This window comes from Oryctolagus cuniculus, chromosome 7 (genome assembly GCF_051225735.1).
Source record: "Oryctolagus cuniculus isolate XC-2025 breed Fujian yellow rabbit chromosome 7, ASM5122573v1, whole genome shotgun sequence".
NCBI lineage: Eukaryota > Metazoa > Chordata > Mammalia > Lagomorpha > Leporidae > Oryctolagus > Oryctolagus cuniculus.
This window is the reverse complement of record NC_142873.1, coordinates 104627754-104699842: the sequence shown is the minus strand read 5'-3', so window position 1 is coordinate 104699842 and position 72089 is coordinate 104627754. Positions and strand designations below refer to the sequence as shown.

The 72089-nt window shown below is 37.5% G+C and overlaps 1 protein-coding gene across 4 annotated transcripts; it reads right to left on the bottom strand.

The window, feature by feature from the left end:
- Positions 1 to 18428: 18428 nt before the first annotated feature.
- On the bottom strand, positions 18429 to 46402 carry DEPDC1 (DEP domain containing 1). Of its 4 annotated transcripts, XM_008265076.5 has the most exons (12): positions 46115 to 46402; positions 40211 to 40476; positions 36671 to 36827; positions 36142 to 36260; positions 35601 to 35731; positions 34169 to 34216; positions 27970 to 28110; positions 25893 to 26744; positions 25255 to 25427; positions 22991 to 23167; positions 21036 to 21221; positions 18429 to 20319 (listed from the first exon to the last, which is right to left on the bottom strand). In XM_008265076.5, the coding sequence occupies exons 1-12, from the start codon at positions 46160 to 46162 to the stop codon at positions 20179 to 20181; spliced, it is 2439 nt and encodes an 812-aa protein (XP_008263298.2). In that variant the 5' UTR covers positions 46163 to 46402; the 3' UTR covers positions 18429 to 20178. The 4 variants fall into 4 exon arrangements, with proteins under 4 accessions (XP_008263298.2, XP_089193342.1, XP_089193340.1 ...); XM_089337216.1 differs by lacking the exon at positions 40211 to 40476 and having other exon boundaries at positions 46115 to 46274; XM_089337214.1 differs by lacking the exons at positions 40211 to 40476; positions 46115 to 46402 and adding an exon at positions 39834 to 40095.
- Positions 46403 to 72089: the final 25687 nt, after the last annotated feature.

The window sequence follows — 72089 nt, the reverse complement described above, 5'->3', positions numbered from 1 at the left end:
ACCTCCAGTAACTCCTTGCCCTAGACATACAGTTCAGCAGCCCTGATCTACTTCTTTCATCCTCTCCTCAGAATACATCTGCTATTTCTCACCCCTGTGATTTGCACCATCTGCAAGGACCCACTCCCCACAAACCTTCCCTAAATAAAGGTTCACCTTTCAATACCTGTTAGCAGCAGGGGAATTGGCTCCAGGACACCCCCAGATACCAAAATCATCAATGATGCTCAAGTCTCCTCACATAAAATGGCATTGCAATTGCATATAACTTACACACATCATCCTGAATACTTTAAATCAACTCTGGATGACTTATATTACCTAATACAATGTAAGTATTTTGTAAACAGTTGTTATATTGTATTATTTAAGGACAAGAAAACCGTTTGCACATGTTTTGTACAGACAAAATTATTTTGGGAATGGGAGGATGCAAAATCCGCAGATAAGAAGGTCCAACTGTACCAAGCTAGGATATCACTTTATCTGAGAAATGAGTCTCCTCCCATATATTCTGTTCTGGTCTTTATTTCACTGTTTGAGAACTGCTGTGTGTTGTCTGTCTGCTTCAGGTATGAAGCTCTATGAGAACAGACAATGTGTCAATTGTTGGTTTTTTTTTTTTTAGATTGATTTATTTATTTGAAAGTCAGAGTTGCAGAGAGATAGTGAGAGAAACAAAGAGAGAGAAAGAAATCTTCCATCCACTGGTTCACTCCCCTAATGGCTGCAATGACCAGGGCTGGGCCAGGATGAAGCCAGGAGCCAGAAGTTTCTTCTGGGTCTCCCATGTGGTTGCAGGGGCCAAGCATTTGGGCCATACTCCACTGCTTTCCCAGGCACATCAACGGGGAGATGGATTGGAAGTGGAGCAGCCAGGACTGGAACCGGCGCCAGTATGGGATCCTGGCATCGCAGGCAGCAGCTTTACCCACTATGCCACAGTGCTGGCCCTATCATTCATTTCTGTAGCCCCATCACTTGGCATAATACCCGGCATACAGTAAAGATTTAAGAACTATGAAGTTAACAAGTGAGTATTGGTGAAATTGTTGTCTGTTAGCTTATTATAACAGGAAGAAAGCAGGGAGAAGTTGAAGTTTTTATCTCTAGTTATTAACAAAGTTTGGTAAGGGGAAGATCTGTCTGCTGAGCTTGGAGAAGGAAGAGCTGACAAGGAAAAGATGCGACAAGATATACACAACTCACAGTCCGTGATGAGAATGAACAAGCCCCAGGCACCAAAGCTTCTGGGCTGCTCCTCTCAGCAGGGTGCTTTTGATGTGTGCCTGCTTTGATCCCTGCTGTGTAGCTATGGCCAGGATGTTCTGGAATGAAGAAAAACTACTTACTGTTTCCTGTTCTCAGGATCCAGGGGGTTTTAGAGAAGAAATAGTTGGGGAGTATTCTGTTGTCAAAATAAAATCATTTCCCAAAGGTAAATTGTCTCTCGATTTTTGCTGAGACAAGATGATGGAGGGAGAGAAAGAGAAAGAGGTACAGAGAGAGATTCAGCTATGTACAGTAGAGAAACACAGAATCTACCATAAAAACAGAGACAAAATAGCCTGGGAAAAATGCAGAAAGTCAGCGGCACATGGACAGGGTCAGTAGGGCTGTTCTGTTAATTACAGCAATGGGACACTAAGTCACATGTGGAGGTATTTTGTCTTTCTTTTAGACAACACATAAGAATGTAGGAAGTGACGCTTCAAATACCTAACATGAGGAAACAGGGCAATGCAAGTGACAAATCATGATTGGGGGATAAGACAGATATAGAAACACACTACTAAAGCTCTCATGTGGAAGGCCAAAAGGAAGTTTATTTATAAGCATTTATTCTGTCATTGATTATGTCTGAGTTAAATAAATCTTGTTACATTTATTTGAGTTATAGAGTCAGTTGGAATTAAAAGATAATTTTATTCTGGTATGAAAAATTATGAAACCTATACATAAAAACGGTATTCCAAAAGTTCATGAAAAATACATGTTATGAAAAAAATATGCTCAGAGGGTGTATTTGAATTATATACAGCTCTGTTTTAGAAATTTTCTAAATTTGTTCAAAAGTCAGATCCTATTTGCCATCATAGACTAATCTGATGTAAATGTTGTGGAGCTAAGAGTGCTATGGGGGACCCAGGCAGGGACTTAGATAGGGATAGGTGAGCTAGAATTTCTGCCAGCCCTGCAGTGGAACTCTTACTTGTCAATCTAATGTGTCCACTTTCTCATGATGTGCCTGTCTCATCTGGGAGTAGGAAGGAGGAGCCATCATGACCACATAGGTGTTAAACTCCTCATGGAGGTGCCAGGACATTCCCAGAAAGTCTCTCACACACTAAACTCTGCTGTCACTCCACCCCATTTGAATATTCAATTAAGTCATTGCCCTCATCTCATTAAAGAGGCTGCTAATGTGGCAGGGACCCTTCCTTTGCTCTTGACTATGCTTAGGGATCGTCTTTGGCCTTCTCCCCCTCTCTCTGTTCAGAGACATCTCTTTGGCCCGTTTAATGCTTGTCTGTCTATGTGGGTGGCCCATACTCAGGTGTGAATGTATTTTCACTCTTTCTTACTCTCTGTTTTAAATAAATGATGCACTCGTTTGTGCACCGTATTTATGCCCCTCCCTTGAAGTCTTATCTCTATGGATCCAGTGCTTGTAAGAAAGATTGAGATACATAGGCCCACAACAAAAGGAATTTCTCCCTTCCTCCTCTGAAAGTTCTGATCTTTAATCTGCTAAATAAACTGGCAACAGACAGATTAACAGGAGAAAAGCACTCAAACTTATTGGTATGCACAGTAGCATCACAAGAAAGTGAGCACTCAAAAATCCAAAGAGATTAAAAACTTACACACTATTCCTCAACAGGGAGAGGAAAAAGGAGTGTGTAGGCCATATAGAGAGGAGTAAATGAATTAAGGGAGATGAGTTGGCCCAAAAACTAGTTATGGCTTGAGGCAAAATTCTCTTGGTTGTAGGTGTGTTTGATTGTCATTCTCTTCTTCTGTGAAATGAGTTTAATCTTCCTTGGTTAATAAAATTTCAATTATAAGATTAAAGGCAATTATGTTCCTCTTTGGTGGATATGGCCTTTCAATAGATAATAGAACTTCAGAAAAAAGCTTCATCCATGATCTGCTGATTCCCAAGTGCCTTTAGTTTAAAATGATCAGAATACCAATGTGCCATATTTTGAGGGATCATTTGCTAAGCCCTGGCAAGGTGCTACTACTTAATCTTCCTCAATTGTCAGAAAGAGGTGACTATTATGAACTGTTCAAACAATGGGGCAGGTAGAGAAAGTTTTGTAGAGTTACTGTTCGAAGAAAAATCAAACCCTGATGGCTCACCTACTAAACAATTTAAGAGGCTAACATCTGGGGCTGTACCTGAGCAAACATTTGATGGAACTTGATTTAAAAAAGAAAGTATTTTCTAACACATGCTATTATTTTACCATTGATTATCTGAGGCTAATATCCTGATATTTGATAGGGTAAGTATATAACTGGAGGTCAAAATTCCTCCAGTTCTCCTTCAAAGGCCTAAATCACAAGACTTAATAAACTAGAAGACAGTGGCATTGTTCTGTTCAACACTAGAATGATTTCTGCACACTCTGTGCATTCAAGCATAGTTGATGGAATGGACACGACAAGAGAGAAGCTGAGGCATTAAATCTGTAAAATGTGTGCTTATGAACACAAAAAGCTACTGGGAATAAAATCATGACCATGGTGGTTTAATGCTAGGAGAAATGTAATAATATTATCAACTGCAATTTTATGGAGTATCTATTGTGTACTAGATTCAGACCAGACAATTTTGATGCATTTCTTTTTTAAAAATTTATTTTAGTTGAGAGGCAGAGTTACAGAGAGAGAGAGAAAGAGAGATGTCTTCCCTCTTCTGGTTCATTCCACAAATGGCTGCCACCACTGGGACTGGGCCAGGCTGAAGCCAGGAGCCAGAAACTCCATACAAGTCTCCCATGTGGGTGGCAGAGATCCAAACACTGGGACCATCTTCCGCAGCCTTCCCAGGTGCATTAGCAGGGAGCTGGACTGAAAGCAGAGCAGATGGGATGGGAACCAGTGATCTGATGTGGATGGTGGTGTTGCAGACCGTGGCTTAACCCACTGGACCACATTGCTAGTCCTTAGAGATATTGTTTCTAATCCTCAGAAAATGCCTCAAAGTACATAGTATTATCCTTGTTTTACAAAGGGGAGGTGGGCTGTGAAAAGTTAAGCAACATTTTAGTTTGTAGCTAATAAATGCAGAGCAGTCAGTGATTCAAGCCCAGATCTGACTTCTAAATAAGTATTGTTACTAATATTACACTGTCCCCAACATTGCACTTATTTAGAAAATTTTATTCCTCACAACAAAATTCATAAATATTCATGATTATGAATTTGATAAATTTATGGGGGAAGAAATTCACCACTATTTTGTAAACATATAACAATAAAGTGATCCTCATTATTTATAGTAGTTTGGGTTCTATAAATTTACCATGCACATTGAATAACTGAACACTAAACTTTTGTTCCTAAAGGAAACACAAGATTAGGTTTCTGAAACCTCTGATTTTCATCAATCAATCAATCAATACATAACTTTGTTTTATGTGTGTTTCTGTTTAAAGACACATTTAAGATATATATATATATATTTATTATTGATTTGTCAATACTGAACTCACAACCAATATTGCTATGACTCTTGTCTGAACGAAGTTTATCTAACACATAGCACTAGATGAGAGGACCATATTAAACAGTGAATTTGGCAACAAAATACATACAAAAATACAGAAACATAGCACTAGACTGCCTATGAAATGGATACTTTTTTGCAGCATGGGAGCTGAAACATCACCCTTGTTAGACTTTAGCTGACAACACCTGTGTTTCTGTGAATAATTATGAAAGTGCCAAAAAATATTGACTGAGGGCTATAACAGCATTTTTTAACTTTTATTTAATGAATATAATTTCCAAAGTATAGTTTATGGATTACAATGGCTTCCCCCCCATAACGTCCCTCCCACCCTCCGCTCTCTCTCCCCTTCCATTCACATCAAGATTCATTTTCAATTCTCTTTATATACTGAAGATCAGTTTAGCATACATTAAGTAAAGATTTCAACAGTTTGCACCCACACAGAAACACAAAGTGAAAAATGCTGTTTGAGTACTAGTTATAGCATTAAATCACACAGTACAGCACATTAAGGACAGAGATCCTACATGAGGAGTAAGTGCACAGTGACTCCTGTTGTTGACTTAACAATTTGACACTCTTGTTTATGGCGTCAGTAATCTCCATAGGCTCTTGTCATGAGTTGCCAAGACTGTGGAAGCCTTTTGAGTTCGCTGACTCTGATCATATTTGGACAAGGTCATAGTCAAAGTGGAAGTACTTTCCTCCCTTCAGAGAAAGGTACCTCCTTCTTTGATGACCTGTTCTTTCCACTGGGATCTCACTCGCAGAGATCTTTCATTTAGTTGTTTTTTTTTTTTTTTTTTTTTTTTTTTTTTTTTTTTTTTTTTTTTTTTTTGCCAGAGTGTCTTGGCTTTCCATGCCTGAAATACTCTCATGGGCTTTTCAGCTGGATGTGAATGCCTTAAGGGCTGATTCTGAGGCCAGAGTGCTGTTTAGGACATCTGCTATTCTATGAGTCTTCTGTGTATCCCACTTCCCATGTTGGATCGTTCTCTCCCTTTTTTATTCTATCAGTTAGTATTTGCAGACACTAGTCTTGTTTGTGTGATCCCTTTGACTCTTAGTCCTATCATTATGATCAATTGTGAGCTGAAATTGATCACTTGAACTAGTGAGATATAACTGCATTTTTTAAAAAAGATTAATTTATTTATTTGAAAAATAGAGTTATAAAGAGGCAGAGGCAGAGAGCGAGAGGTCTTCCATAAGCTAGTTCACTCCCCAAATGGTCACAACGGACTGAGCTAGGCTGATCTGAAGTCAGGAGCCAGGTGCTTTTACCCAAGGACTTGGGCCATCTTCTACTGCTTTCTCAGACCATAGTAGAGAGCTGGATCTGAAGTGGAGCAGCTGGGACTCAAACTGGCGCCCATAGGGGATGCCGGCACCACAGGTGGTGGTCTCACCTGCTATGCCACAGCGCCAGCACCGCTGTAACTGAATTTTATCAAGAAGGCAAATTTGCAATTATGTAACCATGAATACTGAGGATTGTCTTTATTTCTTTTTGAGGATTCAGAATATTAATTGATCTTGTGAAAATCATCAATATTGTAGAGGATGATTTTTCAGAAACATTTGCGAGGATTTTCAAATGCAGACTTTGCTACCCTGGCCTGATACAGATTTTTCTATCCACCCATTTATTTTGTTTGACACCTCTTGAGTCCTTACCTCCGAAATATGTGCTATGTATTGTGATAGGAGAGGAGAATCAAAACGAACAAGATGTTTTCTAGTCTCTGGATGCTCACGATGTAATGGAAAGAGGTAGACATATAAACATTTTATTTTAACAAACTGCTGAGTTCAGCAATGGACATAGACTCAGGGCTTTCTGGGAGCACACATAGGGAGAGATCTGGTTAGTAGAGAAAGTGTTTCCTCAGCCAAGTCCTAAGCAATGAGTCTGATTTAGTCAAGTGAAGATTGGAGAGGACTAGTGACTGTAACTGTCAATAATACAGCATAGCAGGTAGATGTTAACAAAGTTGTTTACTTATTGGAAATAATAAGTAAAATGATTACCAATTATTTAGCTGATATCTCCCAACTAGCACAGGTTTTACTCTACCTCTTCCAGATCAAGCTGTACATTATTGCTTATCACAATGATGCACATAATCTGCTTTAATTGTTTTGTTTGATAGATAAAGCAGCTTGTCAAGTATTATTTACCAAGGTAACTGCATTAACATTGGCTTTCCACATAGACTGTAAACTCTCCCAAGCACAGATTTTTTTTTTTAAGATTTATTTATTTATTTGAAAGACAGAGTTACAGACAGAAAGAGAGGGAGAGGGAAAGGAGAGGGAGAGGGAGAGGGAGAGGGAGAGAGAGAGAGAGAGAGAGAGAGAGAGAATTTTCCACCTGCTGGTTCACTCCCCAGATGGCCCAATTGCCAGCACTGGGCCAGGCTGAAACCAGGATCCAGGAGCTTCTTCCAGGTTCCCACATGGGTGGCAGAGGCCCAAGCACTTGGGCCATTTTCCACTGCTTTTCTAAGGCCATTGGCAGGGAGCTGGATTGGAAGTGGAGAAGCCAGGACAGGAATTAGTGGCCATACGGAAGGCTGGCATCACAGGCAGTGGTTTTACCCACTACTCCAGAATGCTGGCTGTTAGGTAAATTTTTTAAAGTTTTACAGAGTATGTAAGTAAGGGAACTACAACCTATTTCTTCATTATTCCAATATCTATGTTTATTCCATATATCTAGATCCTTTTTATGGTGTTTAACATTTTGATTATAAATATGGAATATTTATAATATTATAATAGTTGCTATTATTAGCTCACTGGCTAAAAAAAGCCCTAACAGGAATCTGGACCTGTAAATTCATCTTTCTTAAATTTTTATTAATACCACTTTGTTTTTGCTATTATAAAGCCATAAATATAAGTGCAGAGAAATCCTTTTAAAAGGAGTCTAAAAAAGGCTTCCACAGAGAAGACCTGCAGAGGGCACCTGCTGCCTATGAGTCACTAATGTCTAACTCAGTAATAGCTTTCTTAAAAAATAAACACATAAAGAATTACACTGATCCCCAAAGTTAACTTTCAACCAGTATTTGAGTGATTTATAAATTGTGAAATTTCTTTCAATTTATGCCTGGTGTTGAAATTTAATTTTCAATTTAATGAAAAATGAGTGTAATGCTTGATAACATTCTTGCCCATCAACAGGTGAAGTATAAATGAGTAGATAAGACAAGTGATACCATATGAACTGGAAAAGAGAGAAATTTGGATTCTTTGTGTGAGTATAATGTGCAGACTGACAAATTAGACCACTTAGGAGTTAGAAGACAGATTGAGTCTGCTAGGATCTAAAGATGGATACAGTCTCTAGAATTTCCTAGTTATAAATCAAAAAGCTAATGAAAACATATGAATACAAAAGTTTGAGATATTGTATATAATGAACAAGAATGGCAAGTCTTTTATCACTGCATTTTTAGTGCTAACATGCATTTTTAAGAAACATGATTGCTAATCTCTAAGCATAGTCAATCACATAAGTTTGAAAAGACAGAGTAGCTTGTCTTGAGTAGTTTAAGTACTTTATCTCCAGTAGAAATGAGACAAAGTTCTGGAGACAGAATATCCCAAGATTTTTTTTATTGGTGATTTAAGCTTCCATTCATTTCCAAGTATCTATAACATTTAAAATAGATCCTACTTTTTAATTAGAAATAATCAATTATAAACTAAAAAAAAAAAATCACCTAGACCACTGTTCTTATCCCTTCTTTCTGTCTCTGTCTCTCTCATTAACATAAATCCTTTGTTTGTGTGGGTTAATGCTAGGACACTCAGTCAGTGCTGAGTCACTCATTTCCCTAGTTGCTGGGAATATTGACTGCATTTATCCAAGGTTACATCTCCTTCCCAGGATCACCTTATAACCAAGGACTACTTTATATGAAGATTCAGCAACCCTGCCCTGTCCTTAAGTTTGGGACAATTCTGAAGCAACATTCCGGTTCCAAAATCTCTCCTAGGATCAGATGAGGCATTTGTCACAATTATGTCACAGTGCAAATTTTTGTTTTGCCCCATCCCATTTCCATCACTATTCCTACACATGTTGTTCCCAAGTACACCTCTTACACACAAATGTTCTTCTCAGAATTACGGAGAACATGACCTAACAGAAAACTAGAGTGCTCTCAGGGAGCTGACACTCAAGCCAGAGGGATAATCTGAAATAGCTTCAAAGGTGGGCATTGGGCATAGCATTTTGGAGGCATTTATATCCCTACCACCCTCATGGGAGATCTGAATGGAGTTCCTGGCTCCTGGCTTATAACTTAGAACTAAATTATGTTCTGGGTTGCATAGTTTTCTTTTTTTGTTGTTTGCTTGTTTGTTTTAAGATTTTATTTATTTATTTGAGAGGTAGAGTTACAGACAGTGAGAGGGAGAGGTAGAGACAAAGGTCTTGCTTCCATTGGTTCACTCCCCAAACAGCCACAACCGCCAGAGCTGAGCTGAGCTGATCTGAAGCCAGGATCCAGGACTTCCTCCAGGTCTCCCACGCAGGTGCAGGGGCCCAAGGGCTTGGGTCACTTCTACTGCTTTCCCAGGCCATAGTAGAGAGCTGGATCAGAAGTGAAGCAGCCTGGACTTGTATCGTACACAGGCGGTAGCTTTACCAGCTATGCCACAGTGCTGACCCCAGTTGCATGGTTTTTTGACAAGTCTACTATTACTTTTATTTATAAACTAGTGGATGAAAATTCTCTCTTTCTCTCTCTTTCTCTCTCTCCTTCTCTCTCTCTGTATCTCTGCCTTTCCAATAAATAAATAAATCTTAAAAAAAAAAAAAAAAGTCTAGGCCAGCTCCGTGGCTCCATAGTCTAATCCTCCGCCTGTGGCGCCAGCACCTTGGGTTCTAGTCCCAGTCGGACCGCCGGATTCTGTCCCCAGTTGCCCCTCTTCCAGGCCAGCTCTCTGCTATGGCCCGGGAGTGCAGTGGAGGATGGCCCAAGTCCTTGGGCCTTGCACCCGCATGGGAGACCAGGAGAAGCACCTGGCTCCTGGCTTCGGATCAGTGTGGTGCGCTGGCCATAGCGCGCTGGCTGCAGTGGCCATTGGAGGGTGAACCAACACTAAAGGAAGACCTTTCTCTCTGTTTTTCTCTCTCACTGTCCACTCTGCCTATCAAAAAAAAAAAAAAAAAGTCTATGGAAGAGGTGCCTCAGCCCATTTAGTTGCTTGAATAGTATGTACTTGCAGCTCAGTCTTCAGTGATGGGCTTAGCACTCCAGTCTGCCCCAGGGACCTGCTGAGTAGGCACGGAGGGTACCTATTTAGCTTCAGACCTGTTTGCAACCTCAGTTGAGTAGCAGTGAACTCAGAAACTCTGAAGCTGGGACAATCTATTTACACTTTTCCTTGGTCACGTTTTTTTTTTTTTTTTTTTTTTTTTAGCAGCAGCCTACTATGCTTTTCAATCTCTTCGGGAACTCTAGAAGTGGCGATGAGACGTGACTTTCCTTGGGTGTTCACAGGAAGTGGTACTATGTTTGTGCAGAACTTTCTGGGCCAGCACCCACTATATCAGACTCACCAAGTGGGTTCCCCTTTTGTTGTATGGGATGATAATGTCAACACAGCACAGAGAATTTGTGTTATACCGAGTAATAGTAGGTGGGTTCACAAATGACTCATCCGTGAGGGGCTGGTAGTCTGCCTTGGGAGCAGTAACCACCAGAAAATGTGGTTCCTGGAAGGCTGCCTTGATCTGGTTAGTGAAGTTTCTGGGAGTGGTCCACTGGCAGCAGCAAACTGCAGCACAGCCCTCTGGTGAGTGTGGGAATAGCAGCATGAGATGGCCCCAGCAGCGTCTCCAGGTTCTCTTCAGATTTATTAGGTAGATGTCATCACGTTTCCTTTTGTAGGTGTTCCGTTTAAGTTCATGTTGGAGCCACCTAAGTAGGTCCCTGCTGTACGGAATGTGAGGATGTGCTCCTCTTTGATTTGCAGGACATCAAAGGTCCTGGACATTGTGGAAGTTTCCCTTTAAATAGAGTAGGAATTAAGAACAATGCCATGAGACCTTTCCCTGGGTGGTGTGCAAAGGTTGAGCTGATTTTTTAAAATCTTTTTAAAAATTATCTATTTATTTCAAAGAAGGAGGGAGTGTGGAGGGGGAGAGAGCAAGCTCTCATCACTTATGAAATGCTCGCAGTGCTAAAAGTGGGTCAGGCAGGAGCTGGGAGTTGGAAACTAAATCCACACCTTCCACATAGGTGGCAGTAACCTAATTATGTGGGTCTCATCACCTGCTGCCTACCAGGATCTGTACTGGTAGGAAACTGGAATCAGCAGCCATAGCTGGGAGTTGAACTCAGCCATTTCAGCGTGGGACATGGGCATCCTAATGGATGTCTTAACCACTAGGACAAATGTCCACTCTCTGGCAGATTTTAGACTTCTTTGTGTTGTGGTTCTGAGAGTTTGACTATAATGTGTCACAGTATCTTTCCTGGTTATGTCTATTTGGAGGCCCATGGGCCTACTTGATGCCCATATCTTTCTCAAAATTTAAGATGTTTTCAGGTGTTATTTCTTTGAATAAGTTTTTAAAAATTTATTTATTTGCATGCATTTCATAAATACTTTAGAAATATAGTAATTCTTCCCACCACACTTCTACCCTACTTCCTCTTCCCAGTCTTGTTTTTTTCTAAGATCTATTTTCATTTAACTTTATACACAGAAAATTAACTCTATTCTAGGTAAAGAGTTCAACATTTTGTATGAGAAAGAGAAAAAGAAAAAAACAAAACAAAACTGTTCCTCAACAGTCCAGACAAGCACTGTTCAAAGTCATTGTATCTTGAAAGTAATTCACTTTTTTTTAGAAACTTAATTTTCTTTAAAGAAGAACCCAAGAATGATACATCTTTGCGAGCACTTAGACATAATTATAACTTATAATAGGTGTTCTATTAGTTAGCACAGGTCAGGGAGAACATGTAGTATTTGTCCCTTTGCGACTGGCTTATTTCACTAAGTATCATGTTTTCCAGTTTCATCCATTTTGTTGCAAATGACTGGAATTTTTTTACTGCTGTGTAATATTCCATGGTGTATATATCCTATAAATTTTTTTATCCAGTCTTCAGTTCATGGGCATTTGGGTTGTTTCCATGTCTTTGCTATTGTGAGTTGTGCTGCAATAAACACGGGGGTACAAATAGCTTTTTCATATGCTGATTTCATTTCCCTTGGGTAAATTCCCAGGAGAGAGATGGCTGGGTTATATAAAGTCCTTTGCCCATTTTTGAATAGGTTTTTATGCTGTCACTCATTTCTTCTTAGGAGAGTCATTTAAATCAAATACTCATTTTATTTTAGTGGTGTCACAAGGGTGTTGTTTTTATTCTTTTTTATTCTCTCTCTATTTGACTAGGATATTTATTTATTTATTTATTTATTTTTTGACAGGCAGAGTGGACAGTGAGAGAGAGAGACAGAGAGAAAGGTCTTCCTTTGCCGTTGGTTCACCCTCCAATGGCTGCCGCAGCCGGCGCGCTGCGGTCGGCGCACCGCGCTGATCCGATGGCAGGAGCCAGGAGCCAGGTGCTTTTCCTGGTCTCCCATGGGGTGCAGGGCCCAAGCACCTGGGCCATCCTCCACTGCACTCCCTGGCCACAGCAGAGAGCTGGCCTGGAAGAGAGGCAACCGGGACAGAATCCGGCGCCCCAACCGGGACTAGAACCCGGTGTGCCGGCGCCGCTGGGCGGAGGATTAGCCTAGTGAGCCGCGGCGCCGGCCTATTTATTTATTTTTTTAAGATTTATTTATTTATTTGAAAGTCAGAGTTACACAGAGAAACGAGAGGCAGAGAGAGAGAGAGAGAGGTCTTCCATCCGATGGTTCACTCCCCAGTTGGCCCCAATGGCCAGAGCTGTGCTGATCTGAAGCCAGGAGCCAGGAGCTTCTTCTAGGTCTCCCACACAGATGCAGGGGCCCAAGGACTTGGGCCATCCTCTACTGCTTTCCTAGGCCACAGCAGAGAGCTGGACGGGAAGAGGAGCAGCCAGGACTCGAACTGGCGCCCATATGTGATGCCGGCGCTTCAGGCCAGGAGGTTAACCCGCTGAGCCACAGTGTCGGCCCCACTAGGATATTTCAAATGACCTGTCTCCAAGTTCAGATATTATTTTTTTTTCTTGATCTAGGCTGTTGTTGAGGCATTTAACTATAGTTTATTATTTGATTTGTTGACTTATTCTTTTCCATGACTTTTGTTTAGTGATTTTTCAAGATCTCTTTCTCTTTGTTAATTTCTTATTCATCTCATGCATTGCTTTTCTTGATTTTATTATTAGCTTGTCTGTATTCTCTTATATCTCTTTGAGCATTGTTGTAACCATTCTTTTAGCTTGTTTTCAGACATTTCATCAATCTCCTTTTCTTTGGAGTCTGTGAAAGCATTATTGTGTTCCTCTGGGCTGTCATATTGCCTTGCTTTTCAAAAATTCTTGTGTCCCTCCATTGATATTTGAGCATCTTGTAGACCGGTTGACTATCTCCTGATAAAAGGCTTTTTCCTTTAAGAACTGTCTTCAGGAATCTGTTGGGTATTAATATCACTTGGACACTGTAGTGTTGTCTCTCTACATCTTCCACTGTAATTGATGGCAGCATCAGTGGAAAGTGGGGTAGTCCTTTCAATCTCAGCAGGGATTCATGGGTCTCTGTAGTGACCTGTGATGCAGGGCCAAGATTTTTGGGGGGCATTGGCTTTCAGTCTGTGGTGGTTGTGGTCATGGGAACATGAGTATAGAATCCCAGTGTCTGGTAACACTGTCTTGAAGACTGGTAGGGGCATGTGGGTCTCTATGGCACTAGGCCCAGGTTTCTAGGTAATGTCTTCATACTCAACTACCTTTTCTTCTCCCAAAATGTCCATCATATTGTGTAGTACTGCCTAGATTTGGGAGAGGAATGAGGTGGACAGTTCAGTGGCTACCCACCCCATAGTTCTAGATTACACCTGGACCTCACATCCTGCCCAAACTACATAGAACAGCATGCAGAAGGGCTAAGGGCCATTTGCTATGGGCTACATGCTGCTTAGGTTGACTTGCAGCCTGAGGCTGTTGCAACCAGGCACAAGTGATGCTGGCTGGGGTTAAGGGTCTCCAGTTAGCAACAGAGCAGGTCCAAAAGTTTTGTCTATATGTACTGCCCTGGAGACAGGGATTGTTAGAATCTTTTCAATGATGGGTTTTTATCAGCCTGACACTGAGTTGGCAAGAAACCATCCTTAGCTCACTTTGATGTCCTGTTCTCCAGTAGCTGAAGTCTTGTTGCTGTCTTCCTAATGTTGTAGTGGAGTGATGAAGGCAGTTTCTTGGCTACGTAGGCTGACACTAAGCTGGGATGCACCTGCGTGTAGCAGAGACAGGAATATGTAATATCTTGTGATTGTATGCTAGGCCTGCATGAGATTAGGGGTGATGCAGACCAAAACATGAGTCTGTTCTACCAGGATGCAGGTCTCCATCTGATGCTGTTAGGTCTAGCATCTCTGAGTACTGGCTTGAGAATTGGGGTTTTCAGACACTTTGGTTCTGGGTTTCACTGTGATAAGACTAGCACTAAACTCTTTCCTGCCCTATTCCCCTGTTTTACTTTTTGTCATTTGCATGAGGCTGGGGGGAGGGGGTGGAGGCAGTTCTTGGCCACTCAGATTGACACCAAACTGTTTTAACTGAGTCTAACAGCTGTTGTGCTCTGTAGTCTCAGGATGTATGCCTGTGTGATGCTGGTGGTGAAAGAGTGAAATGAGTCACTGTTCCGTCACAGTGTAGGTCTATGCTGATCCCATAGCAGATCTACAAGCCGTGTGTGTCAACACTGGCCTGGAGGTAGAAGCCCTTGGGCTTTATCTGGTCCTGAGGTTCACTGCAGCAGGCATGGCACTGAATTTCAAGGCAAAGTTCCAAGCGCTAGGTGGAGTTCAGGGAGGGGTGACGCAGGGAATTCCTTTCTTTCTGCTTCCTTCCCTGTGTCTTTCCTTATTGTACTAAAACCAGGAGCTGTGTTCTGTGAAGGAGGCTTGGGGCATGAGTAGGGATTCATATTTGTCTCCCTGAGGGGATATGATCCCTGCAGTCTCAGTTACTGTCTTATTCCTTAGGCAACCTGGATGTTTTTTCCCTATGGTTAGGAGTCATATCTTTTTGCATGTCTGATGACTTTTGAGTGGACATTGTTTCACATTTTGCTGAATGCAGGATTGTATTTCTTGAACACTGCTTTATTAATTTTTGATATTCTTTTGAGCAGTGGATGTAATAATGATCAATTTGAACATTTTGAGCTTTGTTCTTAAGATGTTAGGATGAATTCTTGGCAGTTTTTTTTTATAACACTATTAAAGTGGTCTGACTACTTCTGAGAATGCCACCCTATGCCCCATGTAACCCAAACCCTCTCTGTTCTGGCTGGTGGGAAGATGAATTATTTCAAGCTCTATTAAGATTCAGAAATTGTTTGGTTTACTGCTTTCCAGTCCTTTTTCTTGGTCTTGTTAATTACTAGGCATTTTTTCTAGTTTATGCTAAATAGTTACGGAACAAAAACCTGTAGGGAACTACTCTGTATATCTCTGGAACTTTTTTTTTTCTTATTGCCACTCTTTAGTTATCTCAAACTCAGTCATCTTTAATTCGTCAAAATGGTGAGATCACCGGGCTTTATCTTGGTTCCTCCATCTGACAACTTCGTGCAGGCAGTAAGATGGAACAAGCACAAGGCCCACCTCCTTTTTCCTTTTCTCAGGGATCATAGCCCTGTGTTATCTGTAATCTACTATCTAAAAATAGTTGCTTCACATAGTGTGGTTTCTTGCTTATACTTGAAGCTAGTTTTGATGCAAGAATTGTTTTTATAAGATCAAAAGTCAATATTGCTTTCCCTTAAATGTCTCAAATAGCCTGTTTCCTCGACAAAGATTCTGACAGAATTTTAAGAAAGATAAAACCAGCCAAAATGTACTTTAAGTTCTGAGAAAATATTCTTAATGAGTTAAGTTTATAAAAAGTCTTTTAGTTTTGCTTTAATGTGTTTATAGCTACTTAGGGAACTGATTTTATACCTTCAACTTAGTTACGTATTAAAACTATCCTCTCTCGGCCGGCGCCGTGGCTCACTAGGCTAATCCTCCGCCTTGTGGCGCCGGCACACCTGATTCTAGTCCCGGTCGGGGCGCCGGATTCTGTCCCGGTTGCCCCTCTTCCAGGCCAGCTCTCTGCTGTGGCCAGGGAGTGCAGTGGAGGATGGCCCAAGTGCTTGGGCCCTGCACCCCATGGGAGACCAGGATAAGCACCTGGCTCCTGCCATCGGGTCAGCGTGGTGCGCCAGCTGCAGCGAGCCGGCTGTGGCGGCCTTGGAGGGTGAACCAACGGCAAAGGAAGACCTTTCTCTCTGTCCCTCTCACTGTCCACTCTGCCTGTCAAAAAATAAAAAATTAAAAAAAAAAACAAAACTATCCTCTCTTTCCAAGTGCTTCAATCACACACACACACACACACACACACACACACACAATTTTACCTTCAAAGGGTAGCATATCTGGAGAAGGTATAATTACTAGGATATACAATTCCAGAACTATCTTTAATTTCATTAAACATGAGTTATAAAATACTGATAAATTAGAAAATATATTAAATCAGGAGGACAAAAATTTTAAAGGAGTTTTAATCAGTGGTGATCTTAAGCTCAATACAAGATGAAATGACTTTGGAACTGGGCTTGCTACATTTAAGATTTACTGCACTGTCTTTATTGACTATTGCTAATAACTTGGTTATGTAGATGTTGTTACATTTTCTAAATCAAGGATTTTAGTTTAACTTTTCCAAAAGACAGAAAGGTAGTCAGTAGGAAGTTTATATGTACTTTCCACTGCTAGATGCTACATACTTAACTGGACAATGTGGGGAGAACGGTTCACTATTTGACACCAATTAGTAGCAGTTATTGGGGATGGTGGTGGAAATAATTTCTAGAATCAGAATCATAATTTATAAAAAGAGACATTATCTCATCTGGTGAAGCCTGTGTACTTCCCAAAGTCATAATATTTGACACCTCTCTTTAAACATGCAATATCCTCCTCATCACCATTTTACTCAGAGGTTGACTTTGATTTCCTGAAAAAGCAAAGGCAATCATAATTTTTACATAAAAGCAACATCAAATCTAGCAATCAACCCACCTATATTTGAACTTAAACTCTGCCTTTCCTTTTGTTAGATCTTTCTATGCTCCAGTCTTGGCTGGGTCCTTTCCTTGTGCACTGGATTCCATGTGTGCTTTTTATGCTCACACAAATTTGCTTCTGAAAATATTTTCTCCTTACCAAATTTTCCCTCTCTAGGAGATAAAAAATCTTCAACCAGTACAATCAAAACCTTTGTCTCATAATTAATAGTAAGAGTTACCAAGTGTTAATAATTTTTCTTTTGGTTTGTCTGCCCAAAGCAATTGAGTAGCCTTTTTTTTTTTTTTTTTAAGATTTATTCATTTATTTGAAAGGCAGAGCTGCATAGAGGCAGAGGCAGAGGGAGAGAGAGGGGGAGAGAGGGGGAGAAAGGGGGAGAAAGGGGGAGAGAGGGGGAGAGAGGGGGAGAGAGAGAGCAAGAGAGGTCTTCCATTTGTTGGTTCACTCCCCAAATGGCCAAAACGCTGGAGCTGGGCCAATCTGAAGCCAGGAGCTGAGGGCTTCCTCCAGGTCTCCCACACTGATGCAGGGGCCCATGGACTTGGGCCATCTTCTACTGTTTTCCCAGGCCATAGCAGAGAGCTGGATTGGAAGCAGAGCAGCTGGGACTTGAACTGCCACCCACATGGGATGCTGTCACTGCAAGCGGCAGCTTTACCCACACACCAGTGTCAGCCCCAAGAAGCCTACTTTTTGCTAACATGTCTTTTAGTGTTCTAATTAGCTGTTTCTAGTAATAATTTTCAAAACTGCTTATTCTATGGTAAACAGTGTGCTAAACACTTTACATGTATTATCCTATTAATCCTCTTAAAAATTCTAGGCCAGCGCTGCGGCTCACTAGGCTAATCCTCTGCCTTGCAGTGCCGGCACACCGGGTTCTAGTCCCGGTTGGGGCGCCGGATTCTGTCCCGGTTGCCCCTCTTCCAGGCCAGCTCTCTGCTGTGGCCAGGGAGTGCAGTGGAGGATGGCCCAAGTACTTGGGCCCTGCACCCCATGGGAGACCAGGATAAGTACCTGGCTCCTGCCATTGGATCAGCGCGGTGCGCCGGCCGCGGTGGCCATTGGAGGGTGAACCAAGGGCAAAGGAAGACCTTTCTCTCTGTCTCTCTCTCACTGTCCACTCTGCCTGCCAAACAACAACAACAACAACAACAACAACAAAAAACCCAACCAATTCTAATTCTAAAAGTATAATTATAATCTTCATTTTAGGTAAGGAAACTGGGGCTTAGATAAGTTACTAACTTATCTGAGGTTACCACTGGTAAACAGCACAGCAAGATTCAAACCTGACTAGAGTTCATGTTATTAAAGTGCCACAGAAGTACTTTATAATCTCAGTTGCATGCCCACTAATGCAAATGAAAACTTATTATCTTTTATATTTATGTATTTAACTTCAATAAATACAAAAGTAAAATTAAATTGTTATAAACCACAATTATTTTTATCTCAATTTCCAACCTGATTTATATTATCACAAATCTTTAAACAGGCAAAGTTTTAATATACAAACATTGGAAACAATTCTAATTTGGTACAAAAATTTTATAGACAAACCTTCTGAGCTAAATGTAACATTTATCACTTTGTGCATACTTTTTATGCAAAATAATAAATGGAATATTATTATTCTACAAATCAATGGTATGAAATTACAATGAGAAATTAGAATAGTATTAAAAATTAACTATTACATTGTAGATATTATATATTTCTTTATAACTTAAGATATACATTTTATAACAATCTTAGAGTAAAAAGTAAAAGAAAATTTGTGAAAATAGTACAAACATCAAGCAAATTTTTCTTCCAAGTAGGAAACTGAGGAATATTGTGTTAAGAAGAGAGGCCTGGCCGGCGCTGTGGCTCACTTGGCTAATCCTCCGCCTGTGGTGCTGGCACACCGGGTTCTAGTCCCAGCTGGGGTGCCCGATTCTGTCCCGGTTGCCCCTCTTCCAGGCCAGCTCTCTGCTATGACCCAGGAGTGCAATGGAGGATGGCCCAGGTCCTTGGGCCCTGCACCCCATGGGAGACCAGGAGAAGTACCTGGCTCCTGGCTTCGGATCAGTGAGGTGCGTCGGCCGCAGTGCGCCGGCCGTGGCGGCCATTGGAGGGTGAACCAACGGCAAAGGAAGACCTTTCTCTCTCTGTCCACTTTGTCAAAAAAAAAAAAAAAAAAAAAAAAAGTCTGCATACTACTTGGCACTTTCTTTCAATGGAAAAATAGTTGGTGTGCCATTATCTTTACATTTTCTTAGGACACTGATTCTCAAAGCTGGTTGAATACTGGAGTCACCTACAGCTTTAGTAAAGTACCAATACCCAGTTAATACTCCTAAAATTCACATTTAATTGGCATAAGGTAGTTCCTGAGCATATAAAATTCTCCCAGGTACACTACTTTGAGATCCATTAGCTTACAGAACTGTTTCATAATCATAGATGTCAGTCTTTACTGAAGGATTCCTCATACCCTCATTTTAGTAAGTGTACTGTTATTTTAAGCTGCTAGGTATATCCCTTGATTAGAAAATAAATATCTTAAGAGATTCATATGCTTCATTGTCTTCACATATCTGGAACAATGAAAGGCACATAGCACTGATAAATAAAAATTTTTTGAACTGAACACATGATTGCCTTACTTATTTTATCCTCTAATTTCTGGTAAATTATGAACAAAGTAGCTGGAGAATGCTAAAGGCAATACAAAACATTTAGACATATTTTAGGCATACGCACACATAAATATAGCAAAACTAGAAAGAGTGTGTGAGACTGCAACATTTATAGTTGAGAATTCATTGAACTTTCAGATATTTGTCACGTTCTTACAGGTACAAATATAAAGAAGCAACTCTAAACAACTGGTTTGTTAGCTAATATCCATCAGCATGTGTACATGTAAGTTCTCCTTTAAAAACAAAATTGCTGCTTATTCTTGATGAACATTTCTGGTCAAAATATTTGGTATCACTTAGTGTTATGTTCTCTCAGTTTAGATCTGGTAGCTTCTCAGAAGTCTCACACTGATCAACAACTATCCTGGCACTTGTCACAGAATGTATTTATTTAGGGATAGCTTTTTAATACCAGGCTTCCTTTGTAATAGAGTCTCAGATATGGCTTCATTTATCAAAGTTCCACAAGTATTGGATAATTTTTATTTCAGTTAGTATCTTAGACTACGAAGCTTTGGTTTTCTTAAAATCAGCATTGGTTGCTTGATTGTAGGTTTGTCACCAAACAGTGCTGCTTCACTCTCTGTGGTTGGAAATCTCTTCTGATATATTATGGGATATTCCTTCTGAAACTGAAAAATGAGGTAAAGAATTAGAGGGTATTTAACATTATTTCCTTAGCTGAAGCCAGTATTGAGTATTTTATTATCAAATTCTGTCCCATTCTCAAAAATGCATTTTAGAGATGATAATCCTTTCATTTTATCCTTACCTTTGTCTTTTCTTTCACAAGAAACATACTCCCTAAGATCACAAAGATTCTCAATTAGCATTAACATTTTAGGATTCTCTTCTGCTGTTAATTCTCTCCCCTAAATTCCAGGTCTTCTTTCCCAATTCTAATTTTCCTAATTCTAGCATAGTTCCTAATTTTTTGTTTGTCTCAGATTTGGAATCAGACTTGTCAGAGTAGTGTGACTACTGGGTTTTATTAAGAGCTAAAAATCCTAAGCAGTAGTGATGAGTCACTCAAACATATGTATTATAAGCCAGATTCTGTAATTTCTTTTCAAGGTCAGTATGAGCAACAATACAAAATGTCAGCAGTAGAGACCACTACTACTACTATTATTATTTAAAAACTCAGGATGAAGAATAAAATCAGAGGGATATTCAAATATTTCAGACTTAGTTTAATGAACACACACAATACAGAAAAATATCCTATATATTCAACACTTTAAATCCAAAATATTGAAGACATTAGATTGCAAATATTATTATTAAATAACAACCAGTGACGGTGTATTAGAAAATACTTGAAGGCAAATTTGCTCATTTTACTTACTTGTTTTAGTTTTTTCCTTTTCTCCTTCAGAGGTAAACTTTTGTCTTTAATAATATTCTCTAAAAGTTCTGCAATTGCAGCTTGAGAGGTAGAAACTTTTTGTTCATCAAATTCCTGAGTACTAATCTGCTTACAGTAAGAATAAGTTGGCAAAGGAGCAACTAGTACATCTCCAGGATTTTTAATCTATAGTAAACAGAATAATATAGAACAAGTCTGTTAATTCTGGTTACATTCTTATTTAGTAGTATTCTTCTGATGGGATCTTGTAACTATTATTTTTATTATTTTGCCACCAACCATTCAACACATCCAGAAAACCACAGGCTAAATCCTAGTTCCATAATCTGCTAGTTTAAGTTTTCTTATTATGGAAATGCAAATTACATTAAAATGTATCTAAAGTAGTTAGCATGTAATCAGCACTAAAGAAAGGTAGCTGTTAAACATAATTACTTTTGAAAACTTTTTTTTTTTTTTTTTTAATTTTAGAGGCAGAGAGAGGGTCCAAGAGGCAGGTATACCAAGAGAGCATGCTCCCATCTGCTGGTCCATTCTTTAAATTTCTGCCAACTGCTGGGGCTGGGAAAAGGGCAGAAGCTGGGAATGCAATGTAAATCTCCCATGTGGGTGTCAGGATCACCACCATCACTGCTTTCTGGGTCTGTACTGGCAGGAAGCAAGAGACAGGGGCTGCTGCCAGGAATCAAACCGAGGCACTCTGATATGGGGCACAGGCATCTTAACTGCTAGGCTAAATGACTGTTCCCAATGATCATTACTCTTAATCATGGATTTTATTCTTTTAGCTATAAAATAACAATCTAAGTGATTTTTTTTAAAAAAAGATTTATTTATTTATTCATCTGAAAGGTAGAATGACAGAGAGAGAGAGAGAGACAGACAGACAGACAGACATCTTCCATCTGCTGGCTCATTCCCCAAATGGCCACAACAGTCAGGGATGGGACAGGCTGAAGCTAGAAGTTAGCAATTTCATCTGGGTCGCCCATGTGGATAGCAAAGACCTAAGTACTTGAACCATCATCTGCTGCCCTCTTAGGTGCATCAGCTGGTTCAGAAGAAGAGAAGCAGGGACTTGAATTGGCACTCTTGTTTAGGATGTTGGAATTCCAAGTAGCACTGCACCACAATACCAACTCCCTTAAGTGATTTTTAATTAATCTAACAATATTAATCTAATAAAATTAATCTAACAATATTAATACTCGTGGTTATAAAGTATCCTTGTTTTTGAGGCCCAGGGTTATCGGCAGAACCCATAACACCAGTTGATAAGAGAAAGAAATTAAAGGGGACATTCGTAATTATTATAAGCTAGGACAATTATAAGAATTGCACATATGGAAAAAAAAAAAAAAAAAAAAAAAACCATGAACACTTGTGTTGCACAGCCAAAGACTGTGCATCTCTTAATCTTGGATGCTCAGTATTTCTTCTCTCCTTCTCATGGCAGTTCCATCCACTCTGCTCACACCACTTGTGAAGAACAAATTCTCCCTCAATCTAGAGAGAAAGTCACAGCATGGCTCTCTCTCCATCCTAGTCATCCTTAACTATCCAAGGGATACATTTAACATAGATTGGGCCAATCAGGAGTTCATACCTAGAACTTTTCAAAACGGAGATAGAGGGGCATCTGTTTTTCCCTGTAGATTTCGAATGTAAGGCTGTGACATATAAACTTTCATTGGCCATATTCTCCATCTTTGTGAAGGGGCCATTATTTAAATATAGGACCAAGTTGGAGCTAACATATGCAGGAATGGAAATAGAGTTCTAATGCTATTTAAAACCTCAATTTTTTCCTACATTCCTGACTTTTAGAGGTTTAAATGAGAGGTAATAATGTCTCTCTTTTTAGGCTAGTTTGAGATGAGTTTGCCACTTGCAAATGAATGATGCAGAGAATTTTAAGAATCAAAAATACCTACATGGCCCTTTTTTAAGTAGTCAAGATGTTTCTCCACTGCAGTCTGTAAGTAAGACGGTACTTGAAGAATTTCCTGATGATGATCCATTAAGAAAGAAACTAATCTTGCAGCAAGAAGTTCATCAAGATCCACTTCTTCAGCACAGCAGAGCACACACCGTGAAAATGTATGTATCATCTAGAAATATATTAAAAGATGTGAATTAAAGCCTACTTTCATATAAATTAGAATGTCAATAACTTTTAGGTAGCATTATGTGAAGTACTGAGATAAAGAGATAGGTAGATTTTAGCTCAAAAAACTTAGCTCAAAAATTTTAGTTAAAAAAAGTAAGGAAAATAATGTATTACAGTTAGAAAGAATACTATAATGCTTAAGCCCTTTTAAAAATCCTAAGTCTTTTCTTAATATAATTCCAAAGGATGATAAAATGCTTAGGTTTTTCTTTAATTTTGTCGCAATTTTACTAGTAAATACCATAGGTTTTATTATACTCTACAGATGTGTTACTCAAGGTTAAAGATTGTTAGAGAACAAAAGACTTGCTACATTAAATGAATCCCACAAGAACACAAACCAGGCAATTCTATGACATTATATTCATTAGTGGTTGTAAAGCTGATCTTTTTCAAACTCTAGAAAACAGTTTTTAATCCTTATTGTTTTCTTTAAACAGCAATTCCATACATTTTTCAATTGCATCATAAGGAATGTTCCAATCCTGGGATAAATTTGGTGTTTCAAAAGTAATTACTCGGGGCTGGTGCTGTGGCACAGTGGGTTAACGCCCTGGCCTGAAGCGCCAGCAACCCATATGGGCACTGATTTGAGACGCGGCTGCTCCACTTCCAATCCAGCTCTCTGCTGTGGCTTGGGAAAGCAGTAGAGGATGGTCCAAGTCCTTGGGCCCCTGCACCCATGAGGGAGACCCGGAAAAAGCTCCTGGCTCCAGATTGGCATAGCTCTGGCCGTTGAGGCCAACTGGGGAGTGAACCATTGAATGGAAGGCCTCTCTCTCTCTCTGCCTTTCGTCTGTGTAACTCTGACTTTCAAATAAATAAATTAAAAAAAAGTCATTACACTTAACTCATATCCGTGTAAGTCACTATACCATACACATACACACACATCTCATTCTAAGATATTAATAAAATTCTATTTTAAGTATTTTGAACATAGAAGATGATCAGCATATTTACTGAAGTGAAATATTTTTAATTCTATGAGTCATACAGATTTTTCTATATCCTTCCAAAGCTCAGCCCCTTAGTTTAAGCTTTTTTCCTACATTCTTAGCCTTGGATACCTCATTTACTCAGAGCTTCAAATACCATCTCTGTGTGGATGACTCAAGAAGTCTGCCCTCTACCTTGACCTTTCTTCACCATGCTTGCATGTCTAATATTCTACTGGCTATACTTCTTTCAATGTTCTATAACCTCAAACCCAAAAAGTATAAAATGAACATTATAACCTTCTCATACATACCTCTCAAAACACCTTCCCCTATAAAATTCCTGTTTTTTAATAGTGCCATAATTAATTACTAAAGAGTAATAATTCTTACATTAGGTTTATCACTGTTAAAAAACTGTCCTTAATAATGAACAGAAGAACAGAGTATAGCTTCAATTCCTTGCCATAATACCTCTTGTTAATTAAAATGTAGTCTAAAGAAGTAGCAGTTCTTAAAGAGAGTGAGAGGGAGGAGGTGGGACAGAAAAAGAGACTATTTCATAGGTTCACTTCCAATCAATGAGACTGTTTGGCAATAATGTCTCCCAACTTTTAGTTCACACTGACTTGCTACCATAATTTATCAAATACAACTTTCCTATCAGTGTATTTTCTGAAAAACTTTGGTTGACTGTAAGTACTAACTGAACTTTTAATTAGTTTTCTACTTCCACAGTTCTATGATGTAAGCTTTCAAGAGTACCTGTCTCTCTTCTTTTCCCACCAAACAGAGCTAGTACAATGCAACATGATGTAGTCTCTCTGGGTCATTCAGTATGAAGGATGATTTAGGAGGTAAAGTCCTTGGTCAAGATTAACATCAATTTGAGAAAGCCTAACAGATGGATCACAAAACATTAATCCACAAAATTATGCTGCTAGGAAAGATTAGACTTTTAAAGAGTCTTTTTACCCAAGAACCTAGGACTTGAAGACTAAGATATTACTTGAGAAGAACTCTTGAATAGTTTGGCTTTTTTATTTGTTTGTAAACCAAGGCTTATTCTTTCCATAAGAAATCTACTTACCAATGATCTTGTACCCATTGCATCATGAAGTTTGGGCATGTCAACATTTTGACTCATTCTGGAAACCATGCGCATTAAAAGTTGAAGTTTCCTCCGATTTGGTGGGGGAAGTAACAAACAACATAACTGTAGTGCACTGATGGCCACCCTCTCTAAATGAGGTTGCAGTAAACCTAGAAAGCAAAGTCACCCCATGCAAAAAAAAAAAAAAAAAAAAAAAAAAAAAGATCAATGACATTGGTTGTTTTCATACCATCAATTATAAGGTTATATTAAAAAAAAAAACACAGAGGTAACATAGTATCCTAGTATTTCTTTTAACTACGTCTAGAAATGTCTACATTTCCCCAAAATATGGTAAGATTCTTATTATGCTTTTCACAAACTATTTCTAAGCATGAAAATTCTTTACTTTTTGCAAGCAAAGTGACTCGGAATAAGTGAACTTGAAGGAAAAGAAAATAAGTGCTTTAGGTAAGTAAAATAAGTCTTGGTTACACATGACAAGTCTTTTACAATAATTCATTTTTAAGGAAAAAAAAGAAAGCAATTTCAGAGAAGAAAAGCCAGGGAAGCAAAACATAGAGTTAGTAAATAACAAAAGTTAGCACTGCATGCATTGAAAGCAACAACCTTACTTTGTGTGCCAGTCAACATAGAAGAAGATGGAGGTAAAGAATTTCCTGAAAGTTCTATAGTACTTTTGCAGAGTCTTTTATTGATTGTGATACTAAACTCTTGGAGTTCACTTTTCATAGTTGTTTGTATATTTGTGCTGTCTTGTCCAAGACTTGGTTTCATGATAATTTCAGCTACTGGTGTATTGATACAACTATTCCGTCTTGTACTACTTCTTAAAAGCAAACTCTGAGATCTACAAAGCTGTTTTGACTTGCATTTCCCATTACATAATTCCTCTTGGTCTTGAACAGTCAAAGCAGAGGTTCTTTTGAAACCAACACAGAGTGCCTTTTGAATGCTTTCCTCTGATTGAAGATTCAACAGGGATTCCTGTTTGGGGTTAGACTTTAAAAACTGTGTATCATTTTGTCCTTCAATGTTCAGAACAGACTGATAGAAGACACTGGATGCCTCTTTAATTGAATTCCCTGGCAAATCTATAATTCTGTCCATAGAATAGCACCTTGGTTTGATGTTAGTGGAGAGATCATGCATGCTACTTAAACCTACTAAATTATGACAACTTCCTCCTACTGTGTCATTAACACTGGCTCTTCTGTTTCTTAAATTAACTAGCTGCATTTTCTTAGCACATCTTTCTTGAAATCCTTGATCACTTATTGGCAGTCTCTCAGTAGAATCTGATTCTTCTTTGTTTTTGTCTTTATGAAGCAGACTGAGAAGAAGACACTCAGTTGATTTGAAGGTATTCAAATTGTTTATGTGATGAATTTTTGAAGACTGTGGATCATCTTGTTTTTTATGTATCCCACTGGGTCTATCTGAAACTGTGACGTAGCCACAAACAGCTACCAGAAAATGAAACAAAAATTAAGATGCAACTGTATGGCAATAGACACAAATAAAAACTATAGTAAAGTTAAAAAAATAAAGCATCAAGATAGTATATATTGTTAGTATAGTATAAATAGCAGTTGCTTAATTCAGAAGCCACTTAAATAGGACACATGCAACATTCAGTTACAAAAGTGCAAGGCTAGTAGTTTGCCGTTTGTGATATAAATAATTTTAATAAACAGCATAATTAAATGAATTGAGCCAGAATGCTTTAAAAAATATCTGCAGTTGGTCGACAAGTACTAGAATTTCTCAATTATAAAATAAGTATGATAATAAAACATTTATATTTACATTTGGTTTTTGTTCTTGGTTTCTGGAGTTTAGCTCCTAAAACTTCTGGAATTTCCTGAGTGATGAAAATTTATTCATAACGAGTCTATCTGAGCATACCTGAGTTTATGCTCAAGTGACTCACGGTGGGCTGTGATTAGAGGATTGGGACTTCTAGCCCCCAACTACAACTTTCTGGGAGGGGGAAGGGAACTGGAAATGTGTTTTTCCATTGGTCAATGACTTAATCATTTAGGTCTAAGTAAAGTGACTATATTTAAAAGAACAAAGCTAAGGGAGTTCCTGGATTGATAAACTCATTGATGTGCTGGGAAGGTGATTTGCCTGGAAAAGGCATGTGAGCTTTGCACCACCCCACCACTATAACTTGTCCCTTGCATCTCTTCCATTTCATTGTTTCTGAATTCCATCCTTAACAAAAATCTGATAGTCATAAGTAAATTACTTCCTTGAGTTGAGTCCTTGCAGTGAATTACTGAAACTGAGGAACCTTCAAATTGGCTGGCCATAAGTGTGAGTAACTTGGAAACCTTATTTCCACCAAGTGACCTCTGAAGTAAGAAGACTTTTCTGGAACTGAGCCCCAAATCTGACCACGCTTTAAATATAGAGTTAACCTGTTGACTTTAGGTAGTTGGTGCTGGAATTGAAATGAATTAAAAGACATTCAATTAATGTTGGGGAGAATCAGTGTTGGAATGATATATCTGAATCACTGGAAAATGACACAATAATACTAGAGTATCATGAAACTTTAAAATAATCTATAGACTATTACTTTCATGTTTACCAGTGTTGTTCTCTTTTAGCTCTTTTAAATTATGGGAAATGAAAACTTAAATAATAAAATGAATTTATATAATAAATAAAATCCATACATACCCAAAATGTTTACAAATAACTCATAATATTCAAATGTAAGTAGAGGTTCAGGAAGATCTAGAAAATAATCTGCAATTGTTCTGAATACATCTCGTTCAAATCCAACATAAGTTGGATTACTCATATCATTACTTCTTGGCCCTAAGAAATATAAGGTAAAAGAAACAGGCAAAATATATTTTAACTTATAAACAATTTTAAGTATATTTATAAGAAGCACAAAACTTGTATTTCATGTAAAAGATACATGTAACAATAAATTGCTATATTCAAAAACTAAACAAGCTGTACATCTCTTTTCTTTTTTAGAAATCATTTTAAGTCAACAGCTAGCATTTTGTGTTGAATATTTACATACCTGAAAAATTTTACATGTTACCTTGAAAGTATTAGGGAGGTCTAATGAGATTTTATTGTAATTCATTTCATGAAGCAAAGAATATATGGGTAATGCAAATAATTCTTCCAAATTGCTTTTGTAAATTTACATTTACATGACTGAACTTTGACTGATATCAAGCATATCCTGAATGAATTTTAATACAATCTTTATTTATATTTATTTATTTTTACAATCTTTGTTACTTAGGCTTAACAAGACTATTGAAACAATCATGACTACTCTAATGTTTTTCTCAGAAGTAAGATATGATTTCATTTTACAGGTAAGAAAATGGGAGCCTACAGTAATCTTACTAAGGTTAAAAACTCTTGATAGCAACACCAGAATTAGAACTTAACAGCCGTGTAAACACAGCCAAGAAACAGAACTTTTTAGGTCCAACAATATTTAATGTGTGATCCAATTATGTACACCAGAATTATCCTATATGCTTATTAAAAATACAAATTTCTGTGTACAGATCTAAATCTATGCAGATAGAGTTAGTAATTTACTGACTTAGAAATGTTTGCTTCTGGTTCACTAATTTAGTGTTTTCCAAGCACTGACTTGTAAACCTTTACTGTAAGAAGCTTCTGTGACATGATTAAAGATAGAGCTTTTTTTTTTTTTTAATAAACAAAATTGATACAGCATTTGGCCAACTATTCAAAACAAACAAACAAAAAACTAGGGAGAAGACCCAAATCCATAAAATCAGAGATTAAATAGGAGATGTAACAAAAACAATAAAAAGAATCATCAGGAAATACTACAAAGAGTTGTATGCCAGCAAATTGGGAAACCTAGAACAAAATGGATAGACTCCTGGACGCATACCATCTTTCAAAATTGAGTTCTGAAGACATAGGAAATCTAAACAGACCAATAACCAAGAGAGAGATTGAATTAGTAATAAAGACACTCCCAATAAAAAAAAAAAAAAAAAGCCAAGGATCGGATGGCTTCATTGCTGAATTTTATTCAGCAATTCATAATTTAAATTCTACCAGACATTTAAAGAAGAATTAATTCCAATTCTTCTCAAGCTATTCGAAACAAATGAAAGGGAGGTACTGCTCTCAAATTCTACCTAGGGAGCCTGCCTCATCTTAATTCCTAAACCAGAGAAAGGTAGGACAGAGAAAGAGAACTATAGGCCAACATCCCTGATGAACATAGATGAAAAAATCCTCAACAAAATATAGCTAATTGAGTCCCCAAAACACATCAGAAAGATCATTGACCTGGACCAAGTGGGATTTATCCCTGGTATGCAGAGATGGTTTAACATTCACAAATCAATAAATGTGATATATCATATTAACAAAAGGAAAACACCCTATGATTATCTCAATAGATGTACAGAAAGCATTTGATAAAATACAACATCCTTTCATGAGGAAAACTTTAAGCAAATCAGGTATAGAAAGAACATTCCTCAACGCAATCAAGGCAATCCAGCATCCTACTGAATGGGAAAAAGTTGGAAACATTCTAAGATTCAGAACCAGACAAGAAAGACCACTCTCATCATTGCTAATCAATATAGCCCAGCAAATTTCAGCCACAGACAACAAGCAAGAAAAAGAAATCAAAGGGATAGAAATTAGAAAGGAGGAAGTCAAACTATCCCTATTTGCAGATAACATGAATCTATATATAGATGATCAAAAAAACTCAAGAGAGACTATTGGAACTCATAAATGAGTTTGGGAAAGTGGCAGATATAAAATTAACATGAAAATCGATAGCCTTTGTATACAACGATAATTCCATGGCTGAGAAAGAAGTTTTAAGATCAATCCCATTCACAGTAGCTACAACAAAATTAAATACCTTGGAATAAATTTAACCAAGGACGACAAAGATCGCAACGATAAGAAAGAAACAGAAGACATTAAAAAAATGGAAAAATCTTCCATTTTCATGGATTGGAAGAATCAGTATCACTAAAATGTCCACACTATCAAAAGCACTTTACAGATTCAATGTGATCCCAATCAAAATACTAATGATGTTCTTTTCAGATCTAGAAAAGATGTTTAAATTTATATGGAAACAAAAGAGACACTGAATAGCTAAAGCAATCTTATACAACAAAAACAAAGCTGAAGGCATCACAATACCTGATTTTAAGACATACTACAGCACAGCTATAATCAAAACAGTCTGGTATTGGCACAAAAATAGACATGCAGACCAATGGAATGGAATGGAAACTCCATAAATCAATCCAGGCATTACAATCAACTTATTTTTAAAAAGATTATATTATATAATTCAAAAGTTAGTGTTACACAGAGAAGGAGAGGAAGAGAGAGAGAGAGAGAGGTCCTCCATTTGCTGGTTCACTCTCTAATTGGCCACAATGGCCGGAGTTTCCTCCAGGTCTTTGCATGTGGGTGCAGGGGCCCAAAGATTTGGGCCATCTTTACTCCTTTCCCAGGTGACAGCAGAGAGCTAGATTGGAAGTGGAGCAAGCCAGGACTTGAACTGGCACCCATATGGGATGCCAAACTGCAGGTGGTGGCCTCATCCACTACACCACAGCGCTGGCGCCACAATCAACTTACTTTTGACAAAGCTAAAAAATCAGTCCCTGGAGCAAGGACAGTCTCTTCAACAAATTAAGAATGGTGAGCCGGCGCCGTGGCTCAACAGGCTAATCCTCCGCCTTGCGGCGCCGGCACACCGGGTTCTAGTCCCGGTCGGGGCGCCGGATTCTGTCCCGGTTGCCCCTCTTCCAGGCCAGCCCTCTGCTGTGGCCAGGGAGTGCAGTGGAGGATGGCCCAGGTGCTTGGGCCCTGCACCCCATGGGAGACCAGGAAAAGCACCTGGCTCCTGGCTCCTGCCAGGATCAGTGCGGTGCGCCGGCTGCAGCGGCGGCCATTGGAGGGTGAACCAACGGCAAAGGAAGACCTTTCTCTCTGTCTCTCTCTCTCTCACTGTCCACTCTGCCTGTCAAAAAAAAAAAAAAAAAAAAAAAAAAAAAAACAAATTAAGAATGGTAATAGGAGAGGGAAGAGGAAGAAGGGTTGGAGTGTGGGGAGGAGAGAGGGTAGGGTGGTGTGGGAAGTATCACTGTGTTCCTAAATCTGTATATATGAAATACATGAAATTTGTATAACCTACAAAAAAAGACATAATAAAAGATTTCCCTATTTAAAAACAAACAAACAAAACAAAAAACAAAAAAAACCAGAAAACAAATACCTGCTCTATTGAATCAATCAAGTCTCCCTGGTAACTGTGATATGCATTAAGGTTTGAGACTCACTTTATAATCTTTCAAGTAAAAATGTCCCTCTCCTAAACTGAAATATTCTTTTTATGTCTGTTTCCAACTTTTACATAGCCACATAACTGTGATCCCATACACTGAAAAAGAATTAAAACAACCAAAAATCAAATCTGTCTCTCCACACACACACACACACACACACACACACAAGCTTAAGGGCTAATACAGGTCTTAAGTAGAGCAAAATAAGTACTTTCCTAAGGGTTAAATAATAAATAATATGTAGAATACAAGGTTTAATAATCAAAGTTTTCTAAGACAGAAAACACATGTTTACTGGAATTAGAAATAAAAAAAAATTCTAGTTAAGAGAATTGAGGTTTACATTTTTGCTCCTTTGCATTAAACATAAGACTCTATAAACCTTGGTTTCCTTTACTGGTGAAAAATGGGATTATATACTGATTACTAATTTCTCTCACAAGATTATGCTAGGGGATTAAATACATAAAGTAAAAGTCTTAATAGTGCCTCTATCTAAACACATTATTGTTAAATTGGAACCTAGGAAGCTATATATTTGCTGTCATTAAGTTATAATATAGATTGGAACAGAGGAAAGAAAACCCTAGAGGCAGATATCAGAAAAATCTGTTAGTATGCTTATCTGCATTGCTAACATGAGACAAGGAATCATAGAATAAAAGCAGTGAAGTAGTGAAGATTGAAAGAGAAATTCAAAGAAGTCTGAAGTTTATAATCCGGATTTTTACTTTAATTTGATATATAAAACTCTTCTATAACTTATGTTATTTATTAGTACTTACTCTGTTATTTTGGTCATACTGATACCCAGTGAACAACAAAGAAACACAGACTTATATTGAACATTAATAATATCCCCTTAGTTTTTAACAAACTAGTTTTAAAACATTAGAAAACTACATTTGTAAATGAAATTTAAAAATTTTACTTTTTTCCCTAAATTTGTATGTGTTTATTTTATTTACTTGAATGGCAGAGTCAGGCAGATACCATGCTGACTCTGGTTCACTTCCCCAAATGCCAGCAAAAACTGGGGGTGGGCTAGGATGAAGCTGTGATCTGGGAACTCAATCTGGGTTTCCCACATGGGTAGAAGGGACCAAAATACATGAGCCATCCATCACTTCCTGCCTTCCAGGCTGCATGTTTGCAGGATAGTAGAATGGGGAATAAGATGGGATATGATCCCAGGCACTCTGATATTGGATGGAGGCATCTTAACCAATACACCAAATTCCTGCCCTTATAATTTAACTTTTGATGATTTAAAAGCATATATCTTTACATATTTGTTCAATTAATATTAAAGCAAATAGGGTTCTGTACTTGAATCAGGGCATTAAATAATAAAAATCAAGTACCACTGATCACCATGAAAAAAGCTGAAGAATAAAATGCTAAAAAGATGTGTAGACTAGTGACAGATCATTTTTTTTTGTAAACATACAAGTGCCATTAATATATTCTATGGAACAGAAACATGTTGCAAAGCACTGAGATTTTGAAGCCATGTACAATGGAAAGAGACTGAAGTGGGACTTGGGATACTTCATTTCTGGTTGAACCTTTCCCACTTATAAGCTGCTACTGGAACTCTCTGGGTCTAAGAGGCAATTAATTTAGGTTTATCTGAAAATCCTTTGTGATTCATTAGCCTATGCTATACTTTCTGTGAATTTAACCATAAATGATGGGCTTGAATTATAAAATCACCTTCTGTAGGTGCCAGTGCTGTTGTGCAGCGGGTAAAGCTTCCGCCTGCAGTACCGGTATAACATACAGGCCCCAGTTTGAGACCCAGCTGCTCCACTTACAATCCAGCTCTCTGCTATGGCCTGGGGAAGCAGTAAAGATGGCCCAAGAGTGCTTGGGCCCCTGTACCCACCCGCATAGTAGATCCAGAAGAAGCTCATGGCTCCTGGTGGAGGCCAGTTGGGGAGTGAACCAGAAGATGAAAGACCTCTCTCTCTCTCCTGTAACTCTACCTTTCAAATAAATAAATAAGTCTTTAAAAAAAATCACCTTCTGCATAGAAAATGTCAAGGAACTCATAATGTAATCAATTCTACTAGTCTTTCATTTAAACATCAAGAGAAAAAATATACTTTTATCAGGGTTTTTATAAATTTGAAAAATCTTGGGGCCAGCGCTGTGGTGCAATAGGTTAAGCCTCCACCTGAGGCACTGGCATCCCATATGGGAACTGGTTCAAGTTCCAGCTGCTCTACTTCCAATCCAGCTCCCTGCTAATGTGCCTGGGAAAGCAGCGGAAGATGGTCCAAGTGCTTGGGCCTGTGCACCCATGTGGGAGATCTGGAAGAAGCTCCTGGCTCCTGGCTTTGGTTCAGCTCAGCTCTGGCCATTGCAGCCATTTGGGGAGTGAACCAGCGGATGGAAGACTTCTGTCTTTCCCTCTGTCTGTCTGTACCTCCACCCCTCAAATAAATTAAATTTTTAAAAAAGGGAAAGTTCACTTGGTTCTAATTAAACATTAACATAAACGATATATATATTTTTGTTTAACTTACAATTGGCTAGGCACTTCATGGCGGATAATACCCAATGAGGAAGGTCATCTACATACAAAAAAAATTAACAGTGTTTGTAAATAACATATTCTTTATGATCATATATTGTAAAACTTCATACTTACATGTAATAATATACATAAATATATGCACACATATATACATACCCATATGTACATACATGCATGTATGTGTATATGTGTGCATTACTAGCATTAAAATTTATGTTTAACAAGACAGAGTGAGTTCAATAGTAAACAACAGGAAAAGACAGAAAAAGTTGTACAGATTTTGGTTTGGCTCTATCTAGTGTACATAAAATAATCTGCTATGCCCAAATCAAGGATTAACTATTTTGGGGGGATGTTTAGCTATAAACTTCTAACATTCATCTTTTAGCCACTATCACTTCCTTTTCTTCATTTCTGTTTCTGTTCTGCCTATTAGTATGTTATCTGAATACTGCTGATTTGGGTGAGACCTATGATTAAACATTATAGTATCTGAACATTTACACTTAACATCTCCCACTTGGAAATAACTAAAATATGCTGCATAAAAATAGCTTTTGACACAAACACATGAACCACAAATATACTTACTTGAAAATTTTATGATTACAAAGAACAGAAATTTTGGATAAGACACTATATGGTTAAGTATGTTGTTTTAGGTAATGGAAGGGACCAATCTAAAGCTGGATACACATGCAACAACAAATTCATCAGTTTTGACATTTACATTTTCTTCCTACAATTAAAAACACAGTTCTGCTACAAAGTAAATGCATGTTAGTTCTCATTATAAACATCAATTTATTAGGAAAAAAAAAGAGTATTTAACTGATTTACTGACACTTTCCACATAATTTAAATTTTCTAATGCATTTGGCTCAAATTATTTTTCTATTCTTATATGAAATCACGATGTTATATAAATATATATAATACAAAAATCCAGTGCATTTTGGAATCCCCATCTTGGCAATCTGGACTTATTTCACTGTTACTGTGGTTTTGTATATGTTTTGATCTTCATAAACTTCTATAGAGTTACTCACATAAGCTCCATGAAAGCATAGACCATTTCTATTTCATTCATCAATGTATCCTCAGTACAATGCCTGGTATACTACAGGCCTCACTAAAATCATAGTCAACAGTTTCTATTATACTTTATATGACTTTTATATATTTAATCTTGTTTTTTTCCTTTTTAAATCATACACGAACCTAGCTTAGCAGTTCAAATATTTCTTATAATAGCATGAATAAAATTCTCCTAAACTTATTCCACTGTTACTACTGAGGCATCTATCTCCCACAATGAAAATATTCTACTTTCTATATTTGCGTCTCTCTGTATTCCTTCATAGATGCAACTTTTTATTTTTTGCAAGTCTAAAGTGATTCCAGTGTCTATTAATACCAACCTGATTTGTCTTGTAGTATAACTACTCCATGCTTACTTGTATTGGCCATATTGTACATTACATATTGAGGAATTACTTGTTTTGGATTTATGACTTCTTCTAGGGATGGCAAGCCTAAAATCGTTTGCAGACTAAATAGAAGAAAGAATATAGACTTAATTTTTCTCCATAAAATAAGCAGAGAATAGAATATAAATATAAATGAATATTACTGGTAAACAAAGCCATCAGGATTATCTTATTTTTCTATTAACCAAAATGCTAAGGCTTATATTTAGCACCTAGTTTCAAATATATTTTTATTAATAACCTTTAAAAAACTGTAATAAAACAAACTAAAGTGACAGTTGTGAGTTGAAGGTAAAGCAAATAATACTGAAAATACTAATTCTACAGCACTTGAATTATAGCAAGAGATAATAAGAACACAAAACTCATTGTTAGGTTTTATAATGAATTTGTTCTTATTCATTTGCATATCTTAATGAAAAAAATAATATTAATGTAAGTGCTTCATGAACTTCATTATAGTTTTTCTTACTAGATCAGAATAATATATCTCCAAACTTCTTCAACATCTTCTTGGCTTATTTTTCTATTATTAATTGAGTTTTCTTGATCTTCATTGATTATTTCATGCTTTATTTTTTCTGTATTTTCCTGAAAAATCATAATTGCACTTTAAGTTGTTATGCTCATTTTAAGGCAATATTGAACAGATATCATTCCCAATACTTAGTAATACTATCAATACCAGTGCATTTGTGTATTTACAAGGTAAATGTTGCCCGCAAAAAGAATGTACCCTATGGTAATATGAATTTTTGGTTTTATACCTGCCTCTACCACCCTCTAATCAACTTAAATATATTTAAGCAAAATATACTTAAATTATATTAAATGCAATTCTCAAGTATATCTCACTACCACTTTTTATCATTTCTATAATATGATGTAGATTAGGAAACTTCAGTTTCTGCTAAATATTAAGTAATCATTTACCTTTAATGATCATATTATTAATCACACAGTAATTGCACTTAACTAGTAATCAGGAAAGGGTGTTTTACCTGAGAAAAATGTAATCCCTGCTTTTTTGGAGTCCTGCGGGGTAAGTTTCGTAATTTAAAAATTGTATCTTTATCTCTGGGGAAGTACTCTATGCTGTTTTTTCTCAATTCAGGATGCCTCCGTGGAAGAGTTTTAAGTGGAGAAGTTGCAGGAAACCTGATTTAAAAATAATATACAATTCAATACTATGAAAGCAGGCACAAGCAAGAAAGGTTGTCCATCTGAAAAATCACATAGGAACCTGATTTATTTATATTACTAGAATGAAGATTCTAACCAATTTTCCCATTAAGCCTTTAAAAAACATTTTAATTTCCTGTATTCTTTAGCATTTTGTGTATATCTTAACTATTTCTGGATAATTCAGGGTTACTAATGGGATCAATTCTGTTGGAAAGGTATTTCTCACCCACCCACCAATGGCTCTATAATATAACATTTTCTAGGCCGGTGACATGGCTCACTAGGCTAATCCTCTGCCTGCGGCGCCAGCACCCTGGGTTCTAGTCCCGGTTGGGGCGCCGGATTCTGTCCCAGTTGCTCCTCTTCCAGTCCAGCTCTCTGCTGTGGCCTGGGAGTGCAGCGGAGGATGGCCCAGGTCCTTGGGCCCTGCGCCCGCATGGGAGACCAGGAGGAAGCACCTGGCTCCTGGCTTCGGATCGGCGCAGCGTGCTGGCTGCAATGCGCTGGCTGTAGCGGCCACTTGGGGAGTAAACCAATGGAAAAAAGGAAGACCTTTCTCTCTGTCTCTCTCTAACTCTGCCTGTCAAAAAAAATTTTTTTTCTAAATTTCTTTGACAAGTTTCTTATTTATATAATTCTGCCTTTTGTTTGACTGTATTTGTCCTAATTTCCAGAATTTGGTCTCTGGGCTCCTTTTATTACAATGGCTTTTCTACCTTTCATGTTAATTTAAAATTTCATGTTAAAAAGTACAAGGAAGACTGTAAACAAACTTGTATGTAACCATCAATGTAATTGCTGACATTTTACCAAAAATTTCATGTTTGTTTTATATGAAAAAATTTTATGACTCTTTCTACCCTCTTCCTAAGAAAAATCATAACCTTATAGTTAGTATATTTCCTTCTTGCCCATGTCATTACTATTAGTAAATAAAAAATACTTGATATTTTTTACTTTATGGTCTCTTAATGTTAAATTATACACAATTTTCTCAAAATTTTTCTTACACCACTGTCCTGTAAATATTTTCTTATAAAACTTTTATTTTTAAATATTTATTTATTTGAAAGAGATACAGGGAGAGGGGAAGTGACAGAGAGCTCTTCTATCCTCTGGTTCACTACCAAGATGGCCACAACAGACAGGGTTGGGCCAGGCTGAAGCCAGCAGCCAGGAGCTTTTTCCAGGTTTCCCACATGGGTGCCAGAGGCCTAAACACTTGGGCTATCTCTGCAGCCTTTCCTAGACCAATTGCAGGAAGCCGCACAGGAAGTGGTGCAGCTGGTATAGAAATTGCAGCCCATATGGCATACCGGTGTGTCACAGGTAGCGTCTTAATGCACTACGCCACAATGCTGAGGTAGGTTTAGTTTTAATATGTTTTCATGTATAACTTATAATGGTTCCCACATATATTTGGGCTTGTTTTCCCAATACTTAATTGCTTTTAATTAATTTAAACCCAAATATCTGATAAAGCAATTCTCCTCTCCTTGGTCTTCCGAATTGCCTTGGACCCTTTACCAAAAGAATTTTGGAATCTGCTTGTCAACTTCTGCAAAAATCTCTATTGGGACTATCAATGAAAATATATAAAATTTATGCATAATTGTGGGAAGAACTGACTCATATATATTAAATCTTCTCATTTATAAATAGGATTATCTTTCTCCATTTATTCCCTTAAATACAATTTTATAATTTTCTCCAATATCTTACACATGTTCATTGTACTTCTTTTCTAGGTACTTCATGGTTTTATTATCCTTGTAAAAGACTAGGTAGAGGCAGAGAAAGTAGTTGAGGAGTTACATATAAATCCAGATAAGAAAAAAATAATAGCTTTACAAAGAGTATACAGATCTGAGAACTATTTAGGCAGTGCAATTGACAAGATCTGAAAAAGTAAATCACACTTAAAGTGGGAACGAAAGGGACAGAATCAAGGCAACTGTAGGGAATAAAATTACATTCATTCAGAGAACATAAGACGAAATTGGGACTAGGAGATGATTTGCTACACAGGCAGTTGAAAAATATCTCTGAATCTCAGGAGAGAGTTTTGGGTTGAAGCCTTGAAATTCACAGGAAAAGTAGGTGAACCCAGGGCATGAGACTGCTTGGGAAGCTGACTGGAGAGAGAAGGCTGCCAAAAAGTTGCAGAGGTGAAATACTCAGAGGATGAGCAAGAGTAAATGAGCCTACAAAGATGACTGAGGAATAGCCGAGAGGGAAGATTTTAGAGGATTATACAAAATGGCTTATAGACATGCTTGTCATTGCAGTTTACTTGTGAGACAAACTGTCTTGGGTACATAGGAAAGAATCAATTTCTGATTTCTTTTGAAAAGCACTAATGTAGCAAAAAAAAAAAAAGAAAAAAAAAAGCACTGACATTAGAATACAAAGACTTGGTTTAAGAATCTTGGGTACATGAGATAAAAATATAATTATCTGGGCTTAAGCGAGTTGACTCGAAAGGGGAGGCTACCAAGGAGCTGAGATGAGAAGGAATGTGTAGGTTCACTAGTCTGACAAATGTGTACACTGCTTCAAAGTGGAAGGACACTCACAGAGTAAGAGCTGGGAAAGCATGTGCTCAGTATCCTCATCTGTGAAAAGGGGTGAAGGCCTACACAGACTCTGCTCGGTTATTCCAGAGATTAAATAAGAAAACATGTAAATCATAAAGCAAAAGTTTATGGTATTTGATAAGTACTTTCTCCTTGACATGTTATGAAGCTTCCAAAGATGCAGTAGGGACAATGACAGCATATCATTTCCCTCCCACTTTCCTATTTTACTATACATTATTATCTAAGTAGCAAACGTTTTAAAAGTTTTAAGTTTCCTAGCAGTTAACTTTCACCTTATAATTTTTCTAAATGCTTTTTACTGTACTAAGAATAGTAACAGCTTCCCAAAAAAATATTACTTAAGGGACTGGTGTGTGGGTACAGTAGGTTAAGCCACTACCTACAATGCCAGCATCCCGTATCTGAGGGCCAGTTTAAGTCCCAGCTGCTCCAATTCTGATCCAGCTTCCTGATAATGCACCTGGGAAAAAGTAGCAGAAGATGGTCCAAGTCCTCAGGCCCCTGCCCCCACATGGGAGACCTGGACAGAGTTCCAGGCTCTTGGCTTTGGCCTGGTGCGGGTCTGGCTGTTGCGGCAGTTTGGGGAGTGAACCAGTGGAGGTAAGATCTTTCTCTTCTTGTCTTTCCTTCTCTCTGTCACTCTACCTTTCAAATAAATAAAACAAACCTTAAAAAAATTACTTGAAGCTGAGTAAAAGTATAATAAAAGTGGAGACAAAAAATGCAGTCATTTAGTTTTATATATTTGTTCAGTACCTGAATAGCTGATTGTTGTCATCAAGATTTTCTGATCCCCATCTGCCTTTGATATCTTCAATTACATGATTCTTAAGAAATTTTCTCAATAGTTGGATAGTCTGTTGCCTTGTAACTTCAGGACCAAAATTGTTATTATTTCTTAATAGTTCATAAAGCCAATCCACTGCTTCTCCTGCTGTGAAACAATTGCCATATTTTTTGAAGTGTTGCCTATGTTTTCTTAGAGGCATTCCAGCTCGAAAAGATGTGGTGACTTCATTCCACTGTAAAAAGGAGGAAAATATTCTTTAAAAATTAAACAAAAATGAAATTTTTTACTGATTTTGATTTTGATTTAAATCATATCTCATTGCATCATAAAAATTCCTGAAAAAACAAGTTATCTTATTTGGGCTACAGAAAATTTTATATCTTACACTGATTTATTATTTCCTAGTGTTTTGGTAATATACTCTTGTAACAGCATTTCACTAAACACACTTCACTGGCTGGTCAACTTTAGGAAACCTAGGAATAAGGAGAAGAACTACAATGTATCCCCCCTTTAGTCCTTAACAGAGATGCCATTTGTTCTGTTTACTACCATTAACATTAATAATATGCTGGTAGCATCTGTACCAAGCACTGTGCTTTACATTTGTTATTTTACTTTAACTTTTACAATTAGATGAGTAGAAACTGATTTTTCATGTAAGGGAAATGAAGCAGAGAGAGACAAAAAAAATTCAAGCAAGGTCACACAGCTAAGTGATGAGCCTAGGCATTCAAATCCAGATCTGACCAACTCTAGACTTTGTACTTTCAATAACTGTGTTGGTCAAATGAAACTTCCGGCAGGCAACAGTTTTACTGGTAAATGTCTTAAATATTAAAATGATACTGTGACACCTACGTTTTAAAACAGCATTTTTAAAACTTTCCTAAAATCAGCCAAACTTCCAGATTTGTGAAAGCCCTAATGGAGCATGGAGATAATGTGGTATAAATACACATACCATTTTTTTCTTGAAAAACTGTACATTAGAAGTAAATGAGAAATCTAATTTGTAACCCTAGTTATGCTATTAGCTGTGCTGCCACTTACGCAACTTATGTGGAGTCCTAGCATCTTAACAGAATTTAAGGGGTGTATTATTTTCTTCTTGCACCTCCTCATTTCACATATTCATTTATTCAAGAAACCTATATTGAGCTGCTCGCTATGTACTGGCCTGGGTATACATGTAGTAAAAATGACACAAGGGGTATCTGCACTTCAGGAGATTAGAAAATAATATTTCTGAAAAGTGGTATCAGACAGTTCTAACAGTATACTGTTGATTCAAACTACTAGGATCTGTTTCCCAGCTCCATCTCCACTGATGCACTGTTTATGACCTTTTGGCATTACCTTACCTCGCTGTGCCTCTCCCATCTAATCCAAAGAATGGGGAAACAGTACCTTCCTAATGGGCATGTTGAAACAAAAAGGATTTAATACACAAAACGCATGAGTAAACACTAAGTAGTTTTTTTTTCTCCTTGCTTGTACTACTTTCATCCAATTTAATGAATTTAAAAGTTTAAAAATGTATATAAAGTTAACAAATTTCATATATACAGCTTTAAGAGCATAATGATACTTCTCCCCTATACTCTCCTGTCCTCCCTCCTCATTTTTAAAAATTTATGATATATTTTCAATTCATTTTATAATTACAAGCTTAACGCTCCACTAAATAAATAATTCAACAAGTAGCAAGTAGAAAAAACTCTGTTCCTCGATATTACAGAAAAGAGCTATAAATAAAAATCAAATTTCAAATCTCAGTTTCACTCATAAACATTACTTTTTTGTACTCTTTATATAATTTATCATAAATCAGGAGAAACATGATATTTGTCTTTGGGTGACTGGCTTATTTCATTAACCATAATGGTTTCCAGTTGTATCCATTTAGTTGCGAAAGACAGGATTTCATTCTTTTTTATGGCTGGGTAGTCAGTCTTTCATTGTGTATATATACCACGTTTTCTTTATCCAGTCATTAGTTGATGGACATCTGGGTTGGTTCCGTATCTTAGCTACTGTGACTTGAGCTGCAATAAACATGCAGGTACAGATAACTCTTTCATATGCTGATTTCATTTCCTTTGGGTAAATTCCCTAGAGTGGAAATGGCTGGGTCATATGGCAGACTTATTTTCAGATTTATGAGGACTCTCCACTCTGTCTTCCACATGGTTGTACTAGTTTACATTTCCACCAAAAGTGTATTAGGAAACTTTTTCCCTCACAACCTTGCCAGCATTAGTTATTTTTTGAGTTCTGGATGGTAGCCATTCTAACTGGGGTGAGGTAAAACCTTGTTGGCATTTTTTATTCGCATTTCTGCGATAGCTGGTGATTCTGAGCATCTTTGCAATTGTCCGTTGGCCATTTGTATTTTATCCTTTGAAAAATGCCTGTTCATGTCCTTAGTCTGTTTCTTAACTGGATTGTTTTGCTGTTGTTTTCTTGAGCCCTTCATATATCCTAGATATTAATCCTTTAGCAGATGCATAATTTTAAATATTTTCTTCCATTCTGTCTGTTGCCTCTTTGCTGAGTGTTTCCTTTGCTGTGCAAAAGCATCATAGCTTGATGTAATCCCATTAATCTATTTTTGCTTTTATATTCTGGACCTCTGGGGTCTTAAAAGGAAGTCTTTGCTTATGTCAATGTCTTGCAGACTTTCCCTGATGTTTTCTTTTTCCTCTAGTAATTTGATGGTTTAAGGTCTTAGATTTAGATTCCTGACTCATTGTGAGTAGATCTTTGTGTAGCATGCAAAGTGGGGGGTCTTGTTTCATACTTTGCATGCAGATTCAATTTTTCCACCATTTGTTGAAGACACTGTCCTTTCTCCAGGGAGTGATGTTGGTGCATTTGTCAAAGATAAGAAGGTTGTAGATGTGTAGATTAATATCTGGGGGCTTTAGTCTGTTCCACTGGTCAACATGTCTATTCCTGTGCCAGTACCAGGCTGCTTTGATTATAATTATCTTGTAATATTTGTTGAAAACTGGGGTTATGATGTTTCCAGCTGTATTTTTATTGTTGAGGATCGTTTTAGCTATTCAAGGTCTTAGGCAATACCATATGAATTTTAGGGTCATTTTTCCAGATCTGAGAAGAACGTTTTTGTTATTTTGATTGGGATCACATTGAATCTGTAAATTGCTTTAGATGTTAGGGACACTTTGATTAAATTAATTCTTCCAATCCATGAACATGGAAGAAGGTTCTTGATTTCTGTGTTGATCTTGTCTTAAAACTTTGCCAAACTCTCTTATGAGTTCTAATAATCTCTTAATGGTCTTTTGGTTCTCCTATATGTAGAATCATATCATCTGCAAACAGTGATAATTTGGGTTCTTCCTTTCAATGTATTTCCCTCTGATTTATTTTTCTTGTCTAATGGCTCTTGCTAAAACTTCTAGAATTATACTGAATAGTAATGGGCATCCTTGTCTGGTTCTGGATCTTAGTGGAGATGCTTCTAACTTTTCCCCATTCAATACGGTGCTCTGCTGTGGGTTTATCATATACTGCTTGACTGTATTGAGGTATATTTCTTCTAAACCCAATTTGCTTAATGATTTTTTTATGAAAGGATGTTGTATTTTATCAAATGCTTTCTCTGCATCTATTGAGAAGATCATAGGATTTTTATTCTTCCATTTGTTAAAATGATGTATCACATTTATTGATTTGAACCAACATCGCATAATAATTAAGGGATGAGTCCAACAGGAAAATGTGAATGTAATAAATGTACATGTATACAATGCTAGGGTGCCTGGCAGTTTAAAACACATTTTAATGGATTTAAAGGAAGACATAGGCCCCAATACAACAATAATGGGGGCTTCAACATCCCACTTTCATCAACGGACAGATCAACTAGATTAAAAAAAAATCAACAAGGAAACAGAGTTAATCTACACTATGGATCAAATGGACCTAATTGATATCTACAGAACAGTTCATCTCAGAGCTACATTCTTTTCATCAATGCATTGAACTTTCTCTGGGATAGGCCATATGATAGGCCATAAAGCAAGTTTTAACAAATTCAAAAAACTGGAATCATGTCATTTATCTTTTCTGATCACAGTGGAATGAAGCTGGAAACAAACAACTTAAGAAACCCTAGAAAATATGCAAATACATGGAGACTGAACAACATGCTGATGAATGAACCGTGGGTCACAGAAGAACTCCAAAAAGAAATAAAAAAATTCCTAGAAATGAATGATAACACAACATATCAAAACTTATGTGATACAGCAAAAGCAGTGTTAAGAGGAAAGTTTATAGCAATTAGTGCATATGTCAAAAAATTGTAAAGGAATCAAATGATCTAACAGTGTATCTCAAGCATCTAGAAAAACAAGAACAAACTAAACTCAAAATTAATAGGAGGAAACACTAAAAATTAGAAAATAAACAATATTAAAACAAAATATACAAAAGATCAATGAAAGGAAGAACTGGTTTTTTGAATAAAGAAAGAAAACCAATACACCACTTGGCCCAACTAACAACAACATCAAAAAAGACAGGGAGGGGATAAGACTCAAATTCATAAAATCAGAGATGAAAAAGGAGACGTTATAATGGATACCACAGAAATAATAAGAATCATCAAGAATTACTACAGATATGTATATGCCAAACAACTGGAAAATTTGAGGAATATATTTTTGTATCCATACAGTCTACCAAAATTGAGTCATGAAGACATAGAACACCTGAATCAGTAATAAAGACCCTCCCACAAAAGAAAAGCCCAGGAGCAGATGGCCTCACGGTAGAATTTTACCAAGCTTTTTAAAGAACAACTAATTCCAATTCTTCTCAAACTATTCAAAACAGATGAGAAGGAGGGAATCCTTCCAAACTCCTTCTGTGAGGCCAGCATCACCTTAATTAAAAAACTAGAAAAAGATACAACAAAGATGAACTCTAGACTAATATCCTTGATGAAGAGACGCAAAAATCCTCAAAGCAGTAGCTAATCAAATGCAAGGACACATCAAAGATCACATTCACCTGGACCAAGTGGGATTTATCTGTGATACACAGGGATGATTCAACACACACAAATTAATTTAATAAGTTTTTAAGTGTGCTATGCCCACCTGATTAAGGTTCCCTTCCTGTATTAAGTTCTATCCTTCATCCTTACAATTAGGATCAATAACTTCGAGCAGCGAGATCCGTATGAGGAAGATCTCAACCCTTCTAGCTGTTTATGTGACTTCAGGGGGAGTCGCTTAACTCTGTGAGCGTCAGTGTCCACATTGGCAGAGTGGGGCTAGTAACAACACCACTCACTTGAAGGTACTTTCCCTGAGGTTAACCTTTTTGTTCTTCTATGCATCACAACACACCTTCACTAACCTTACAGTAGCCTCTCAGCAAATCCCTTCAGGTGGGCAAAAATCAGGGGTCTTCCAAAAGTTCGTGTAAAATGCGTACCATAAAAACATTATGCACGGATTTCAAAAATGTTTTGCACCAAAATGCCACCTTTAATTTGAGGTGTCCACGAACTCTGTGAAACACCCTCGCATGCATTTGAAGAGCAGTGTCTTGCAGGCATTGTATGACGCGTCACTGTTAAATATCCACTTAACCATAATAGGATTTGGCCTTCCGGGGAGCGATTCCCTTTGGATCCAAGTCCCGGAAAACTGGGAGCAGAGGCCCAGGCCCTCAAGGAGGGGGTCGAGGTGCAGCCAGCAATGACGGCGACACCAGTTAATCCCCCCGCCCTCCTTTCCAGCCGACCCACCGACGGGCCGCGGAGCCCATCTTTCCAACCACGAGGGGTCTCACGTAACGGCCGTTCTAGTCGTTCCGCGTCGCCTTACCAGTTTGGTGGCCCGATACGGCCCGGGAGGCACACTGCGACTCTCCATGGGTCTGTCAGCGCCGGCGGCGGTCCATGGCTGCGGAAGGGAAAGCTCACGGCCTAGAAGCCGCCGCACCGACCGCCAGCCGGCTGACAACCGTCCGCCCCGCCGCCGATTTGAATACCTCCGAGGGCAGCGCTGATTGGCCGCGCCGCCGGTCACGTGCCGATGCCGCGCTGCCCGCGCCAGCGCCGGCGCCTGCGCCAGCGGGGGCCTAGGAGACCCCGGGCTGCCTGGCGGGCTCGGGCTGGCGCTCCCCGGGCGGCCTGGGAGCCTAGGCCGGCTTCCGTGGCGCTCCTTCTCCCTCTGGTGGTCGGCAGCGAGGCGAAGTTGTTTCCGTGCTCTGAAGGGGGGAGGCAGTTAAGTTGCAAGCCCAGCCTCTGGTTCGAGAGAATTTGCAAAGAGAGCTAACAGTTACTCTTGGGACCCTCCAGGAACGTCTGCAATGTTAGCGTCTGAAGCTTGACACTCCAGGGCCACCGGCTTGCTTCAGGCAGTGCCCTGTGGTTCTAGTAAAAGCTTCAGGTGTGTGTGGGCGTCGCTGTCCTGCGTGCATCTTGCCAGAGGCCATGATTCTGTTCTCTGCAAAAATGTAGGTTCAGATCCCCCTCATTCGCTTGATAAATATTGTGTTAAGTAGTTTTGCATAATGCATACGACATAGGATATGGAGCAGGGTGTGTAAAACTTGCCAAATTGTTTCCCTTAAGAAAATCTTCCGTCATCCCTTTATGAGATTCGGGTTGTGCTTATTTTGAAGTAGTTTCCGTTTATTTTTTAATTAATTTCCATCTACTTGAAGGGTAGACGGGGAGACAGAGAGAGATCATCTTCCACCCGCTGGTTCACTTCCTAAATGCCTGCAGCAGCCCGTAGTGGGGCTAGGCTGGAGCCAGGAGCCAGGACCAACATCTTTGTCTCTAAGGAGGGTGGCAGGGGTCCAACCACTAGACTGTGATCTGCTGCTTCCCAGGATGTTTTGTCAGGAAGCCGGCTGGGAGGCAGCGGAGAAGGGACTGGAACCCACACTTGGATATGGGGTATGGAATGTGGGTGTCCCAAGTAGGGCTTACCCTGTTGCATCACAACACCCATTTCTTTGGGTTGTGTGTAAGTCAAAATTCTGCATTCAGAATTTCACTGGAATTTTAGAAAATTGATCTGCAAGGAGATATCATTTTTCAATTGACAGAAATTAAGATAGGTTCTGAGGTTTTGAAGAGACTTTCCCAAAGTTTTGAGTGGCCTTAAACATTGACACCTGTCTGAAGCTGTTGGGCGCTAGGAATCCTTTAGTGCAGCAGAGTGAGACGTTGGTTAACTGATTTGAAGCTGTGGAAGATTTCATTTGGAAACTTAACAGCAGTTTGAGAATTTAGTGAAAAGAGGTAAAGGGAAATATTAATGGTATATGGAGTTTTCTTAAACTATGAAACTTGGATAATGTAGGTTGAGAAATACCTAGTTTTCTTAAAAATAAATGTACATAAGCATTTAAAAGACACAGACAAATATCTTCTGTTGATTCACATCCCAAATGTCTGCAACAGCTAAGGATGGGCCAGGTAGAAGGCAGGAGCATGAAACTCAGTCTGGGTCTTCCACTTGGGTGGCAGGGACCCAGCAACTTGAGCTATTACCTATTGTCTCCCAGGGTGCACATTAGCAGGAAGCTAGAATTGGAAGCAGAACCAGGACTGAAACCCAGGCACTCAGATATAGGATGCAGGTGGCCCAAGCAGTGTCTTAACTGCTATACAAAATGGCTAATTCTATAGGTCTGTTTTCCTAGTGGGTGGTATTTTTGAAAAGCCCTTGGTAGATGGGAACAATTAACCCAATTTTTACATTAAAGAACATTAGTAGAATGGTAGGTGTTACAAAATAGTGCCAGCCATTTTTTAAAATCTAGAGATTTTTCTTTTTTTCTTGGCCTTTTCAGAGTAGCCACTGCTTAATATTATTACTCACATTATCAGTGATAGATACCCTGACAGCAATGGTAAATAAAAATTACAAACTATCTTCTGAAACATTTTTAAGGTTAACAATAAAGTAACTGCAGACATAGCACAGAATGGCAGGAGGATTTCTAAAAAGGCATGAGGCACAACCTAGGTGTTGCATCCAGGAAAGCTGAGTGTTTTAAGCGCTTTGTGCTTCCACGCTGTGGATACATTTTGCACAGTCCAGTTTCACATGGACAGTTTCTTTAATAATGAACATATCTAAAAGAAAAATATGGTCAAACACGGGAGATTTTTTTTTTTTTTTAAGATTTATTTACTTGAAAGGCAGAGAGAGAGCGAGCACGCAAGCGAGCGAGCGAGCGAGCAGATTTCCATCAGCTGGTTCACTCCCGAAATGGCCACATCAGCCGAGGTTGGGCCAGGCTGAAACCAGGAGCCTGGAGATTCTTCTGAGTCTCCTGTGTGGGGATAGGAACACAAGCACTTGGGCCATCTTCTACTGCTTTGCTAGGTACATTAGCAAGAAGCTGGATTGGAAGTGGAGCAGCTGGGATGTGAACTGGTACACCTATGGGATGCCAGCACTACAGGCAGAGGCTTAATCCACTACACCACAGCCCTGGCCCTAGATTTTGGTTTCTTTAAGATGACTTAGCATGTCTCTACTCTTAGCAATTACTTATTGATTGAATAAATATTAGAAGTTTTTTTTTCATTTCTTTCATCACTAATTTTTGGGAATCACTTTATCACCACTTTACTCTTTCCTCTAAATCAAGATTTCTCAACACAAATTACTGACCACCTGTGTTAGAATCACCTGGGATATTTGTTAAAGTGCTAATTCCTGTGATTTCCTAAAACTGTGTTGAGGGGGATGGTATGTTCCTCGGTGTGGAGGAGCCTGGATCTTAGAAGATTCAGTGAAGCTCAGCTGCTATAACGTCCAGTTACTGCCTAGGTGTGGATGTTTTTATGAAAGAAATATGAGCCTCTGGCAATTCACTCTGACATCTGAACCTGTAACCAACAGCGCATATTTGGACAACAGCGGGACACTGATGCATGGGCAGAGAATCTGAAGTAGTTTACTGTCTGGAGCTTGTTTTTCAGAAGATGTTCAAGAGAAACTGGTGATATTGTACTCAGAGAGGGCCAGACCACCACAAACAAGGAAGCATATGACTGTAAGAAATCAGTTTGAGGCAGATGTTTTGGACATAGAAGGTTTGAAGACATATTGCAACGTGGAAGGGCCCTCCTCCTACCCTTTTTTTCTATCCTGAACATACCCCAACCCTTGCTGTAAAAGCCTTAGCAACTGCTTCACAGGAAAGCAGTTTCTTTTCTGGAACTACATCTCCCCAATGTCTTCCTTGTCACAATTAATAAAGCTCTCCTCTAAGCAGTTCCTGCTGAGGGTGATTTTTTTGGTGAAGCTCCAAGCAATTGATCCCCTTGTATCTCTGATACAGTAGATACCACAAAAGAAAATGAAATGAATGTATCATCTCTTAAATATGGTGAGATTAAAATTTTTGCTTCTAGACATAAATGATCTATCTGAGCAAGGTTCTCTATTCTGCCCATGGAATCATTTCGTATCATTAGAATACATAGCAGATGTTGTACCTTTTTTATTCAGTGCTATATCTCTAGCCACCAAACAGCATACAGTAGGAATTTAATAAATATTTGGTGGATGTATACATTTTTTTTTCTTATCACTAAAAACAAAGTTTGTATATGGGTGAGAAAATCCACTGATCTTTTCTTCTTGGAAGCTTTTTTTTTTTTTTTTTTTTTTGACAGGCAGAGTGGATAGTGAGAGAGAGAGACAGAGAGAAAGGTCTTCCTTTTTGCCATTGGTTCACCCTCCAATGGCTGCCACGGCTGGCGTGCTGAGGCCAGCGCACCGCACTGATCCAAAGGCAGGAGCCAGGTGCTTCTCCTGGTCTCCCCTGGGGTACAGGGCCCAAGCACTTGGGCCATCCTCCACTGCCTTCCCGGGCCACAGCAGAGAGCTGGCCTGGAAGAGGGGCAGCCAGGAAAGAATCCAGCGCCCCGATCTTAGAAGCTTTTAATACTCCTGCATGTTTGTGAAATTTATTTATTCTTGCAGTTTAGCCATTCCACAATGATGTGTGTACTTATGAGTCTGATTTCATGAATTTCATGATTTTATTTCACAAATATTGCTTAGTATTGGATTAGTCTGAGAAAATTTCTTCTTTTTTCTTTAAGTTGCTCCAGTCTGTTTTTCTCCCTGCATCTAAAGCTACTATTATTCAATCTCCTAGATGCATCTTGTTTTTCTGATGTTCTTCTATAATTTTCATTTTATTATTTTTTTCTTCAAGTTTAAGAAATGTTGCTGCTAAGTTTCTACTTCATTAATTCAGTTTCCTTTTGTACCTAGTCTGATTCATCTTTGAGAAAGCTTTTTTATTCTATCTTTATTTATTTCTGAATAGCCTACTCTTGATTTGAATTATGAGTCAGATTTTAATATATTTCTCATAAAATTTATGGTAGTTCACTGTAAAGTGCTCAAAAATTACCCCCTTCTTAGAACTCTTAAATTCTCCAAAAATCTATAATTTCTTAAGACATTTTTCCTTTTTTAAGATTTATTTATTAATTTGAAAGGCAGAGTTAGAGAGAAGTAGAGATAGTGGGAGAGGCAGAAAGAGAGAGAGAGATCTTCCATCCCCTGGCACACCCCCCAAATAGCTGCGATGGGTAGGGTTGGTTGGGCCAGGCCAAAGCCAGGAGTCAGGAGCTTCATCCGGGTCTCCCATGAGGGTGTGGGGACCAAGGACTTGGGTTACTTTCCAGTGCTTTCTCATGCACATTAACAGGGAGCTGTATCATAAGTGAAGCAGCTGGGACTTGAACTGGCACCCATATGGGATGCCAGTGTTGCCAACTGTAGCCTAACTTACTACACCACAATGCCAGCCCCAAAAGTTTTTTCTCTTTTACTTAGCATCAGAACTGAGGTAGACCCCAGTAAACATTAGTAAGTTCGTGTAAATATTTTCTAAATAACTGCCACTTACTTAAAAAACACAATGATTTTATTTATTTATTTGAGGCAGAGCTACAGACAGAGAGAGGGAGAGACAGAGAGAAAAGTCTTCTAGCCTCTGATTTACTCCCCGTAAGGCTGCAGTAGCTGGAGCTGGGCCGATCCAAAGACAGGAGCCAGGAGCCTCCTCTGGGACTTCCATATGGATGATGGGATCTAAGCACATGGGCCATCTTCCACTGCTTTCTCAGGCCCTAAGCAGAGAGCTGGATCTGAAGAGGAGCAGCTGGGACATGAACTGGCGCCCTATGGAATGGCAGCACTACAGCGGAGGCTTAGCATTTTGTGCCACAGTGCTGGCACATACCTCTTACTTTTCAACCTTTCATTCTCCATCCAGATCCTGCATCCTCAAGTACTGAGATAGGAACTTTAGTTCAGGGAGAGAAGTATAGTTTGTGTATTGTTTTGTTTCTTAGTCAACAATCATTTCCTTTGCAAAAAGCATGGCTCCTCATTTATGGAAATACTTCTGTATATTATGTATTTTGAGTGGATTTTTTTGTTATCCTTACTCTCTGCAATTACCTCGGAATGACCACTTGACCCAACGGAGTCATGGTATTCTGTCCCCTGGTTCAGTGAGGTGGCCATGTGACCCAGCTGAGCCACTCAGAGTCCTCTGAGGTTTTGTTAAACTGAGTCAGAAGGTCTTCCACATGGGTGCTGCGGCCCAAGCACTTGGTCCATCTTCTGCTGTTTTTCCAGGCCATCAATAGAGAGCTGGATGGAAAGAGGAGCAGCCAGGACACAAACCAGTGTTTGTACGGGATGCTGGAACCAAGGTGGAGGCTTACCTTACTATGTCACGGTGCCAGCCCTCTTTGATCCATCTTAAGTTGACTTTTGTATATGGTGAGATGTATGAATCTAAGTTCATTATATATGTCCAGTTTTACCACCACTATTTTTTGAAGAAAATATCCTTACTCCACTGTATAATCTGAGCACTTTTGTTAAAAAATCAGTTGGCTCTATGTATGTGATTAATTTATGGGCTCTCTATTCTGTTTCACTGAAACACATATCAGTTTTTAGTCCAGTACCATGCTGTTTTAATTTGTATAGCTTTGTAATTTTTTTTTTATTTAAAAGCAAGATTTATTAGAGTTGGAGACCTCCAGCCAGCCAGAGTGGCATAGAGGGAGACTCCAAAGAGGCACAGCCTGAAGGGGCTGGTGGTACTGGGGTTTTTAAGCACAGTTTTGGGGAAGAAAAAACTTGACATTCAGTTACAAGGTAGGACAAAACCCATCAAAAGAGCTGATTTGCAATCTTTTATTCTGTCTGGCTTGCTCCTGATAAACAGAGGCATAAGGAGGATGGGGTACCTAATTTGCTTCACAGTAAACTAGGAACTCAGAAAGAATCTCTACTCCTTGAAGTCAGGTATTGTTATGCATCTGGCTTGATTTTTCTTGAACAGGATTGCATCAGCTATTTGGAGTCTTTTGTGATTACATATGAATTTTAAGATTGCTTAATCTAATTCTGTAAAGAATGTCATTGGTATTTTGATAGGAATTGCATTATCTATAAATTGCTTTAGATAGAATAGACATTTAATGATATTGATTCTTCCAATCCATGAGCAAGGAATATCTTTCCTTTTCTGTGAGTGTCGATGATTTTTTCATAACTGATAGTTTCATTGTAGAGATCTTTAACATTTTTGGTTAAATTTATTCATAAATATTTGTTTTTTTTTTTTGGTGGCTGTTGTGATTGGGATTTCTTTCTTGATTTCTGTTCCAGTGAATTAATTGTTAGCATATCAAAAGCTACTTTTTTGTATGCCTATTTTTTAAGCTGTAACTTTACTCAATTGATTTGTCAATTCTAACAGTTTTTGGTGGAGTGTTTAGGTTTTTGCATGTACAATATCATGTCATCTGCAAACATGGATGACTTGACTTACTATTTTCCAATTTTGATGCCCTGTATTTCTTTCTCCTCCCTAATTGACTTGCTAAAACTTCCAGTACTACATTGAATATAGTGGTGAAAGTGGACATCCTTGTCTTGATTCAGATCTGAAGGGAAATGCTTTCAGCTCTTTCCTATTCAATATGATATTGTTTATTGATTTGTTAAGTCTTTATTATTTTGAGGAGTGTACTTTCTATACCTAACGTATAGAATGTTTTTCTTACTAAGGGATGTTGAATCTTATCAGATGCTTTCTCTGAATCTATTGAGATGACCATGTGGTTCTTGTTCTTCATTCTATTGATGTGATTTATGATATTTAGTTTTTTGCAAATGTTGAACCATCCTTGTATTTCTAGCCCTTGATCGTGATGTATGATCTTTTTATTTGGCTTTGGATTTGATTTGCTATTTTGTTGAGAATCTTTGCTTCTATGTTCATTAAGTATATAGGTCTGTAATTTTTTGTGTGCCACATCTTTGGTTTTGATATGAGAGTGATGCTGGCTTCATAAAAATTTTGGCAGAGTGCTATCTTGTTCAATATTTTGGAACAGTTTGAAAAGTTTTTGAGTTAGTTCCTCTTTGGATGTTTTGTAGAATTCAGTAGAAAACCTTTAGGTTCTGGACTTTTCCTTGATAAAAGACTTGATTACTGCTTCAGTCTCATAGCTTCTTATTGATCTGTTTTGATTGTGTATATCTTATTGATTTAATCTTGGTAGATTATATATATCCACAAATTTATCCATTTGTTTGAGATTTTGCAGTTTATCAGAATATGGTTCTTCATTTTTTTATGATCCTTTTTTATTTTAGTGGTGTCAGTTTTAATGTCTTCTTTTTCATCTCTAATTTTACTTACATGAGTTTTTTCTTTTGTCAGTCTGGTTAAAGGTTTACCTATTTTGTTTATGTTCTCAAAAAACCAACTTTTTGTTTTGTTCATCTTCTGTTGTGATTATTTTTATTTCTTGCTTCCAGCCGATTTTGGGTTTGGTTTGTTTTTATTTTTCTACATCTTCAAGATGCATTGTTGAATCTGTCATTTTAGGCATTTCTCTCTCTTTTTAAAAATGTAAACACTTAATGACAATAGCTTCGAGATAAGCAAAAACTTTGAGAATTTACTACCACCAGACCAGCTTTACAAAAAATTCTGAAGAACTCCTTGCATTAGAGGTAAACACAAGAACACAAGACAGCACCAAATTTACTAATAGTTCAGGTAGAATCAGTATCCAATCAACAAAATGATGAGTTTTGGTTCTCATCTGTCTATATTAACCTTGTTGATCTTGAAATATTTAATAATAAACTTTCCTGTTATTACTGTTTTGCTGTATCCCATGGGTTTTGATATTTTGTATTTTCATTTATTTCAAGAAAGTTTTTGATTTCTTATTTAATTTCCTCAGTGACCCATTTATCATTCAATAGCATGTTTAAATTTTTTTAAAGAATTTTTATTTATTTATTTGAGAGGTAGAGTTACAGACAGTGAGAGGGAGAGACAGAGAGAAAGGTCTTCTGTCTGTTGGTTCACTCTCCAAGTGGCCGCAATGGCCAGAACTTTGCCCATGTGAAGCCAGGAGCCAGGTGCTTCTTCCTGGTCTCCCATGTGGGTGCAGGGGTCCAAGGACTTTGGCCATATTCTACTGCTTTTCCAGGCTACAGCAGAGAGCTGGATTGGAAGAAGAGCAGCTGGGACTAGAACCAGCGCCCATATGGGATGTTGGTGCCGCAGGCGGAGGATTAAACTGCGCCATGGTGCTGGCACCATCATGTTTAATTTCTATGTATTTTTGAGTGTGTTATTGTTATTCTTGTTGATTTCTAGTTTTCTTATTTTATGGCCTGAGAAGATATATGGTCTGATTTCAGTCTTTTTAAAGTTAGCTGAGACTTGATTTTTTTGCCTAATATGTGGTCTGTCCCAGAAAATATGCCATGTCTTAATGAGAAGAATGTGTGTACTATATCTGTCAAGTGAAATTTCCTGTAAATGTCTGTTAGGTCCATGTGATTGATAGCATATTTCAACTCAGATGTATCTTTATTGATTTTCTGTCTGGATGATCTGTCCATTGATGAGAGTGAGGTGTTGAAGTCACCTACTTTTATCGTTTCATAGTCTATCTCTCCCTTTAGGTTTAGTATTATTTCCTGTGTATTTTTGTGTGATCTAATGTTGGGTGCATATATATTTATAATTGTTGATCTTCTTGCTGAATTGAGCCTTTTATCAAAATGTAATGTCCTTCTTTATATCTTTTTAGAGTTTTTGATTTAAATTGTTTGATATGAGGAAAACTTTTCCTGTTTATTTTTGGTTTCCATTTGCCTCTTATTTCTCTCCTTCACTTTCAGTCTGTGTTTACCTTTGTTTTTGAAGTTGGTTTCTTGTAGGAAGCATATTATGGGTGCTTTTTTTTTTTAATCCATTTAGCCAACATAAGTGTTTTAATTGGAGAATTTAATTCATTTATATTCAAGCTTGGTATTTATAGATAAGGCCTATGACTTGTCATTTTTTGATTGGATACTGATTCTACTTGATCTCTTAGTAAATTTGGTGGTGTCATGTGTTTTTGTGTTGACTTCTAATGCAGGGTGCTTTTAAGAATTTTTTGTAAGGCTGGTCTGGTAGTGGTGAATTCTCTGTTTTTGCTTATCCAGAAGCTATCTTTTTTTTCCTTCACTTTTTAAATAAGATTTATTTTATTTATTTGAAAGGCAGAGTTACAGAGAGAGGTAGAGGCAGAGGGAGTTCTTCTATCTATTGGTTTGCTCCCCAATTGGCTGCAACCACCGGGGCTGGGCCAGGCTGAAGCCAAGAGCCAGGTGCTTCTTCTGGGTCTCCCCTGTGTGTGGCAGGGGCCCAAAAACTTAGGCCATCTTCTGCTATTTTTCTAGGAGAATTAGCGGGGAGCTGGATTGGAAGTGAAGCAGCTGGGACTCAAACTGCCGTCCATATGTGATATCGGCACTGCAGGCTGGGACTTTAACCTACTGCACTGCAATGCCAGCCCCTCGTCTTCACTTTTAAAGGATAGTTTTGCCAGATATAATATTCTTGGTTGGAAGTTCTTTTCTTTTAAGACCTTGAATATATCTTCCCATTCTTTCCTGAACTATAGGGTTTCCACTGAGAAGTCAGTGTTCATCTGATTGGTTTTCCTTTATATGTAACTTGACATTTTTCTCTTGCAGTCTTTAGAATTCTCTCCTTGTCTTTAACTTTTCACAATTTGACTACAATATGCCTTGAAGAAGATCTTTTTTGTTGAGTCTGCTTGGGGTTCTTCGGGCTTGTATCTGGATATCTATGTCTCTTTCAAAACCTGGGAAATTTTCAACTATTATTTCATTTTGCAGTTTCTCAACATCTTTTTCCTTTTCTCTTCTTTAGGAATACCTATAATACAAATATTTGGTCATTTAATGCTATCACTTATTTCATGTAGACTTCCTTCCTTTGATTTGTTTTCTCTCTATTTTTATCTGATTGGATTATTTCAAAACCATTATCCTCGAGTTCAGAAATTCTTGTCTCTACTTGGTCTATTCAGCTGATAAAGCTCTCAGTCATATTTTTCATTTCTGTGATTTCATCTCCAAAATTTCTATTTGATTCTTAATGAGTTGCTATTTTCATTTATATTACTCATTGATTTCTCATTTCTTTATCTGTATTCTCTTGCATCTCATTGAGTTTTGCTTACAGTCATTATATTGAATTCTATATCTGTAATTTCATAGATTTCCTTCAGTTCAGGATCTAATTCTGGAGGATTGCGTTGTTTTTTTGAAGGCATCGTGCTACCTTGCTTCTTCATGTCTCCTGTGTCCCTGTGTTGACATCTGTACATCTGGTGTAGTCATCCCTTCCTATTTATGAAGTAGATTTTATTGGAAACAAGTTTATAGTTTAGCTGGAGTGCAGGTTATCACTTGGCTTGTTGCTTTATCTTTGGTCCCAGAGGAACACAGATATGTAGTCTCTGAATGATTTCTTTTGTACTAATCAATGTCAGTTGTATCTATAAGTTAGACAGTGGTCTAGTGTGTTGCAGTTTATAGGGATAGAAGTGTGGCTTTGAGATGAATATGGGTTTTCTAGGGTGTATGTCTTTGATCCACAGAGGATTTGGTGTCCGTCTCATTGTTGACTCTGATAGACAGGGCTCTCTTTGTTCTTAGGGCTGAGAGAAATGGATGCCTGTCACCTTATCCTACTCATAAGACTGAGTGATGCCTGGGGCTTATGGCATCAGTTGCTGTGGGTCTAGGATGTGTGATGTTGATGGACCCTTCTTCAGATCCTGTTAGATGAGTCCAACTGGTGCTTTGGCTTATAACACTAACTGCCATGGTCCTAGGACTAGGGATGTTAGTTGAACCCTACTCCAGGCCTATAGGGTGACTACAAGGTATCCAGGAGCTCTCTGGGGGGTATGAGTCTAGAATGGTTGAATGCAGGTAGATTCTTCACTGTGTCCACAAGGTAGATTCCAGTGGCATTGAGAAATTTAGAATTGTTACAATCCCGGTCTTGCAGATCTCCTAGATGGCAGGGGATTTTTTATGGGCTGCTTTTGGTGTTAGCCACCAGAAGCTAAGGTGAATCCCCCTGGCTCATGTAAAATGCATGAGCATAGCCCTGGGGCTAATGCCCCGAAACTCCCACTGTTGCAGGATGCAGAGCATCTGTCCTTTGCCCCAAACGTTTCTCTGACTCTGAATCTGACTCTGATGCTGGTAGGAGTGGAACAGAGGCACCCTGGACGATTTTTCACTGCTAAGTATGGCACTCTGTGGGAGTGAGGGAGGTGAAGGAAGAAAAGCAACTTCCCTACTCCAAGTCCTGCAGTTGCTCAGACCCCAGTCAGCTCCCTAGGCTGAAGTAAAAGTCAGTGGGTGACTGTGGAATTCCTCTTAGCTAAAACTGTGAGTGGAGGGCACACAGCAATTGCTTCCTACCTAGATATGATAAAATGGTGGCTCCCAGCCAGCAGCTGGCTGTGCCACCTGGCTGGCTGCTGTGGTGTCTCTGTCTTCTCTTGTCATCCCACAGAGTCTTCATTGTTTTTTCACTCTTCACCAAAATTTCCATCAGTCAGGCCCCATTTCCTGGCTTCCAAGGTGTCCTGACATTCTCCTTGCCAGGTCTTGTGAAAAGGAAAGGTCACAGAAAACAGAACCTGAGCCATTCACCACCTTTCTTCTCAAGCCAGGTCATTCCAATTTTTGTTATTTAACGTTCAAAGATCTGTAATCTGCTAATGTTATTGATATTTCTCAGGAAAGATGCCATTTAACTCCTTGGTAATGTTTTATACCATTCTAATAGGTTATAGAAGTTTATATAGATGACAGAGAAAGTATATAACTACATTGAAAAAAATTTTCAGAATTTCTCACCATCAAGTGCCATCCTTCCTGTGAAACTTGTTATATGTTTGACAGCTAAACTCTTTTTTTGGGATCTACTGCTATTTGTAAAGAGTTTTATCCCACTGAGAACTGTGGTAACCCATCTCGCACAAAGTCCATAACATTCCTCTAATGATTCTGGTGAAGTCCATGGTCTCAAATTTAGTATCCAAGTCTACCAAGAGGAGTTGAGAAGAGTGTGAGAGGCACTGGTGCTAGGTTGCTATATATTCCATATTTTTCTTTATTGTATTTGTGTATTATTGGAGTTGAAAATTTTATGAAGAATTCCCTTATGAGATTTTTTTTTCTCATTCAATATTTTCTTAGCTTCCAGCAAGGCCCCAGTGATTTATGTTTCCTGGTTTTATCCTATCATAAATCAAGTAGGGCTAACTTATGTAGTCAAGTGATATTTAAGAGATAATAGTGTGGATCTTGACTGTAGGACAGAAAAGAAATTCCTGATCCTGCTTTATTATTTCTGGATCTCTTGCCCTGGGAGCATTAGGTGCTATATCGTGAGGCCATTAGACAGTCTTTTGGAGAAGTCTGAGGTGAGACGCTGAGCACTTCTGTCAAAAACTGGCACTGAATGAGTGAGCTAATTTAGAAGATTCTGCAGCTTTCATCAAGGTTTTGGATAACCAGTCTTGGGCAACACTTTGACAACAGCATTGTAAGTTTTTGAATTGGAACCACCAGCTGAGCCACATCTGGAATGATGACCCACAGAAAGTATCTAAAATAAAAATGTTTATAGTTTTTAGATGTTATGTTTTGGGAGCACTGCTTTTTTTGTTTAAAAAAAAAAGATTTCTATTTGAAAGGCAGTGTTATGGGGGGAAGTTTTGAGAGAGAGAGAGACAGACAGACAGACAAGGTTTCTTCTGCTTCATCTCTGCTTCATCCCTCAAATGTCAACATATGGGTCTGGGTAAGGCAAAAGCCATGAGCCAGAAACTCCATCCAGGTTTCTCTTGTGAGTGGAAGGAAACCAAGTATTTGGACCATCATTTGCTGCCTCCCAGGAGGATTAGCAGGAAGTACAGAGTAATCAGGACTCGAACCAGCACGTCAATATTGGGTGCAGGGATTCCAAAGGCTGCCTAACTCTGTCATAATGCTGGCCCTGGAATTGTTACATATTAATGCATCGCTAATGTAAAATTTCTTCTTATTCTTTAGAAATAAACTATACAATGATAGTAGGGTTAACCCTGAGGGAGAAGTTTAAAAGAAGAACAAATAGGAATGAAATTTTCTGCTTTGCACTTGTTGATGCTGAGATGCTTAGAAGTTCAAGTACAAATTGATGTTGGATAAAAGATCCATGAATTTTTGAAAGAATTTTAGGATGGAATGTTAGAAGAAGTATTTATTTATAGATTTTATGCATTTTCACAACTATAGAGAGAGATTTGGACAGATAAGAGAAAGAAGCTCATCACTGGTTCACTCCTGAGGTTGAGGAAAGGAAGAAGGGCTGACATAGACGCCTAAGAAGGAACCACAATTAAGATGGAATGGCTGGGTCATATGGTAGATCCATTTTAAGATTTCTGAGGAAACTCCATGTTGTCTTCCATAGTGATTGTACTAGTTTACATGCTCACCAACAGTGTATTAGGGTACCTTTTTCAACGCATCATTGCCAGCAATTTTTTTTTTAATGCTTGAATGATAGCCATTCTGACTAGGGTGTGAAGAAATCTTATTGTAATTTTTATTTGCATTTCCCTGCTGGCTAGTAATCCTGAACATCTTTTCAACATCTCTTTTAGCCTTTTGTATTTCTTCCTATGAAAAATGCCTGTTCATATGCTTAGCTCGTTTCTTAACTGGAATAACTTAACTAATGACTAGATAAAGAAAATGAGGTATTTATACATAATGGAATACTATTCAGCCATAAAAAGGAGTTATATTCTTCTGTCTCTTCCTCTCTAACTCTGCCTTTCTAATAAATAAAATAAATGAAATCCTGACTTTTGCATGAGGATGACAACACAACATATCAAAACTTATGGGACACAAAATGAGCAGTGTTAAGAGGAAAGTTTATAGTGGTTAGTGCCTACGTCAAGAAATTGGAAAGGCATCAAATGATCTATCAATGAATCTCAGAGGTCAAGAAAAACAAGAACATATCAAACCCTAAATTAGAAAGAAGGAAAGACCTAAATAATAGAAGTGGAAAAATGAAAAAGGAGATGATACAACATATACAACATAAATAAAAAGAATCACCAGGAATTACTACAAAAAGCTAATGCTGACACATTTAAAAATCTGGAAGAAATATATAGATTTCTGGATACATATAATTTACCAAAATTGAGTCACCAACATATAGAAAACCTAAATCGATCATAACAAAGATGGAGATTGAATCAGTAATAAAGGCTCTCCCATAAAAGTCCAGGACTGGATATTTTCACTTCAGAATGCTACCAAACATTTAAATAGCTAATTCCAATTCTTCTCAAACTATTCAATACCATTGAAAGTGAAGGAATCCTCCCAAACTTCTATGAGGCCAACGTCACCTTAATTTCAAAACCAGAAAAGGGTACAACAAAGAGAACTATAGACCAGTATCCCTGATGAACATAGATGCAAAAGTCCTCAGAAAAATACTAGCTAATAGAATCCAACAACACATCAAAAAGATTAACCCATACCAGGTGGGATTTATCCTTGGTATGTAGAGATGGTTCAATTTACACAAATCAATGAACATGATAAAAAATTAACAAATTGAAGAATTAAAAACCATATGATTATGTCCATAAAGAGACAGCATTTGATAAGATACAACATCCTTTCATAATAAAAATTTTAAGCAAATTGGGTATAGAAGGAAATACCTCAACACAGTGAAGGCAATATATGATAAACCCACAGTCAGCATCATATTGAATGGGGAAAAGTTGGAAGCATTTCCACTAAGATCTGGAACCAGACAAGGATGCCCACTGTCATCATTACTATTCAATATAGTTCTAGCATTTTAACCAGAGCCATAACCAAGAAAAGGAAATCAACGGGATACGAATGAGAAAGAGGGACGTCAAATTATCCCTGTTTGCAGATGATATGATCCTATGCATAGATGAACTAAAAGACAACACTAAGAGATTATTAGAATTAATGCGAGGGTTTGGCAAAGTTGCAGGGAATCAGTAGCCTTCGTATACACAAACAATGCCATGGCTGAGAAAGAACTTGTAGGGTTAGTCCATTCACAATAGCTACAAAAAATTTAAATACCTTTGGATAACTTTAACCAAAGATGTTGTTCTCTACAATGAAAATTACAGAACATCCAGGAAAGAAGTAGAAGAAGGCACACACAAAGGAAAAAATCTTACATATTCATGGATTGGAATAATTAATAAAATGTTCCAACTATCCAAAGCAATTTATAAATTTAGGGTGATTGCTATCAAAATACCAAAGATGTTCTTTTCAGATCTGGAATAATCAACTCTAAAATTCATATGAAAACACAAGAGACTCCTAATAGCCAAAGCAATCCTAAGCAATAAAAATAAAATGGGAGTCATCACAATCCCAGATTTCCAGGCATGTTAAAAGGCCATTTTAAAGAAAAGAGTATGGTACTGGAGTAAAAATAGACATGTTGACCAATGGAACAAATTAGAAATCCCAAAATTAACCTATGCATTTACAACAATCTTAACAAGCCAGAGACACTCACCAAGGTAAGTACAGTCTTGACAATAAATGTTCTTGGGGAAATTGGGTCTCTACATAGAGAATTATGAAGTAAGACCCCTACCTGACATCCTATACAAACATCAACTCACAATGGTTCAGGGAGCTAATGTAAGACCGGAAGTTATGCAGTTAATAGAGGAAAGCATAGGGGAAACACTGCAAAGCATTGGCATAAGCAGAGACTTCTTGGATAAGACCCCAGCAGCACAGACAATAAAGGCAAAAATAGACAAATGGGATTACATCAAACTAAAAAAGTTTTTGCACAGTAAAGGGAACACTCAGCAAAGTACAGAGTCAATTGAAAGAATGGGAGAAAATATTTGTAATTATACATCTGGGAAAGTATTAATATCCAGGATATATAAGGAGCTCAAGAAACTCAATAACAACAAAATGTACAATCCACTTAAGAAATGGGCTAAAGTTATGAACAGGTATTTTTTATTCATTTATTTGACAGAGTTAGACGGTGAGAAAGAGAGAGAGAAAGGTCTTCCTTCTGTTGTTTTACCCTCCAAATGGCCGCTACAGCCAGAGCTACGCTGATCCGAAGCCAGGAGCCAGGTGCTTCCTCCTGGTCTCCCATGCGGATGCAGGGACCCAAGCACTTGGGCCATCCTCCACTGCCTTCCTGGGCCACAGCAGAGAACTGGACTGGAAGAGGAACAACCAGGATGCTGGTGATGCAGGTGGAGGATTAATCAAGTGAGCCACAGTGCTGGCCCCATGAACAGGTATTTTTTAAGGGATGGATTGCAGATGGCTGAAAGACACATGAAAAGACACTCATGACAACTAGCTATCAGGGAAATTCAAATAAAAACCACAATAAGGTTTTACCTCATCCTGGTCAGAATGGCTACCATTCAAAAATAGAAAGGTAACAAATGCTGGCAAGGATATAGAAGAAAAGGTACCCTAATACACTCTTGGTGGGAATGTAAACTAATACTACCATTGTTTAAGACAATACAGAGATTGCTCAGAAATCTGAAAGTAAATCTTCAGTGTGACCCAGCCATGGAAATCAAATCAGCATATGAAAGAGTTATCTGTTCCCCTGTGTTTATAGTGACTCAACTTACAATATCTAAGATATGGAGTCAATCCAGATGTCCATAAACTGATGAACGGATAAAGGAATTGTGGTATGTACACACAGTGGAATACTACTCAGTCATAAAAAAGAATGAAATTCCATCTTTTAAAACTAAATTGGTGCAGCTGGAGACCGTTATGCTTAGTGAAATAAGCCAATCCCCAAAAGACAAATATATGTTTTCTCTGATTTGTGGTTATTAATATACAGAGTGCAAAAATGTATATGAGTGAAATTACCATTTTGAGATTGTTTATTTTTATAACCCTGGACTATACTTCTTGAATTCTTAATTTAGTGGAGGGTTAAGTTTGTGATTACAAAGTAAATTGAAAGTATGTTATTGTAAAAATTAAAAGAAAAGTAAAAAAGGAAGGAAGGAGGAGGGTAGGAGTGAGCAAGGGGGTGGGGAAGGCTGGGTGGGAAGTATCATAATGCTTTTAAAAGTATGTATGAAATATGTTCCCTTTATATAAATAAAAATTTTTAAAAAGAAATGACAGCAAGAGGGGTTTAAAAACTTTATATTAACAATTTAAGATATAGGATACAAAGCTATGTAAGTTAAGGAGGATAATTAACTTCAAGAGAATAATTGGGGTACAATATGATGATGTAGTGATTTAAGCCTCTGCCTGCAAAGCAGGCATCCCATATGGCTATCAGTTTGTGTCCTAAGTTCTCTACTTCCAATCCAGATCTCTGCTAATGGCCTGAGAAAAGCAGCAAAAGATGGCCTAATATTTGGGCCTTTGTCACCCATGTGGGAAACCTGGAAGAAGTTCTTGGCTCATGGCTTCAGTCTGGCCCAGTGTTGGCCAAGTGGCCAGCTGGGGAGTGAACCAGTGGATGGAAGATCTCTCTGTCTCTCTCTCTTTCTCCCTCTCGTTGTGTAACTCTGATTTTCAAATAAATAAACAAATCTTTGAAAAAAGAATTTTGATGGAGGAGAGGGGATAACTGTGGGATCATACTGTGAGAAATGGGAAGGTATGGACTAAAAGTGGAGAGACTGACCTTTGATGGAGCAGGAAATACTTCTTACGTTGTGTTAAATTGTCGGCATTTTCCAAAGTGATACAGGGAGCAGGAGGAAGAAAATGTGTCAGAAAATGCTCTTGCAATCTCAAATTCATCTCAAAAATACACATGTAGTATTATTCTCTGATATAGAGTTTCATTCATTAAACAAATATATTGAACTCCAACAAAATGGAAGTAACATTTACAAAATAATCGATTTTAAAGGCTGCTTTAGAAATGGTCATACAAACAAACAATTAAAATGCAATAATGTAACTGCAGTGTTGGAGGCATGATGAAGTGATATAGGAATATTGGAACAAAAACCCACATCTATTCTAGAAAGATGGGAAAGACGTCATAGTTGAGCTTTAATGGACACAGGGAAAACAGGAATTCGTAACTGAGCTGATTAAGAATAGCTATGATAAAAACTGCAGTGCATTGCTGATGATAAGTGATGATCAGTGTATTCATTTAAGCTTGAGATTGAACCAGATATCTCTGTCTAGAGACAGAGAGTTCAAATTCTCCCTAGAAACTATTACCAGTATCTAATAGTTTTTGATATAAAATAATACATTTTAGAGTTTAATCTCTGTAAACTTATTTAAGCTTTCCGTCTCTGTGTATTTAATCTGTATATACACACAGACATTTAAAATTGAGGTTAAAAACATACTGGGGTGTTTGTGGGATATTTTGGCTGATTAAAATGTTCTGTTTAACCAGAACATTATTGATTTCAACATTAATCTTGAAAATAATTCTCAAATAAATTACTATTTGTAATAGCTCATTAATAAAATATATTTAAAATTTAATGGAAAAAATTAAACACTTCAAATATTTTTGTTAGATTTTACCACATTTGCATATTATTATGCTAGGTCCCTCCTTTTGCATTTTTTCACTCTGAATAATTCTGCATCTCTGTGTGTTTATTGCATGATAATATAAGAATTGCAATTATATAAACTATATTCCATAAATAATATAGATATCTAGTTTTTCCTTATAGCCAGCCACAAGAATTAGTTTCTTTGTACATCTTCATTCATTCTGTCTGTTTTTCCTTTTTTTCTATATCTCTCATGTCTTCTGGCAGAGAGAGAAGTAAGGGAGGAGGAAGCTATTGGGAATTCTAGTCTTCATATCATATGTCATCTTATAGACTTCTGTGGGTCTTTGAACTCTATTGCCGATTCTTTATTCTCTTTTAACTTATTCAGAGCTTATCTGTAGGGAGTGAAATTCACTAATGAATTTCAGTCAGCACACATGAAAAATGCTAAGGTAACATACAGATCAAATGTCTGGGTTTGCCCTTTTTTAGTGTGATTTTTTGTTTTTCTATAAAGAAAAATCACTAAAAATCGGTTGTTTAGCTGTACTACATGAGGCTAAGACATAGACTTGCATACTTGAATGTGTATGCATGTTTCATTCACAAATCAGAAAAAATTCTTGGGGCACTGTATAACTATATTGTGTATATGGTTAACATGATAACTGAGGTGTACCAGTGGTGTTGGGAGAAGGAGATTTCTAGAAGCGGAGTCACTGGTGAGTTTTTTGGAGAGAAAAGATGACATTTTTGATTGGAGGCAAATTAATAGAATAAGAAACATTTCTCTCTCATTATAGTGCACACTTATTGACTGATTACATAGCTTCCCCTTTTCTTACCTACCTTCCTTTTAATAAACCCAGATTTGTCTTGGGTCCTTCAACTATTTTATGCACGATGCAAGAGTTCAGGGATATACTCACAAAATGATGCCAGCTCTGGGGTAGATCTGGATTGCCTTAAGTTGATAAGAACATTCAGTTCTCTTGGATGCAGTCAGTTGATTATGCTATGTTTAATCAAAGTCCATCCAATTACTAGAGAAGGGTTTTGGAATCTGATAGGCACACAACTGAGGAAGACAAGCAATTAGAAAACACGTGGCAAATACTATTAAGTATGGGGAAGAATCCCCAAAAATATGACAGGAAGATGTGCTCTAGTCATGGTGACACCTGATTAGAATGTCATCTTGAGGTTCAAGGAAGGACATGGTGATAAAAATAGTTCTCCCTTTAATTCTTTTCTATTTTGTTGAATTAAGGGCTTATTAGTTAGAGTACTTCTATTTGAGGACTAATTTAGTAATTCAATCAAATTTTATTATTTCTAGGGGAAATAAATTTCCAATTATAGTTACAAATCATACAGGTTTGAGACATTTATGAATATAATCCATTCCTAAGTTTAGAATTTATTGTATTATGAGATGCTTGGTTGTTGTTATTTTTTTATGGTTTATTCTCCCAACTTTGACTTAAGGCTTGGTGTCCAATGAAATATTGGGACCTGAGGACTTTAAGCAGATATTAAGTCATTAGAGAGGTTGATATCTCTCTCATATGAGTGAATTCTTGCTCCTGTGGGAGCTGGATTAGTTATCATAAGAATAGATTATTATAAAGAGAGGTCAACTTGTGTTTTATCTTTTTTCATGTTTGTCTGCCTGCACTTCGGCTTTCTGCCATGAATTGAAGCAGCGTGAGACTTTAATCAGAAGTCCAATCTTGGACTTCCCAAACTCTAGAAATATGAGACAAAATAAACTTCTTTTCTTCACAAATTACCCAGTCTCTGCTATTATATTATAGAGATAGAAAATGGACTAAGACAATATTGTATCAGAAAAAGCACTGCTCTACTAGCGAGTCAAAGAATGTTGATTCTAATCTTGACTCTGCCATTAATTAGCTGTAAGACTGTGACAAACTATTTTCTAGTTATTAATTTTTTTATCTGTAAAATAAATAAGTTGAAGTAGATGTCTAAGATTCTCTCAATGAGAGTAATTTGTAATAAATTCACCAAATCCCAAGCATAATTTTTCTCTGGGAATTTACCCAAATGAAATGAAATCAGCATATGAAAGAATTTTTTGTACCCCAATGTTTATTGCAGCTCATTTTATGATAGCTAAGGTATGGAATCAATCCAGATGCCATCAACTGATGAATGAATAAAGAAAATGTAGTATATATGCACTAATGAATACTACCTTGTCTTTTACAACAAAATGGATACAACTGAAAACCATTATGCTTAGTGAAATAAGCCAGTCCCCAAAATACAAACATTGTATGTTTTCTCTGATATGTGATAGTTAATATAGAATACAAAAATGTATAAAAATGAGATGGACATCTTGTGATTTGATTATTGTTTTTAGTTCTTGTTGATACTCCTGTAGAACTGTGGTCTTTCTATTTTCTACTTGTTGAATAATATGATTAGTGGTACACTAAACCTGTGATTATAGAATAGATTGAAATTATGTCTTGACAAAAATTAAGAAAAAAAGTAAGCAAGTAAAAAGGGTATTGAAGGAGGTAAATAGGAAGAGGGGGAAGTATGGTTATCTTTTTATAATAGTACCTATAAAGTACATGAAAGCTGTTATCTTTATATTAATAAGAATTTAAAAATGAATTAAAATATTTGGGAGGTAGGGAAATAAAAAGAGGCAGAGAGACAGAGAGAGAAAGTTCCCATCTTCTGTTTTACCTCCCAAATGCCCACAGTGCTGAGGCTCTGCCAAATGTGGAGCTGGGAGCTGGGAAGGCAGTCAAGGTCTCCCACGTGAGTGGCCAGAGCCATCACTACGGTCTTCCAAAGTTGGCATTGGTGGGATGCTGGAGTCAGGTGTTGGAGCTGGGAGTTGAACCCAAGTACTCCAAAAAAGGAACACAGTTATCTTAACTGCTAGGCTTAATGCTAACTTCCCATATTTTAACAGTGATGTTAATACTAAGATTTAAATATGCATTTTGAAGCTTTGTTCTAAATTTTATTTTGTCCTGAATTATTATTCATAAGAGTAATTTTACCTTTGGTCATTTATTTTAATTCATTAATTAAGATCATTCTAATAATGATACCTAGAGATAAATAAATAAGAAAATGTATTAGAGGTATTAGAAATCATTTTAATGGCTTTTTTTGGTGAGTCTAAGTGATTTTAAATTTGTTCATTTGTTTTCAAATTGTTTTCATGATGCATTGACAAAGGAATTTCTGTTTTATTCATTACATATATTAATAAAATAATAATTATAATTCTATGCAACATAGTTAAGTATATATCATCTATACCAGGTACTATGCTAGGATCCAGGAGCATAAAATGTACAAATATTGGCTGCAAGGAGCTGTTGATCTATTGATTGAAATAATCAGGTAAACAGAAGTCGCATAGCCAGTTAAGAGAAAAGTTACTTTTCAATAATAGGGAGATTTGAATTGAATAATATATTCTAGATTTTGCACATTAGATGATTAATAATATTATGTATAAGGCAGAATGTGGCAAAAGGGACACATTTTTGGAGTTATGGTATGAGTTTTGTCAACTCATCCTGAATTATTTTTCTTCTTAAATCTTATCATCAACATATTATATGTTTGTATGTGTATGATCTTTTTCATCCATTGGAATGTATGTTCCATGAGAGAAAAGAATTTTAATGAAAAAACTGGAAGAACACATGGTAATCTGAGGGAAACAAAGGGATCTGTACATGTTTACTTCTTGTAAAATTTTTGTTAATTGTAAGGGGTTTTTCTCCCCATGTTGTTTAAAGTCTTTATATTGGGCATATATTCATGTATTATTTAAATAATGATGCAAATAAACATATAATATATTTTCTTTTGTGAACAGAAATTGATCACTTGGACTAGAGAGATGGCATTGGTACATGCCACCTTGATGGGATTGAATTGATCATAATGATAGGACTAAGAGCCAAAGGGATCACATAAACAAGACTAGTGTCTGAAAATACTAACTGATAGAATAAAAAAGGGAGAGAACGATCCAACATGGGAAGTGAGATACACAGCAGACTCATAGAATGGCAGATGTCCTAAACAGCACTCTGGCCTCAGAATCAGCCCTTAAGGCATTTGGATTTGGCTGAAAAGCCCATAAGAGTATCTCAGGCATGGAAAGCTGAGACACTCTGGCAAAAAACAAACAAACAAACAAACAAACCAAAAACCTAAATGAAAGATCTCTGCGAGTGAGATCCTAGTGGAAAGAACAGGTCTTCAAAGAAGGAGGTACCTTTCTCTGAAGGGAGGAGAGAACTTCCACTCTGACTACGACCTTGTCTAAATATGATCAGAGTTGGTGAACTCAAAAGGCTTCCATAGCCTTGGCACCTCATGACAAGAGCCTAGGGTGATTACTGATGCCATAAACAAGAGTGTCAATTTGTTAAGTCAACAACAGGAGTCACTGTGCACTTACTCCTTATGTAGGATCTCTGTCCTTAATGTGCTGTACATTGTGATTTAATGCTATAACTAGTACTCAAACAGTATTTTTCACTTTATGTTTCTGTGTGGGAGCAAACTGTTGAAATCTTTACTTAATGTATGCTAAACTGATCTTCTGTATATAAAGAGAATTGAAAATGAATCTTGATGTGAATGGAAGAGGAGAGGGAGTGGGAAAGGGGAGGGTTGCAGGTGGGAGGGACGTTATGGGGGGCCAAAAATATATATTTTCTTAAGTACTATGATAATAAACTATGTAGAATATGCAGAAAAATCATGAAAACTAACTTTGGGAGGGTCTATGTGAGAAGGAAGTGCCTGAGCTAATCTTGACAACTGAATTTGTGTTTGCCGGGTGGAGAAAGGAAGGAAGTCTCAGGAGGAGAAGCAGTTTATACCAAGTCAGGGGGGCATGAAAGCATAAAATATTTGGAGATCTAAAAGTAATTTCCATGTGACTACAGCATATATTCATGGTGCTGGAAAGTGAGAGTGATGCGAAGCTTTAGAGGTAGACATCAGTCATATAAGGAGGATGCTTATATGAGTATACTAAATTCAGAATTTTTCCTTTCACTAATCCTAACCTATTCCTGATTATTTATGCTTATGACTGTAAAGATAATTTTACTATAGATAGCCACACTGAAATTGGAGCCCTCATTTACTTCTCTCTGTTGTGTACCCTCTAGAATACAGTCATTTAATTTCTACCATATAGTTCACTTTATTATATACCCTCTTCTCTTGTGATTGTTTCCCATATTATATTTATATAACTGAAGACTATCAGAAAATGCTATAAATTTTTATTTTCAAAGATCAAATATATTTTAAGAAATTGTAGATGACAAGAAGTATTGTTACATTTACTGAAATATATGATATTTTAAAAAGTTTTATGTAGTTTGAAGGTAGAGTGACAGAGTGACAGAGAGAGAGACAGAGAGACAGAGAGACAGAGAACTGAGAGGGAGGTATCTTCCATCTTTTGGTTCACACTCCAAATGCCCAAATCTGGCATGGGACCAGGCCAAAACCAGAAGCCTTGATTGTTCCCTGTATTCTGTTTTATATTTGCATTGCATATACTATAGTAGTGAATTATTAATAATTGGTTGATTGGTTAAGTGACAAGTTATCATAGGTTCTCAAAGTAAGAATTTTTAAAAATAAAATCCTGTTGGAAAGTGATTCTTTTTTGTAAGGGGAAATTTAATCTCTGCCTTAGAATTTTTCTTCTGCATTTTAAATTCTCTTTGGTTAATATGAAAGAAATAATGCTTTTCAAAAAAAATTAAGAATTGTTTAATTGATATGTAATACTTTTACATTTTTATGGGGTATAGTGTAATATCTCAACACATGTCTTTGTTGTAAGCTAATCAAATAAGATAATAAACATTTCCATTTCCTTTTTTATGTTTGGAAGCATACAGACTTCTCTCTTTTACTTCTTTGTGCAGTATATATACATTAAGTGTGAATTATAGTTGCCCCACTAGAACACTAGATATTAAGCTAATTGTCCTTTGTTAACCTGGCAGAAGTAATATTCCTTATTGTTGTTTACTCCTCAAAGTATTTGCTGCAGACTTAATATGTGATTGATTTTTAAATATCTGTTTTCAGTCTGGTTGCTATTATATGCTCATGTGTAGATCTTTGTATTCTATAACATAAAATGAAGCAAAATCTTCCATATTTTTGAAAAAAGTTAAACTATGTAAAACCTACTATAGTAGAAAGTATCTTATCAATCCAATAGTTGCAGCCATTTCAATATCATTGTTTTCTGAAAAATTTCAAATGCAATATGTAACAATTTTGTTATTATACTTGATTCCTTTTTCCTTAAAATTTTTAGGATCATAATTATAACTTTAAAATCACACTTAAAAATTACATAATATGAATTCTTGTGAAATTAGACACAATAAATAAAGACCATCTTTTATAATAAATGAAATTATTTAAAAGTAGAAAATTACTATTCAGGGCACATTTTAGCTATTAAAGGAAAAAGGAAAAAGTAAAATGTTTGTATGTACCAATTAATCACCAAAATTCTGATTTAATTCTGGGTTGTCTCTTAATAAAACATGGATATAGTACATATGCAAGTAACTGAAATTAGATTTATATTTTGACAGCACATTAAAGACTTCAAGTCTTATTGGGCTTCAGTCATTAGAAGGAACTTTGAATACAGGAAGCATGGCATCATGGACACTGTAAAACAAACTGTTAGACTCAGAATCAGCATTGGACAGGAATGGATTCATTTTATC

Excerpts from the sequence above, each read along its gene's own strand:
- DEPDC1 (XM_008265076.5), bottom strand. The coding sequence starts at position 46,162 with ATGGAGAGTCGCAGTGTGCCTCCCGGGCCGTATCGGGCCACCAAACTG. Across the intron at positions 40,477-46,114 it reads CGTATCGGGCCACCAAACTG|TGGAATGAAGTCACCACATC; the intron begins GTAAGGCGACGC and ends TCCTTTTTACAG. Across the intron at positions 26,745-27,969 it reads GTTATTTGTAAACATTTTGG|CTGTTTGTGGCTACGTCACA; the intron begins GTATGTATGGAT and ends ATTTTCTGGTAG.